We start from the raw sequence: 59,667 nt of genomic DNA, 5'->3' as shown, positions 1-59,667 counted from the left end.
AGGCTGGCCTCAAACTCAGAGATCCACCTGCCTCTGCCTTCTGAATGGTGGAATTAGAGATGTACAACACGACCACCATGCCCAATGACCATTTGCCTTTTTAAGGACATCTCTTACTGACCTGGAGCTCACCAAGAGGCTCTGGAACTGACTGTCCATCGAGTCTCGAGGATCTGCCTGTCTGTCCCCACCTACCCAGTGCTGAGACTGGGAACTAAGGCCACCACACCCAGAATTTTTTTCTCACAGGTTCTGGGGCTGGAGTTCAAATCCTCATGCTTTCAAGGAAGCTCTCCATCTCCTGGGCTTGCTTCCAAGTCCTTTCCTGTCATCTTCTGCTGTTGCAACTGGCTCCGCTCTACCTGGCTTGAGACAAAAGACTTAACAATGCCCGAATAGTTACTTGATGCGGCCTGCTCCGCTCTGCCTGGCTTGGCCTTTCAAAGGCTGGAATTAAAGGCTTATGCCACCACTGCCTGGCTTCAAACTGCCGCTCCAGTCTTTGGTCAGGGTCTAGAGAGAAAGAGAGTGGGGATAAGGGGAAGAGACACAAGGAATGGAGACAAGACAGAGGTTCTGATCAAGTCTCAAGTCTCTTTATTGAAGGGAAATCTGGGGTATTTATACACTTTTGCCATGCCCCTTGTAGGCACGTGGATATGATGTAAGCCTTGGAGGCGTGGATAGCATGTGGATAGCTGCTCAGCTCCCAACATTCTGCCGTCCTTCAGCTCTAACTTAAGAGCCATTTGTACCTTTTATAGAAAAATCTTCCAGAAACCCTGGCTGATGGTGTTAATTTTGGTTTAAGATGCAGTTCTTAATATTTACGAACTATTGCCTACAAAGGAACAGATAATTATATTAAGCAAGCAGCATACTGTCTCTTACACAGGGATGCCTTTTCCAGATCCCTTCAGGATGCTTGGAACATTCTCCGTCCCTCCAGTTCACTTTTGTGTGGCTATACTGGGGGTCTGGACTATTCTAGAATGCCAAGTAAATTCTACTCCTTCTCTAAGATACGAAACCCCCTCACAAGTTCTCCTCAAGTTTTACCGCCTCTGAAGCTTTGCCAGCGCCACTCGCAGTGGACCGACTGGTCTTTGTCTTTTTTGTTTCCAGCACTGAATTTGGATGGAGGATAGTGAGACTTGTCTCCTGGTTTCCTATGAATGTACCTGCTTTAACATTCTTAAGGATGAGATTTACAAAATCAGGGTCCCCATTACTCCTCCCATCCTGAGGATAGTCTAACATTTTTTGTCACTGGAGATGTGGCAGTTGCCAACTAATTGGCCATCACATAGAACTGAACCCATCTGAAAGGAGCACTGTAAAACACATAAACTTGACACAAACAGAGACTTGGTAAAATTCTCCTAGTTTTTAGAGTAAAATGTTTGGGCTTTTGTACTCCTCCTGGGTAAAAGGTCAGAAGATGAATACGTGACTGAGACCAGAGGTATGTAAAAAAGTGGAGCCTTTCTAAGCAAGCCTTGGGAAGTGTACTGTGTGTCTGTCCCTGTCTGCACTCCTTCCATTTCATCATGGCCTCCTCACCCATGGCTCTTCCACTGAGGAGACTCAGACTGTGTCTCCAAGTCCAGTATGCCTGGTTTGAATTTCACCCCATGCTATGCTCTCCCTAGCCATAGCCTTGAGTAAGTAAGAATTTCACTTCTCTGTGCTTTGGGGGGTCAGTTTTGACTTCATAGAATCGTTGCAGGGTCCGGTAGGTTGTGTGGATAATGCCCTCCCTGCGTGTGAGTCCTGATCACCACCCATTTATCATGGCTCCTTTCTTTCTAGACTCCTCAGTCACCACACTGGGTGGTACTGTGTTGTTCTCTAATTTTTCTTGGAGTAGTTTTATCCCCACTCATCTTTCTGGTACTCTCATTTATCACATAAGAGACAAGAGGCCAAGATCAAATACACAACAATACCAGTACCCTGTCACCATCAAGGCAACTGAACCCCAAGTCAGCACCCCAGAACACCCCAAATTAAACACTGATAAAATAAATACCTCTCATATTAAAAAAAAAAAAACCTCTCACATGATGCACTGTTGATTATTAGCTTGTGTCTAGAGATAATAATCCCCTATATCTGTTTTATACACCCACGCTTAAAGAAGAAAAGCTAAGAATGTCAGAAAAAAAAAGTTAAATTTTGGAACAACAACGATTAACATAATTAAAAACTAGAATTATGCTCTGATGGCTCTCAAGTGGCAAAGACATTGGAGCTGAACATGGTAGGAGTCAGTCTTCCCTTCACTATCGTGGGACAGTGAAGGCAGGGGACTGTGCCACCAGAAAGAAAAACTGGTAAGGTTGTAGCAAGTTCAGAACCCCGATCGATCTTGTAATTGAGAATGTCTGAAGCCCGAACTAGCTACTGACCAGGTTCCTATCCTGGAGCACGTGACCATGCCACACTATTAAGAGGACCATAACAACCAATCACATAGCATAAAACCCTGCAGTATGGAGGGGCTGGAAGAGAGCCTTTTACAGGAGACCTACGCGCAGCTCCCCCCCCCCCCCCCCCCCCCCCCGCACGTTGGTTCTTGATGAAGGACCATGCTAATAAGGTATCTAGATAGGACTGAGTGTTCAGCCAATGAGCTTCCCTTCCTGGGCATCCCTTCCTGCAAAAAAAAAAAAAAAAATGTATTTAATGTTTCACCCTGAGTAAGAGGTATGAATCCTCAGTTTCCATGAATAAGAGAGTTTGGGCAAGTAAAGGCTGTCTCCGTCAAGACTCACTTGGGGGACGTCGGGGGGGGGGGGCAGGGGACTGGGGGCAGAGGATCGGGGCTGGCTTATCATACAGAGATGCGCCTAAGTATCCTGTAGAAGGCTCTCCTCTGCCCCTCCAGACTCCTGGCACTCAATTGTAGCTAAGCCAGATTCCCTCTTCCCCTAGTCCTGGGTTTATCATGGCCTGAAGGCTCCCATTCCCAACACCCCGAAGTCCTCGGCAGCTGAGTGCACAGGAGTTTGAGAACCACAGCGCTCACCCTAGACCCCGCGGACCTGCTGATCTCACCCGCAGAAATGCGGGCTGGGACCCCATGGTCAGCAATTTGCTGCAGAGTTGTAGACCCTGTGACTTCCTGTTTTTCTCACAGCTCCCCCCCCCCAAAAAAAACCTTATATTGAAAAGTCCTATACCTTGGTTTTCAAATTAATTATATGATACCAGAAAGAAACAAGATAAAAGCCAATGTTACCAGAGTTATGAATGGGTACATTTTATTTGAAAACATTCTCAAAATTGAATAATATTTATGAATGACCACTTAACACAAAGTGTAGTGATTTCTTCTTTTAGCATGTGGCTGGGAATGTGGTGGTGGATGAGATGTAACTGTTCTTCTCTTGGGACATAAGACAGGAAAGTAGTAAAGTAGTAAGACCTTCTATGATGATGGAAAAAGTCTGTTGTTTAACACTGCAGCCAGTTCCCACTGAAGGTTATCAAACACTCCAAGTGTGACCAGCATGGTTGAAGTGGAATTTTAAATTTATTTGATTATAACTAACTTAAAGCCAGCATGTGGCTGGTGGCTACTGTATCAAACAAATTAGTCCTGGGGTCAAGCATTGGGAGTGCAAGGTTTACCAGAACCATCCTGTCAGAGTGATTCAGAGAAGGGCCCCAAGGTCCTGCGGTTATTAGACAAAGACATCATTAACTCAGACATTTTAAAGAGCCTTCTCATTAAAATACATGTGTCGCCCAGCGCAACTTCAGAAAAAAAAAAAACAAAACAAAAAAAAAACCTGATTTGATCCAGCCGAGTCTGAAAGCCACGAGACCTGTTTACTGCTTTATATTCTTCTCATCATCCCAAAGGAGAGTCACTTGGCACAGCCCTGAAGAGAAAGGGGAGGGGGGATGATGACAGAGTCTCTCTGACTCCCCCATGTCTTCACTCACTGCTGTACATGTGTACATATACTACATACAAACAAATATGGTAACCTGCTCTCCACACGGGAAGGAATGCAGAAATGTCAACAGCTTTGAGTATGATTACATGTACTTGGCCCTGCACATTCATTCTCTCTCTTTACCAGATGCTCTTTGGAATTCATTTTGAATGGTTTGTGTCCTCAGCAGGGAGAACCAAATGGAAATTTCCAGATACCCTAAGGTATGTTCTGGAGATCCAAGGCACCTAGTAGGACATGGAGAGATGGCACTCCAAAGTCCCACCGAAAAGCTGTGAAGTGGGAAAGGTATGGGTTGAGGAGCTGTGGGTCCAGCCTGGAGCTTGGGGGTGGCTCTGTATTATAGTAAGTCCTCATTTCTGAGCTCTGGCTTCTTCCTTAGCCAGACTAGAGAGCCTCATCAAACTCAGGCTTTTCCTAGCTTCCTTTCAGCTTCTCTGATGAAACACTTTGACCAATAGCAATTTAGGGTAGCAAATGGTTTATTTTGTCATGCAGGTCACAGTCCATCACTGGGGGAAGGTCTGGACAGAAAGTTAAAGCAGAAACCTCACAGGAACTGCTGCTTGCTGGCTTGTGGGACCGTGAAAGGATAGCTTGGTTTCTGGTGGAGCAGTTCATACTTTCTTATACAGCCCAGGACCACCTGCCTAAGGAATGGTGTTGCCCATAGTGGGCAAGGACTTCCACACTAATGAACAATTAAAACATTTCCTAAGGACATACCCACAAACCAATCTATTTCCTTGAGACTCTGTTCTTATGTGACTCTACCCTATGTCAAATTGACAGTTAAAGCTAACTAGGAAAAGGCCGAAGATGAGACAGCCAAGCATGGCTCCCAGCTGTTATTTTCTCCTTACTGTTTAAGTAGATCCAAGAGGCCTATTTTTCCTAGGGACAACTGAACCAGGCTTTTTGTAGCATCAGCCACGATCATCTACCTGGAATGGGGTCAATATGGACAACTGTGAAATAGATTGCAGATGGGGTTTTCACTGTGCATGTGCCCATGGGTAGCAAATGGTATGGGAATGGTACGGTTCACTGTGGTGAAATTGTATAGCACAAGACACAACCCTTGCCAGGACTGGCCTGAGTATCACGATCTTTCAGCAGGTTCTTGGGTTCTTCTCTCCTCTTGATGACAAATAAAGACAAACATCTCCATTCCTAGGTCTGCAGTTTTCCTGCAGTTACTGCTGTTCTTAGGAGAAAGAACTGAAAAAGGGTGGCACAGAGGAAATGAGAACAAACTCTGAGGAACAGCACAGAGAACGGTGAAGTGGTGGCTTCTCCTGTCCTTCTCAGCTGCCAGCAGCACATACCTAAGCCCAGTCAGTAAGGTTACTTCCTCCAGGCACAGTTGTGTTGCTCTCCACAGAGGAGGAAGCAAGAGGAGAAGCAGGACTGTTTTCCTTGAGACCAGCTCCCAGTTAGAGGTGGATGGGGCGATCCTGTAGGAGGTGGGTGGGGCGATCCTGTTGGAGGTGGGTGAGGCTCCCTGCGGGAGGTGGGTGGGGCGATTCTGTTGGACACGAGTGGGGCTCCCTGCTGGTGGTGGGTGAGGCTCCCTGCTGGTGGGGGGGGTGGGGCGATTCTGTTAGAGGTGGGTGGGGCAATAATCATTTGCCTCCTTCAGTCCTGTTGAAAACTTGATCCTCCTCAAGGAACACAAGTTCTGTGTGGGTCTCTTCACTGAGCCCTTAGGATGATTCTTCAAGGAACTGTGTTCCTTGGTCAAATCCCTCGGAAGTGCATTAGGATGCAGATTCCAGACTCCTACACCAGAGCTGCCATATTGGAATTTTGGGTTTGGAGTTTGCCCTGCAATTTTATTCTGAGAGCCAACATTTTGAGTAGAAGAAGCACTCAGAGTGTGGTCCTCACAACAAACCCTCCCCCTTCTCATTCTGTGGCAGGAGGGAGGTTCTGGAGTTGGGGGAGGGTGGGATGCTGAGAGCGTGCTGGGAAGGACCAGCAGTCATGTTATCTGTCCCAGCGCTGGGTCAACTCCTAGGTCCTCAGATTCCTCCTTGCCTCCTTGATGGCACAGAGAAACCGGGGGATATTTGGCCTTCAGAGCCCATGAATCCATCCCCACAGTTGGTTTAGAGCAGTTTTACCTTGATGCTTATTTCTTTTCCTGAAGTGGCTTGATTTCTTATTTATGAAATTGGAAACAGTTATACATGCACGTTTATTTATTTTTCCATGTTTTATGTACACACACACATTTTATACTGGCAATAATCTAGATAACAGAAAATGAAACACACTGAATGTTTGCTCTGTGTGCCAAAGGTCTTTACTAATCTAAACCCCCACACAGGCAAAGGTCAGGGAATCTTCTTTCTAAAGCTGATTTGTGGTTCTGCCCCCGAACTGCTCAGAACTCAGAGTCATGAAGACTGAGTATCATGATCTTTCAAAGCCTTCATTTTTTCCCCCTGAAAGGACAGCCAGCTAAGATGCATTTTCTAAATCCCCCTTTGCATCAACAGTCCCCAAGCTGATTAGTGTTCGGCTCACTGCTCCTCTTTCCTGATTACTAAAGGGCCTTTGATTCTTTTGGCTTTGCAGAATTGACTTGGCAATAAACCAATCAATTAAGAGTGTCCAAACATAGTTTCCAATTTATTTTTAGAGCAACCACATCTTGGCTGGATACAGATCCGAACTTCCTCAGCTTCCCAAATAGTTAGTGTGCCTTTAAGAGAGCAGGTGCTCTGAGGGAGCCAGAGAGGCCACTAGGCCTGCCTGATGTCTCCTGGGTTGCTGAGCCACAGGAAGTGTCTGGGAAGGCTGCCACAGACTTTCACTCTCTTGCAACCCTGAAATGATATGGCTAACCAAAAGCCAGTTTTGTGGGCTGTGACCTCAGAAGCACAAAGCTATTAATTAGACCAGGGATTTACTGAATGGTGTCTGCCATGCCTGGGGCAGAGTCTCAGGTATAAACCCTCCTGTTCTAACTCCACTCCTTAGTCATTATCCCATGTGACTTCCCCAGTGCAAAAGCCAAAGAGGGTCAGTGAACCCACTGTTAAGTCAGTACAGTGACTCAGAGAAGGATGCTGTCTTTTGTCCAATCACAAGGCCATGCATGGCCCAGGGATCCACCGTTCTGTGTCCCTGGCCCACGGCAGCCTACTCCCCAGTAGCTTCCTTATGGCTCTTTTTGATGGCAGGAGTCCTCTTTGGTGTCCTCTCCAGCTCTGGCAAATCCTGCTGGACAGACTCAACCAACTGGTGTCTTAAGGAGCACACACAGGGGGAAGCGTGGAACTTCTCTGAGTTTGGGATCCGGCCAATGGAGAGTTTCACTTTCTAAGACAAATCACAGGAAATAATTGAGTGACTGAAGATTATCCTGAGATTCCTCAACTCCCAGCCAGCCATCCTTCATAGCCCTTGCATCTGTTCTTGAAGGAAATCCTATGACGTGCTGGCTGCGATGAGCCCAAAGGCAGCCGCAGTACGGTCAAGTGGAACATGGACTTTCATTTCCTGTCATCCGCTGGCCTAAGCCTCTAGGCAGGTTCTAAAAGGTGACAGTGGCCCACCGTGCTGGCTAGTATTATGTTAGCTTGGCATGAGGCAGAGTTATTTTGGAAGAGAGAACCTCGATTAGAAAAATGTCCTCGGTCAAACTCTGCTCTTGAGAGAGCTCGTGGTTTGACCTTGGCCGGCCAATTTCCCTAATAAAGCCTCTGCTGATTGCATCCAGGTATGGTTTCTTGTGATCGTTGGGTGGTCCTGATTTCCTGAGACTTGAGGAAGGGTCTCCTGAGTATGGGGGGGTCTTCATTTGGGGGCTCGTCCTGGATTTACGACCACCCTAATCCAAGAACCCCACTGGGAGGTAAGGGAACACAGCGGTTTTCTGTCTGGTTGTTGTGTGACCTTTTGTCTAAATTGCCTGGTTTCTAGTTTTTCATGTGCTCGGTTGTCTAAATTGTCTGATTTCTCTTGTGCTGTTTTGTCTAGGTTTGTCTAAGTTGTTTGGTTTCTAAGTTGTTGGTGTCCATCTGTCTGAATTATTTGGTTTCTGAAAAGTGCACTTTCAGTTTGGACTGGCAGCTGTTTCTGTCTCGTGAGGAGCAGTAAACCGTTTTTTTTGTCTCAAGAAGAGATAAAAGAGTGACTAGCAGATGAGCTGGGGAATCACTAGCTGCCACACCCCCAGAGACGTCTGGGGGTTCATCTAGGTGCCGGAGAGGATGTGGGATCCCTCTCAGCTGACATTGGCGATTGAGACGGGTTTTTGTTAGTCTTTTTGTGTGTTAACAATGAGACTAGAGAGAAAAGGTCAGAAATGGCCACCGTGGTTGTTGTGCTCTCATGGCAGTGTGTCTATTTTTGGATTGTTCATTGCTGGCATGTTAGAAATCTGGTAGACTTGGTCCAGCATAGGCTGGCCAAGTTGTCTGAATCTGTTAAATCTGAATCTGTGAGGACTGACTTCGTTGTCTGGTTATTGGAGTCTTACTTGGAAGGCAGAGGCAGGCGGATTTCTGATGCCCTTCCTTATTGTGTAACTTGGTCCCTGTGCCCATAGCAGGGGCAAGAACTGTCTATATCGCCAGGTTTATGTGCCACCCGTGAAAGGGGTGAGCTATTTGTGTTGTTTTTGTGTGTGTGTGTGTCTTTTCTTAGCAAATCATTTGTGTGTTAGCTGTTAATCTACTATGTTAAACATCTTGAGTTAAAAATAGGTAACATGATCACCGGCAGAGAAAGAAATGAAGCCGCCGGGTGCGAGAGTGCTGCTGCAGAGAGGCGGGCAGATCCTTTAATAAGGGGCATCCGCCGAGGTTCGTGTTCTGACAGTCCGCCTACCACATGTAGGGTATCCTCCAGATAATACCACATGGAGGGTGCCCCCGCCCAGCCTGCACTTGGCGGGCGACAACTTGTGGTTCCCCAGCACAGCGACAGTGTGCGACAGCTACCTAGTTTGGTGTTCGTGGCTGTACTGGGTACCTTGAGGTCACTGCTGTAACAAATTGGCGGCATTTCACCTGCCGCCTATGAAGATAGATAGAGCCCAGGTGTTAAAAAAAAAACCTGGCAGTGGAGCCAGGGCAGCTAGACAAACAGCCCCAGCAAGATTATTCACCTGAGAGTTATAATTATATAATTATATAATTATATATATTTTTATTAAAAAAGTAGTGAGTGAATAGTGCTGAGATTTTGAAAAAAAGAGAAAAGTAAATATATAGTGCTGAGACAAGTGTGATGTGACTCCAGCTTAGAAACCCTGAACCAACAAACCTGCCTGCAGACAGGTCAGACAGGTCAGACAGGTCAGACGACAGGTTGCCTGCTACAAGAAGTTAAGACTGTCCTGTGTCAGAGAACCAAAAGAATAGGCCTCCATTTTGGTACAGATACAAATTTATAGTAAAAAGTAAGTTAGTAATCAAAGCAATAGATAGGCCAGGATCCCTCAGACACCTAGATCTAGTGCCCAATATAGTCACCTAGATAAATCTAGTGGAGGAATACCCTTTCCCCAATAAAAGCCTTTCTTCCACAAGACCCTTGTAGGTTCTGGTCTTCAGGAGTGAAGAACAAGAGAGGACACCGGAAAAAGAATGTTCCCTCAGACAGGGAGACATGGGGACCCCATCAATTGATCAGGCCACGGTCAGTAGCAGGTTACAGAAGGTAAGGGACACCCAAAGGCCCACGCCAGATCCCGTTGATAGATCTTATGTAAGAACATGAGACCGCACTAATTTTCACTAAGGCACATGAGGTTAAGCAGGGATCAGATGAGTTGCCCACAGCCTTTCTAGACATTCTGTCAGTATAGACAAGGCTTCAGAGACTAGAGGAGAGAAATAGAGAAGATTTAAGGATTTAGTGTAAGTTACTGAGAAAGTCTAGAGGAGAAGAGTGGAGAAGAGAGGAATAGAAAAGGTTTAGTGTAAGTCTGGAGAAGAAGAGTGGAGAAGGTTTAGTGTAAGTCTAGAAAAAAGGAGTAGAGAAGATAAACGGTTTAGTGTAAGATAAAAGGTCTAGTGTAAGTTGCTGAGACTAGAGAGAGAGGTGAAGAAAAAGAAAGGTAACAGGAAAAAAATTTACAGAAAGCAGAGAAGAGAAACTCCAATCAAAGAGAGATAAACTCTTTGAAAAAGACCAGTGTGCACACTGCAAGTAAAGGAGCCAGCTTCGGGGTCCAAGAGGGCCCTAACAAATAGAAGCCAGGGCCAGAAAACCCCAGGCCTTGAAAAACACCCCAAGTGGTGAAGATATTAGCTCTGTGTGAGATGGGGCAGCTTGGAGCCACCCAACTCTTGATAGACACAGGGTCCTCCTCCAGGCCAATGGGCCAAAATGTATTCATGGACTACCCGAAAAATGGTGGACTAAGAGATGGGCTGGGTATCCCATTCATTTATGGTCATCCTAGACTGTTCCTACCCTCTGTTGGGTTGAGACTTACTCCCCAGGATTGGGTGTCCAGATACAACACTTCCTACCTGACGGGCTGCAACTAACTGACAAGAACTTACAGGTAGAAGAAAGGCTTCTCCTACCGACTCCAGCTGGGAGCCAAGGTAACCTGCTTTACAGACGGGAGCAGTTTTCTCCATGCTGGTCAGAGACAAGCCAGCACTACACAACTGTCACCTGGACTGACTCCCTACCCCTGAGATCATCGGTGCAGAGAGCAACCTTGGAACCTGGGGCCAACAAGCAGGTATGCTTTTGCCACAGCCCATGTCCACAGGGCTATATACCAAGAGAGGAAACCCTGATAAAGCCAGCAGCTGTAAATATTCATTGCCCAGGACACCAAAAGGGGGAGACTCAGTGGCCTGAGACAATAACCAGACAGATCAAGTGACTTGATACAGGAGCCCTTCCCAGTTTTGGGCCTAAAAGAGGCAATGGTGCACACAAGAAGGGAGAACTATACTCCCCAGAAAGCAAAAGACTTACCAGGCTAAATGCACAGATGGACTCTTAAGATATGAGTGCAACCAAGCAGCCAAGAGATTTAAAGCGTATAAGGGACCTTAGGTTTTGAGCCAGAGAAATAATAAGACTTAGAGTAAGTAAGAAAATACCTAGGAGAAAACAGCCTAGAATAGGGACCTTCCCGAGGTTTCAAGTGTCCTAGGTAATTAGATCAGATAGCAGTTTTAAGGTAAGTCAGGAATTGTCAGAGATATTAGAAGCTCCACTGTTTATACTGTCTCCAAAGCTCAGGACAGGTAGAGAGAATATACAGAACCCTAAAGCTAAATTACCCTCGGGAACTGGCACTGGCTAAAGTGTCCCTTGTCTTTGTTTCACATCCAGAATGTCCCTTTTGTGTGAGAAATGATTTTTCAGGCTACTAAGAGACTGTTCCTGGCACTGGTGACCATCCGACCTCCTTGAAATCCACCAACACCTGTGCCTAATGCCAACCTGAGAACATCCAGACAACCCCCTGCTGTTTAGCTGTTTAGCTCAAGGTCGCCTGCTATTCTACAAGGCCAAAGAACTTCGGGCCTTGACTCCTGAGACATCCCACCCTAGAGGCCCAGGAGAAATGCTGCCTTAGAGGGTGGGGCTTAGGGTGTGTACACCCAAGGTTAAATGACAGCTTGTGATTCCAAGATTGAAATCGAAATGTGAATCTAGAGTTATATAGATTTGTTCCTTTTTGCAATTTCTCTTTATTATATATGTGATTTTATGTGTATGCAGACAATATGTGCCACAAAATATGTAAAAGTCAGAGGACAACTTTAAAAGTGTGTTTGAAAGAAATAGAAATTTTTTGAGACCCCTAGCCAATAAAATAGAGCCGAGGACCCCTGCTAACAGATACTTAGTGCCTAAGATTGATAAATGGCGAGCTTGCAGTTCAAGATTAACCCTTTATATATCTACTTCTGTATTAGATGAAGTCAAAGATTATTGTGTACTTGTCCAGCTAGTTCCCGCAGGTACTCTTGAACGTGAGTTTGAGATACACCCTAGACGCTTCTGCAGAGAGCCTATTTTCCTTGACTCTAGCTGTTACATTGAGACTAGGAGTGGCCGCAGGTGTGGAGACAGGTGCTGCTAAGAGAACTAGACTTGCTGTTTCTTAAAGAAGAAAGTCTGTGTGCTGCTAAGGTTAGACCAGAGACAGAAAGATAGAGAGGCGCAGTAAAGTTGATTTGAGAGTTGGTTCAATAAGTCCTCTTGGTTGAGAACCCTATTATCCTCCCTTGCTGGACCTCTTGTGATTTTACTCTTGCTTTTACCATAGGCCCTTACATTTAAATAGATTAGTGACTTTTGTTAGAGAAAGGATAAGTGCTGTTCAGTTTTTTGTGTTGCACGATCAATATAGAGCTTTAGGTCAAGAAAATGATAATTATGATGACACTAGAGTTTAAACCTTTCTAAAGATCCAAATAGGAAAAGTGGGGTGGGAATGGACTTATTAATAATTGTGTTTTTATGATTTAAAAACCTAAGTTTTTATGATTAAAAACTGTCATTAGAGAAAATGGAGGAATGAAGAATGAAAAATTATAAAAATCATTTTTATAGAAATTATACATATATAGATGCTTTTAAAGTTCTTTTAGGGACATGGAAACTTTTCTCTGAAACAAGCCAGGCCAGTTTCAGGAACTGGCTGTAAAGAATGAAAGTCATTCAGGTGGTAAAAACACAATGACAGGGCTGTGGCTCTACAGCTAGAGCTAGTGAGAAATAGTTAATAGATAGTTGACAGGGTAGGGCAGTGATATGGTAAAACCACATTTTTGAGAAGAATGAGTGTGCAGAGTGATTTTCACATGACTCTGGATCATTTGGGCTAGATTCCTCTGAAATGTTCCACTGTTCTTGGTTACCCCTCCCTCCCTTGGTCTTCCCAGTGCTATGCTCAAAATCTGTAAAACAACCAATCATGTGTAAGTTCGTAAAAATACAACCATTCATGTGTAACTGTGCGAAAATGCCTTCCTTTCCCCACCCCATGCTTTAAAAGACCCCTTAGCCCGCCACTCGAGGTCAAACTCTACTCTTGAGAGACCTTGTGGTTTGACCTTGGCCAGCCAATTTCCCCAATAAAGCCTCTGCTGATTGCAAAAACAAACAAACAAACAAAAAAACAAACAAAATAAGTCCTCATTCTGGGCAGTGGTGGCGCACACCTTTAATCCCAGCACTTGGGAGGCAAATGCAGGCATATTTCTGAGTTCAAGGCTAATCTGGTGAGTTCCAGGACAGCCAGGGCTACACAGAGAAACCCTGTCTCAAAAAAAAAAAAAAAAAGAAAGAAAGAAAAAAAGAAACAAAGAAACAAAAAGAAAAAAATGTCCCTTCTAGATCAGCTGGTGGAAAGTCTGGTATGTTTTTTGGGGGAGGGTATTGATTACTGATGTAAAGAAGCCCAGCTCACTGTGAATAGTGCCATCCCAGGGCTGGCGGTCCTACTGCCATAAGAAAGCAGAACAAGTTAACTACTAGGAGTAACTGCAAATAGCACTCCTCCCTGGCTTCTGAGTCACTTTCTGCTCTAACTTCCTTTGGTGATAGGCTATGGTGTGGAAGTATAAGAGACATTAACCCTTTGTTCCCCAAGTTGCATTTGGCCATGGTGTTTTCTTATAGAAATAGAAGTCTAAGATAGCCACAGAGATAGACCCAGTTGCTACAAGAACTCAGCGGTCCCCTGGAACCCTGTGCATCCAAAGGAGACTGCCATACAGGGAAGGGCCAGACAAAAGCAGAAGGAAGAACACACACCATGATTGTTTGCCTCTAAAATGTTGTCATGCTTTCTGCTTGCTGTCTCTATCCCGTCCCTCTGCCTGCCTTCCATCTTTCTCTACTATAGTCCAACAGGTGTGGCTGGCTCAGGTACGTTAGCCACAGGAGATGCCTACCATTGCCTGCACAGGTCCCTTTCCAACCTTTTTTTTCTTCTTACAAGAACCAAGTGTTTGAATTTTAAAAGAGGCTTGACTATCTACTTTCACATAAACAAAGGAAGCCAGGAGTGGTGGAGGAAGCATAATTTCTTGACTCTTGTGCCCTTCCCCCACAGTCTTGAGTAGGCCTTCCAGTCATTTACCACAGTAGACCAAACCAATAGGACCTGGGAGGCATTGCATTGCTGGCCTTGGCACCCTGCAGTCTGCTACAGGACTAAGAAGAAACTCAAGACTGCCTGCTGAGCTTGCCTTGACACCTTCGGGCTGCTAACCCCTCACCCAGCCACTGGAGAAGAAACTCAGGAATGGGGCTTCCCCTTTATATGTGAAACCAAAATATTAAACTTCGGGCCTTGATTAGAATATGTTGTCTTGGCCCCACGTTTCTCTCACCCTTCATTCCCCTTTCATTCCCAGTGTTCCTTTTAGGTGAACCCGGTTCCCATAGTTGCTGGAGGCTACAGACCCTCTAGATCAGTGCCTCTCAGCCTTCCTAATGCTTTAATACAGTTCCTCGTGGTGTGCTGACCCCCAACCATAAAATTACTTCTGTTGCAACTTCATAATTGTAATTTTGCTGCTGTTATGAATCATAATGTAAACATCTGATAGTCAGGATATCTGACACGTGACCCCTGTGAGAATGTTGCTTGCTCCCCAAAGGGTTTGTAGCCCACAGGCTGAGAACTACTGCTCTAGATAATCATGTACTTAATATGCATAATACATAACCACAGATCTAGAGCCTAAAGAGGGGTCTCTAGTGTTGTAGTTTGCAGAAATATCAAGTCAAGGATCTGTTTTCAAAGAACGTTAACTGGGGAGTCCCATATTCGAGTATATAAGTGCTTTATAAAAGATAAATGTGAATGTCCCTAATTGAAGCCCAGCAGGTTGAAACTTTCCTCCAGACACATCCCAGAGATCCAAGGAGTGCAATTTGAAAATTGTAGAAATGGGTGAACGAATGAATGAATGAACAAATGAATGAGTCCTTGCTCTGCTCCTCACTTTAGAGAGACTCTAAACACAGAGAAGATGGTGCCTAACCAAAGTTCTCTGGGCTAAAAATCAAAATGGGCTAAGAAGGGATGAACACCATGGCGACTGAATTAGCCAGTGAGACCAGGTAAATACAGGTTAGCTCTTTAAAGACAGATGATGAGTGCTGAGCCACACGTTATGTTGAATTTTAGTAATAACTTCATGCAGAAGGCACATCGATGTCAGATTCTCGATGAGAAAACAGACATGCAGAAAGAGGAGCCTCTTAATGTTGCATGGCCCACACAGGTCAGACTAAGGTCACAGTGATTGTGTGGAGCACGTGCTCTGTGCTAGAAACACAGCAAGCATGTCACAGCACACTATACCATTTGTCACAGCATGCTATACCATTTGATTCTTCAACAACTGGTGTGGTCAGTGTCCTGACTTTGCCAATTTTACAAAAAAAAAAAAACAAAAACAAAAACAAAACAAAACAAAAAACAAAAAAACAGGTGTAGACTGCTTAAAGGGGGATACAGTCCACAAGTTAGTCTGAGTCCACGGGAGCTCTTCCTGTTATCTCACAGTGTTTGAGTTCAGAAACCCAGAGCCTTCTCTCCTAGCCCAGGGCTTTCCCCAGTAGTACTTGACTAGAAGTCAGACTTTATCATAGTCTGAGTAGGTCTGAGACCCTGATCCTGTCCCTTCTGTCACTGACTTGGTCTGGCCAGGGCTGAACCACAAGACTCACCTCCTTCTGGATACATCGGGTTAGAAACAAGGACACCTCCTCCAGGCTTTGGGGCTTCAGGTCATTCACGGCCAAGATGTGATCTCCCTGGTAGAATAAGCACCCTAGTCGGGGAGGGCCTTCCCAGCGAGCCACACTGCAGGGGGAATACAACATCCAACAGAGAAGTAAGTCAGAGCTGATTGGAGGAGCAGGAATGGGCATCTCTGAGTTCACTCGGAGCTGAGTCAGCTGAGTCGTCCCACATGGTTGGCCAGCTCCTCTCTCTGTTTGCATTGACTTCTATTTATTTATTTATTTATTTATTTATTATTGGATATTTTATTTACATTTCAGATGCCATCCCCTCTCCCCATTTTCCCTCCCTAGAAAACCCCTATCCCATCCCCCCTTCTCTTTTTTGCTTTTATACATTTTTAAAATGTTAATCAAAGGCTTTTAAGTTTAGTAGTGCTCAATAACAAGATGCCCATACAATCAGAAGTGTAAGCCAATGCCCAACTTAGATATATCAACTATTTTTGACTGGCAGAGACACTCAAACATCTGTCTCCATGTCCCCTCCCCCCCACATACACACACACTCTCATCACCTAGCTCCTCCTCTCCTTCTCCTCCTCCTCTCCTTACTCATCCTCTGCCTCTCCTTACTCCTCCCACCTTAGCTCCTCCTACACATCACCCTTCCTGTTAAAATAAAACTTTCCTCTTAAAATACAATTAGAGCATAACTATACCAATTTGTGTCAGTAAGGTACAAGATAGACCTAATACCCAGTCTATCATTTTGTTGACTAGCCAGAACCTCTGTCATCTCTCCTAACTAAAAGACTTAGTTCTGAACCTGGCATTTTTTCTTGGCTTTAGAATGAATGTCAGCTGAAAACCATCCTCTCAAATCTTTTCTCTCATAGTAAATAGCCGGGATTGGCTATGAGACTATAAGTCTTCAACCCCATCAGAAATTTGGATTGACTTCTTCCCTCCACATTTTCCTCTCTCTCAAGTCCTGCTCTAAGAAAAGCACCCACAAAGACCCTGCCCACCCCAGTCCCTTGTTTTGCTTGTAGTTAATCTCTCCTGTCCCAGGACTTAGAATTATACACAGTGAGAACACTTTGTAGTTTTGAATAAGACATACTTTTTCTACTTACTTATTCATGTGGCTATCCTTTTTGCCTGGCTTTGTGACCCTGAGAATATAGATCTACCCCCTTTCGTTGCCTTAGTTGGTGTTTAAAGTTTCATAACTCCACAGTTCCAAAGAAACAGGATGCTCAATAAATGCCTGACAGAAGCGAGCACACAGCGCCACTCAATGGCTGTCTACTGAGTAAATAGTTTAAGTGAAGAAATCTGCGAGCTTGGCCGTAGCCGAGCTCATAGGCTACACAGCCAGCTGCAAGCCTTAGATTGCAAAAATTTGGAAAGACGGAAAGTTATGACACTGTGGTGTATTCTTTATATTAAAGAATCGTCATGTAAAAATCCAATCTTCCAGGACCAAAGAGATGGCTCAGTGATTAAGAGTACTGGCTGTTCTTTCAGAGGACCACCCCTAACCCCTGTCCTGGGGTACAATTCCCAGCAGCTACATGGCAGGGGATCTATGGCACCAGGCACACATATGGTGCATATATCTGTACATGCAGGCAAAATACCCATACACATAAAATAGAATAAATATTTTTGATCTTCCACTAAAATGAACTTAACAGGCTTATTTATTTGGGGGTGGGGGAAGAGTGTCTCACTACATAGCTAAAGCTGGCCTTGAACCTGCTATGAAGCTCAGGTTGGTCTTGAACTCTTCATCTAGGGTACGAAGATTACTGGTCTGTGTCACCATGCCCAGTCACTGTCTACAAGGATTATAGAATCAGGAATATAGCAATTATGCTAGAATTTGTCTGCCACACAGACTTTGTGTTGGAGTTTTGGAGTAGAGGTCTACACTGGGTTATGGGACTCCTAGACCCTCCTATACATCTTTTTCTTTAAGATCCTATCAACTTTGCTCTCTTTTCATTCGTTAAATGTTCATTCTGCTGTGCCTGGGAATGGTGCCCTTAACATTCACTCTCCTTTGAAGAATCAGAAACATTCTGATTGGTGGGCTTTTTGGTCCTCTTAAACATAGCCCCGCAAAAGTTGACCTCACATAGAACACTATGATCTTGTCTGTGTGGCAAGCACTGTAGTCTGTGTCCAACATCATTTCTGTCAAATATGGTGTTTCAGAATAAGAGTCTCCCCCACCCTTGACTCCTGTTCATTCCCGGTCACTCACAGTTCCCACCTATCACAGTTCCCACCTACCATATCCGTCCTGCTGCTTCTACCAGAGCGAGATAGTTGATGGCATCCCGAGGGGAGAGGAACACGTTCAGAGTCTCCACTTGGCTCTCACTGGGCATGTTGCTGAGACAGAAAACATTTGTGTAAATCACATCAGACAGCCAACTGTCCCTGGCTGTGAACAATCCTTTCAGAGTACACTTTTGGCCTTCTGTTTCTGAGATAACATTTTCCAGCTAAACCTTGTCCAGAACATATGAAGAAAAAAAATATGAATTTAAGGCACTGAAAGTCATTCATTGTATCCTTTCCTGCCCATCTTGGGATGTGATAGCAGATGGCAGACAACGAGGAAGGAGGCAAAACTGGACTGAGTGAGTTTATTCCCATGTCCACCAGGTCACTTTGCGTATTTGTCTTCCTGAAAATATTCCGTACAAAAGGACATGTAGAATGACTAAGATGACAACTAACTGGACCATCCAGAGCTCCCAAGGACTAAACCACCAACCAAAGAGTACACATGGAGGGAGCCAGGACTCCAGATATGTATGTAGCAGAAGACGGCCTTATCTGACATCAATGGGAGAAGGAGGCTCAATGCCCCAGCGTAGGGGGCATGCTAGAGGGGTGAGGCAGGAGTGGGTGAATGGATGGAGGAGCACCCTCATAGAGGCAAAGGGGAGGAGGGAGAGGAGGACTAGGATGGGGGTTGTAGAGGGGTAAATGGGAAAGGGAAAGGGAATATCACCTGAAATGTAAAATAATAACAATAATAATAGCTACTTTATCACACGCTCTGTACATCACCTAGGACCTGCTCAGAACCTCAGGAGACTTGCCTGCCCACAGGATGTTAAGGGGTGAAGTTGGTGATGCCCTAATCAAATCAGTGTGGTCCAGGTATAGGGCTAAAAAGGCTGGCCAAGGGGAAAATGTCACCATAGTTGGAAATGCAACCCTCACCCCAGGGACCACGCCTCTTCCCTCTTTCAGCCACTGCCTACGCTCACATCAATGACACTGAAGCCTATCAGGTTCTTGGCTGACTGGGAAACTTTGAGGAACTATCTTGATATTTGAATATAAAGTGTATTTAAGGCATCTGCCTCCCTTTTAGGCCCCACAAAGTTTTAGAAATCAGAGCTTTACTTGAGTAATATAGACAATTTCACAACAGTTAGTGAGGCGGACCCCTTTTGGCCATCTGTAGTTTGTGCTTCGGAATCGGCGGGTGAAAGACATGGATCGCTTCCTGTGTCATGTTCTTGGTGAGGAAGCCCCAGCTCTGACATCTCCGGAAAAATTTGGGATTCAGCTTGGCCGTCAGCTGGTGCAGAGGTTGATTCTTTGAAGAGACTGGAGTATAAGAAGTTAATAAAGTCCTTTGTTTAAACACATTCATTGATAGCTTTCCTTTGTCTCAATCAAATATAAGCATCTAACAGCCATTAACAGCCATGTGAGGACTAAGAAAGTCCTGAAGTCTATGCAAGCATCGGAGCCTCTCCACAGGCAGAGCCAAACATGCTCTCCTTCTAAAAATGTAGTCAAAGTAACTGTTTACAGGGTCAGGAGGACACACACACACAGAGAGTGACAGACATAAAATCCAGAAGACTTCTGTAGACAGAAATGTCCTGAGGATGTTCCCAGTGGGTTTCTCTGGGTGGAGAAACCACATTTTCTTCTCTTAAGTCCACAGGTTGAACACCCTTTGCCTGAGCACCTGAACTCTGGAGTGTTCAGTGACAGAATGATGCTACAAATGGAGCACTCCACACCATCAGACTCCTTCACAGACAAAGCAATCTCAAAACAATTTTGCATAAGATTATTGTCAGGTATATATATCTATATGTATATGTGTACATATGAAAATATGAAGCATGTGTGTATTTCATGATTAATGAGTTTTATTCCCTGAGAGATATTATTATAAATATGCAGCTATTCCAAAAACTAAAAAAAATTTCTGAGTCCCCAAACATTTATGATCTTATGTATTTCAAACGAAAGATACCCAACCTGTATCAATCAATAGTATGTGATGATGATATAGTCCTTGGTGAGGGTTTGTAGCAATTTGTCAATAGTGAAACAAATGAAGGGGGCTAGAGAGATGGCTCAGTGGGTAAAGTGTTTGCCATGTAGGCAGTTGGACCTCAGCTTGGATCGTCAGAGCCCATGGAAGGTCAGGCATGGTAGCGTGCCTCTGAAGTCCCAGTGCTTCTTTGGCAAAATGGGATGTGGAGAATCCTGGGAAGCTCATGGGCCGGCTCATCTGGTATGTACAGCGGGAACAACAAGAGGCCCTGACTCAAACAAAGCCACCCAAGGTGTCCTCTGACCTCCGACCTCTGACCTCCACAGGTAGCATATGTGCCTCTCTCTCTCTCTCTCTCTCTCTCTCTCTCTCTCTCTCTTTCCTCTCTCTCTCTCCCTCTCTATCTCTTTGTCTATGTGTGTCTCTATCTCTCTCTCTCTCTCTCTCTCTCTCTCTCTCTCTCTCTCACTCTCTCTCTCACCATTCACATATATAAACACACACACACCCTGACACTAAAGTTAACACAGTGACCTGGTAGTAATTGTTCCAGTAGCAGCAGCCTTTAAGAGGGCCATTCTACTCACCAGGATCTCACTGCTCTCATTGACACGTAATTGCTGTCTGCTCTCTTGAACCCTTGGTCTGGACTGTCGGATTCAGTGGAGTCACCAGAATCGTTGCATCCATCAATATTCTCTAACTAAAGACAAGAGGTACAGATGTAAGGATACAGGTCTGCCGCTGACCAGGCACCTCCTCATCTCACCTCACACTTCTTTGCATCTGGAATAACACATCTTCCATTGCAGGCAAAGTGCTTCTTCAGGGAATATTAACCAGCCTTAACCACAGGAGACTGAATCACCACAGTTTCTGTCAGATTCGAAGCAAATCATGCCCCATTCCAGATACATGTATTCTATCGGGAAGTGTAGATTTTCCTTTCTGCTTCATTCCGAGCCATTGGATGCCATGAACCTTTCCCCCGGGTGGTTGAGTCTATGAATCATGGAAGATGACTGGGCCGAAGGCTAGCTACATGGCTGCTCACAAACTCTGAAACTTCCTCTCACATTTGCCATTGACTTCTCATTGGAGCCTTCCAGTCAAGGTGGTCTTCTGCACAGCGGCCTCCTCGCCAAAGGCTCTTCCAGACGTCACATTCACACAGTCCTCCCCACCTTCCCCATGCTCTTCTCTTCTCTTCCCTAGTGAGGTCCTGTCTAGTCATCCCCGGTTCTTGAATCACCTCAGCCCTCCAGACTCTTATACAGTTTCATCTATTTCCCCAGATGCCATATTCCACAGAGGCTCTGCAGCTCATCCTCACTACACACCTGATGGCTTGGTTGTCCCAGATAAGTATTTTTGGTGAAAGAAGTGTTCTATGCTTAAGAAACATTGGGCAACACCTCTGCAACCCACTTGGTTACTTACAATGCAGGATGACATACCAAGGGCTCTGAAGACTTTGCTGTACAGATAGCTTGTGTAATTTAGCACATCCATTACCAACCTGACCCCAGAACCCATCTTTAAGTGAACATGTCACTATCTAGTAGAAAACCTTCAATTTTGAAGATGTCTCAACTCTGTGGCCACCATTTTGTTCTCCTGTCCCATCTTCCTCCCACATCCTCTATCTCTGTGCACCACAGATACCACTTCGTGGCCAATGTACCCAAAAGTCAACTCATGTTGCCCCACTTCCCTGCACACAGCATAGAGTCAACTTAGAATTCACTGCCTGTGGTGGGGCAATTGGTCACATACGGATGTCAGTGGTCTCTGAAGCCTGTTTTGAGTCAAGAGGAAAGAGCAATCAATATGTCTATATCCAATGCCTCCCTGTGTAGCGCTATGTTTGGAAACTGAGGCTACAGGCTCTGAAAGCAAGAGGACAATGAGGCTTAACACTGTGGCCACAGGCTGAGCACAGAGTGGGGTCTAGCACTCAGAAGGGCTTCTAGCTATCAACAGGCCATCCCATATACACTCATGGCTGATTACCCAAGGACTTTTACTCTTTTCAGTTCAGAAAAATAGAAAGACTACTAAGTTCCAAATTTAATCCGCCAAGTAGTTAAATGTTATCTTCTTTATAGAACCTTCTCTAATCTTCTGCCTGGAAACCAGCTCCCTCTTCCCACCGCAGTTACAACCCAGACATCATATAAGCATATGTCTTGTGCCGTGGTTGGCTCCTATTCATGTGCCAGCATGGCGAGCCAGCCATCCGCCTCTGTCAGCTTTGCCTTTGTGCCTCCTGATCTCAGCCTGTTGGCTCAGCAGCAGCGTGTGACATAGGCTGGGCACACATGTTGAAGGAATGAGTGCTTAGTGGGGCAGAGCAGGATGGAGTAGGGTGGAGCAGGACAGGGCAGGGCAGGGCAGGGCAGGGCAGGGGGGACTTACCTCTAAACAGGCCCTTCGAGGAGTGAGATAGTACTCTTCCTCTTCTGCATCTTGAGTGGTTTCTGAGTGGAAATCTTGTTCATGATGATGATGATGAGCTTGCCTGAATCTTTGGAGACTTTTTTGTATCAAGTGCTGAATAAGGAAGATACAGAAGAAACTAATGGGTTCCTTCCCCCTCCCCCTTCTTTTCCTTTTCAATAGAATTAAACCAATACTTCTAAAAAAAATGCAATAGATCAGTTGGGTTGACAAGGACAGAGGCTGTTTGAATGCGGTGGGCAGAAACTCACATGACTTGACCTTGCTCTTCAGTTTGGGTCCCTCTAATGTGGGAATACATGTGCATAGCTAATAGTTGGAATTTTTTCTCTACTGTGGAGAATTACAACTCCGAACACGAAGTTTTCAACTGTGGGTGGAGTGTAAGTCACAGAGCTTTCTTTGTCACAGTGTCCCTACCCCCATCTCTTCTCAGTCCTCTCTGAACAGCCTCTGAGGAAGTAATTAGCCCAGAGTCACTGAACCTCCTTCTGGCTCAGGATTTCTCTTTTGTGTTTTGTTCACAGCCTTGCCTGTTTCCACAGCAGTGTAATTAGGTAGTGTTGGCTACGTGACAGTCGGAATTATATGCTTCCAGGTGATGTAGATGCAAGCAATTAATTATTGCCTTCCTCCCCTAACAGACACCAGATTGTCTACTGATGTAGCTGCTCTGCATGGCATAGGAATTGTTATGAGTGTGGCTTAATTATCCCAAGAACAATGCCTGATGTCTGGGGATTTTCATAAGACACCCCTCTGCAAAGGTTTGCTGAGAATTTTATGGAACTTAGTGCGGTCTGTCTGTCTGTCTGTCTGTCTCTCTTTCTTTCTCTCTCTCTCTCTCTCTCTCTCTCTCTCTCTGTGTGTGTGTGTGTGCACACACTCAAGACAAAGAGATAGAGAGAGAGACAGAGTTCGACTTTCAGGGTTTTATGGTTTTTTTGTTTTGTTTTTCTTTTGTAAGGGAGTGCAAAAGCAGGATACATCCAGTAGAAACTGTCGTTCAGATTTTGAATGTTAGCCTTGGTGTGGGCTACCAATAAGGGTGTGACAACTTTCTTGTAAATCTGGTGGCAGCAATGATCCTCAGCCCCTTGACAGGCAGTTATGGAGGAAACAGTGGACTCCACACAGCGTGCTGTGTTGCTAGGCTGTGATGTTCAATAAGCTGGTGTGTTAAATGCAATTTCAGCTTGTGGTGGTTTGAATAGGCTTGGCCCATGGGAAGTGGCACTATTAGCAGATATGGCCTTATTGAAGGAGGTGTAGCCTAGCCTTTTTTAAAGGAAGTGTGTCATTGTGGAGGTGGGGCTTTGAGGTCTCACATATATGCTCAAGTCTGGCGAGCGTGATCCAGAGCCTACTACTGGCTGCCTGCGGAAGCCAGTCCTCTTCTTCTGCCTGGATCAAGATGTAGAACTCTCTTGTCTCCTCCAGCACCATGTCTGCTTGCACGTCATGTCTGAGAGGAAGGTTGAGTTCATCCTGGTTGCCCTCTGCCTTCCTTGCTTGCCTTATCTGTGACTTGATGAGCCAGCAAGAAGGCCTCCACCAGATGGGTCTCCTTGGTCTTGAACCTTACACCCTTCAGAGCTGTGGGAACTGATGTTACTGTTGTTAGGACCGTATCCCTTCGTGCATGGCATTCTATTGCAGTTGCTGAAAACGTACTATAGAACCAGATTATGCTGAGGTGGCAGTAGAAGGTTCCTGATGTACCGACATCAATAACAGAACCCAGCAAGACAACCGGTAACTTGAACTTGAAGTGGTTGAAAAAAAAATTACTTGATCTCAATTTTTAAAAAAAGGGAAAACAGCAAAAGCCACCCGTAAGGCTTCCCTGGGGGAAAGGGGTCTGTCATGAACGGGAACAAGAGGCTCTTGCTCAAGTCCATCTGTCTGTCCCACCTTATCTCTACCACTGCTTTTGCTCACTGAATGGCTGAGATGAAATTGTTGGGCCTGGGGCATTTTAAATGTTGGAGAGCTAGATAAAATGGGAGGCCTTGCTTCATTGCATGTGCTTGGTAGTCACAGAGGGAAGGATGCCAGTAGTGGTATCTCCAAGGGATGAAATAATATATGTGCAGGGGAACACACTACCCAGTCTCTTTACTGATCATAGCCAAAGCTAGGAAGACAGCAAATCCCTAGAGGTGAGTGCACAGTCCTGTGGCCTTCCAGTGGACACAGCCCTTCCAGCCCCAGGAACGCCCCTTTCAGGAGCAGCCACGCCCCTTTCAGGAGCAGCCACGCCCCTTTCAGAGCAGCCACGCCCCTTTCAGGAGCAGGCACGCCTTTCTATTTCCTCAGACAGATTGCACTAGGAGGAAAAGGTTGCCGATACTAAAAACAGGAAGCAAGACTGACTGGATGAGTGAAGGGAAGCAGGAGGAAACCCCGTTGTGCCTGAGGGTGTGGACAGCACAGCAAGAGATCAAGGGGAAAGAGGGACCTTTGAGCCCTGTGTGTGGAAGGAGAGCAAATGCTGCTGGCTAAGCTTAGTGAAGGAACCCCAGTCTAGAGTCTCCAAACTGAATGAAATCTAGAGCCAGCTAGACAAGTGCTAAAGCACCTGTAGGATAGAGATGGGCAAATAGGGCCGGGCGGTGGTGGCGCACGCCTTTAATCCCAGCACTTGGGAGGCAGAGGCAGAGGCAGAGGCAGAGGCAGGCGGATTTCTGAGTTCGAGCCTGGTCTACAGAGTGAGTTCCAGGACAGCCAGGACTACACAGAGAAACCCTGTCTCGAAAAACCAAAAAAAAAAAAAAAAAAAAAAAAAACAACAACAAAAACAAAAAAAAACAAGAAATGGGCAAATATGCATAAATATTAAGGAATCATTCTCTGAGCATGTGTGTGCGCACGCGTGCGTGCATTCGCATGCATGAGAAGGTCAGAGGACAACCTCGGTTGTTCCTCAGAAGCACCCACCATTGGTTCCTCTGCCCACAGGCCTGGAATTCACCGTGTAGGTTAGGCTGACTGGCCAGTGAACCCAAGAATACAACTTCCTGCTTCCTAGGCCTTACAATTAGTGAGTAGCACCACGTGAGTCCTGGAGAACCAAAGTCAGGTCTTTGTGTTTACTATGCTGTTCTGGAGCTATTTCCTCAGCCCTGGGAATGATTCTTTTGGTGCGTTTGACTCTGATTGACTCTGATGGGCAAGGTCAATGCGAGCGGCTAGCCAGTGGGACATTCAGCAGCCGCTGACTCCCTGAGGCAGTGGGGACTATTCAGCAATGGCTGAATCCTGAGACAAAAGGAAGAGAATTCGATTACCACCTCTGGAAGACTGGCCCTCGGTGATGCAAGGCTGATACCCTCTGGTATGCTGCAGAGACCCAAGAAAGGACTGGGGTCGGAAACAGGCCTTCTGTCACCCAGGGAAGGCTTCTCCTGCTTAGAAAAAATATATTTTATAATTAGAGCACAATTGCTTCCCTGTTGCTGTTCGTACCCCACCCTCCACCCCATGCCACTACTTTAACCTGAGCTCCCTGTCTCCAGGGTCTCCCCAAGGCTTGACATCTGGGCTGTCCATTAGCCGGTGTCTTCACTAAGACAAAGGCTGATATTGTCAATGTGACTCTCTCTTGCTTCCAAGTTTTCGAAGATACTCAGCCTGGCCTTGACAGGCACCCTGAGTACTCCCAGCCTGTCCTCTCTGATTTCAGTACTGAATCTGCCTTGCTCTCTCCTCTGGGCATTTGCTACGAGCATGGAACAACCTGGAAAAATACATCCTTAAATGTGCCTACAGCCAAGCTGTGACAGCCTAAGAAAGGATGGGGGAAATTCACAAAGCCGCTTAGGAAGTCAATTAAAACCCGTCAGCTGCTTACCTGACACAGGAGACATTACATTAAAATGCAAGGCAGATGAAAACAGTGTTTGACAACCGCCTCCCCAGACTTAGTCATTCAAAGGGAAGCTGGTTATGTACCGAGAACCACAATGGTGGAAAATCGTATACTTGGAGCTACTCTGAAAAATTGCCACTATTAACATTCACTCCCCCTACCACAAACAATGGCGATCTAATTTAGCTCTCGTACAAAACACAAAAAGTATGTTCTCCTTTTGTTGATCGTAGAAATAACAAGGGCATTTTCCTTGCTTATTTATTCTTTGTATTAACGCCAGTTACTAAAGAGAAAGAAAGGGCCACTATTGTTTCTAAGGAGAGAGGGCTGTGTTCAGGTGCCCTGGAATGTCATTAGCCATGTAGAGTCACCTCTGCTCTCTGATGGGTTGCTTTTACACCCTGGCAGTATGGTGTCATGAAGGAGATCCAGTCTTTAATCTTCTCCCTGGGGATAGGAAGAGAGTTTCAATTGGCCTTGGCAGCAACAGCTCCCACACTCACTCTGAATCTAGAATGTTCTTTGATTACATTCAGAACAGGCTTTGGGATTAGCTGCCAGCAAAATAAAAGTCTGTCTCCAAGCAGTTGAAATGGTCCATGCTACCTTGTAATCTCCGCATCTGCGCAGTGGAATTAACCCTGTTGACGCTGCTGGTAGGGAAACTCGGAAATATGGAGAGTCAGAAATATCAGGAGTAGCGTGGGGTCCAGGAGTTCGGCTTTCCATGGTGTTCTTGGTGAACACCTACCCGCCAGCTCCACACTCCCTGTATTCTCCAGTCTTCCCTTGCTAGTCTTAGGAAATGCGTTTTTTAGAAAGAATGATGTGTTGGTTAGGTTGATGTTTGTCAACTTTACACAAGCTGGGGTCATAGGCAGAGGGAGTCCCAGTTGAGGAAATTCCTCCATCAGATTGGCCTGAAAGCAAGTCTGTGGGAGTGTTTTCTTGATTAAATATCGGTGTAGTGGGACTCGGCCTACTGTGGGCTGTGCCAGCCGTGGGCAGGTGACCTAGGTGCTATGAGAAGGCTACGTCAAGTGAGCAGCCCTGCTCCATGACCTCTGCATCAACTCCTTCTCCAGGCTCCCTCCTCAGTTCCCTACTTTGACTTCCCTCAATGATGGACTGTAATAAGGACTTATAACTAAGAAAACCCTTTCCTAAGGAATGCATTTTGTCAGTGTTTGATCAAAGCAAATAGAAAAATAAACAGAGACAGGGATGAATTAACACACTCCCTGTCTTCTTTTCCATGTGACAATTTAAAAGACAACTTCGGGGCTCTGCTCTGGGTCAAGCTGAAACACATTAAGGCTTCAGTATCTGTGGCCTCCTTGGCACAGCCTCCTCCTGTACCTGAATCTCTCCCTGCAGCAGACAAGTGGGTATGAGCATCCACTTGGGCACTTCTGTTAGTGCCAGGAGCCCCTCCTAAAAACTGCAGAAGCCTTCAGTGTGAGCACAGCCTCTCCCTGCACGGCGTGGGTCCTACAGATATTTTTGGCTGAGTTGTTTTCCACAGAAGGCCTTGGGTGATGACTACTGTTATGGATTATTTTGCGACCCTCTCCTCATCTACTTTTATGTCCCAGTTCCAGCTCCTAGTTCTCAGACGTCACCTTATGCAGAAAGGAACTCATTGCAGAATAATTAGTTGAGATCATAATGAGATAGAGATGCCTCCTAAACTAGTAAGACTGGTATCTGTGGAAAAAAAAAGGGGGGGGATTTGACCCAGAGATACATGTGTGGGGGGAATACCATATGACAGGTAGGGTTTGGCTGCCATAGCCAAAGGACCACCAGAAGTTCCAGGAGGGGCTTGAGGTGCAGCCTTCCTTCCAAGGTGCTTCACAGGAGCACAGTCCTGCCTGCACTGAGTTCCTGATTCTCAGCCTTCAAAACAGTGAGGTTACAGCCTCTGTTGTTTTCAGCGCTGTTGTAACACTCTTGGGCAGCTAGTATAATGATTCTTAAAACTGTTTTTAAAAGCTTGGGAGATAGCTTAGTCGGTGTGCGCCATGTAAGCCTGAGGATCTGAACTTCATCCCTGGCATCCATGGAAGTGTCAGGCATGGTGGAGTGTGTCTGCAACACCAGCTGAGGCAGAGACAGGTAGATCCTTGCAGCTTGCTGGTGATCCAGCCTAGCCTAACCCAATTCCCAGTGAGGGACACTGTATCAAAAAACACGGTTGGTAACTCCTGAGGAATCACAGCTAAGGTTGTCCTTTGTGCACAGTCGCACATGTACAACCACACGCACAACTATTTTAGCACACAATAAAGACGGCTGTGTTAGCAGCCTGGTTTCTGTTTACAGCCTGTTTATTGTTTATAGGCTTATAATGCTTTTGTTAAACACACATCGGACAAGCTTTGGTCTTCCTGCTTACCTGTCATGGCCAATAAGGAAGTAGTCCCTGTTTACAGTTCTGATGGACATCACCTCATCCGGGTGGCATCTGAACATCTTCTGCACAGATTGCATCTTTTCCTGGCTATTTATACCAACTTCTACAGTGGCGCTGCTGAGACAGACACAAAGTAACTAAACTGATACCTATAGCAACTTAAGATGAAAACAGACTCCTATTTTAAATTGGGAACGAAGCTGCAGATTTCATTCACCCACATTTTAAAGCCTGTCTAATTCACATCATGAATCTCATTTGAATTCTTTCTATTTTAAAAAAATAACCAAGACTCTGGATCTGGTTCATCAGTAATTGAAAATACTCTGTTCAGCTTGAAATTCAATTCAGAGGTTCCTATTTGGGTTGGATGATCCTGGAGTCCACAAATCACTCTATTTCCCAATATTTCTGAAGAAAAGACAAAGAAAAAATAGTTCATCTAAATATTTCTTAAACTCCACTTCGGCTCTCTGAAGTTGGATTTCAGGAGCTCTCTGTCACCAGAAAGTTAAGTGAGACAAAGTCCTCAACCAGATGCTCAGGAATGAGAGATCCACCGCCTACAGTGTACAGCATGAAGTAACCACTCCACTGCCTTCACCCACTCGGTTCATTACTTCAGTTCTTTTAGAGCCACAAACTGAAGCCCTTGGTTCTTTTCTGTCAGAGACTCGGGTTTAAGCTTCTGTGCATCTTACGGTTTGGTGACTGACTTGGGCACATTAGCTGGTATACACGTTTCCTGGTCTGGATACGTACCAGTCAATTTCTATGGAGCCTCGATGTTGATGGTCTTTGTAATAGGAAAGGATAAGACCTTTTCCCTGGCGCTGGGACAGAATAAAAAGACGCTTTTTCCAGGAGCTCTGAAAAAGGAAAAGGTTTTGCAGTTCAGTTAAAGCTCAGAAGAGCAAGGACTCTTCCAGTGCTCATGAGGCTGGTGGGAGGCTTGTAAAACCACAGCGCTTACTTACCATAGAGAAGAAGAGCTGAGGGGGTGGTGACTTAATGAAGTAATCTTGTTTATGGACTTCATTTTCATAATCAAATGTAAATTGTTTGCCTAATAAAAGAAAGTGAAGAGGATTCAGTTTGTTCTCTCATAAATTTCAGGAAAGAACGACTTCGTTTGGAAAACATTGTTTCTCTTCAAATTATTCAGTTATTCAAAAGAACACGCACAATAGCTGCTCCCGCCCCCAACCCCACCACAAGGACCAAATGAAGAACGACAGCTGTAGCCACCATCCCAGTGCGCGTGCCTTTAGAGGCAGCTACATTGGGCACACACTTGCCTGGCTCTGTTGCTGCAGTTTGGCCTTGGGCCCCTAGGGAGATCAAAGGTTTGTTTCCATTTCCATTGCCAGAGTAAGATAGTAGCTGTATCACCCTTGGCATAGCACAGCACGCAGAACCGGCTGCCAGTGAAAACAAAGCAGGAGGGGTATTTTTTCTCCTTTGAGGGAACAGGTAGAGTGGCCACAGAGGACAGGGAAGGATGTTCAGGGAACAGTCTCATGGGTGTGACAGGACACAAGAGTCTCAACAGCTGTATTATACAACCCTGATTCCACTGTCCCTCTCCAGGCTAAAGCCTTCGTTAAGGCCTGCCTTTCCTGAGCCAAAGGGAAGCAGCTGTAATGCCCAAGTAAAACTAAGCCCTTCGGCACCATTTTAACAGCACTGTTTTCCTAAATGAATGGCGTCTGCATTTTATTTAGACAGTTTGGAAACCACAGAATAATAATAATAATAATAATAATAATAATAATAATAATAATAAACTGTCTTTAATACTGGTAATTACAATGAAGCAGTCAATATTTAGGAGCTTCTACTATTTCCACAGCAGGTATTGCTGCTTTTATTTGTTAAACTGTGTGTATGTGTTTATTGTGCGTGCAAACACACACACACACACACACACACACACACACACACACACACTCCTCTTATATACCAGCATACTGACACTATTGATCTATGTATATGTGTGCCACAGAAGATTTAAAAAGATTAGGATGCCCACATAGGGCCAGGAAAAGCGCTTGTTCCCTCCAGCTGTGCTGGAAAAGGTTGTAACTCATGGAACATTAGGTGCAGCAGGATTCCTCACACTATTTAGCCGTAGATTCGAGGACTGTGCCAGACCCACCTAACAAATCTTACACAAGCAGGTCTTAGGAGACTGAGTTGTTCCCAAGAAACTTAAGATTTATAAGAATAAAAAATATTCAGTACCCAATAAGCTAAAATGTGTAATGTCTGGCTACCAGTCAAAGGTGACCAGGCATGGAGAAGAGGCAGACAAATGGGTCGTGTAATGAAAGGAGTAGCCAATCAATCAAGACAGAACCGGCGCAGATGTTAGACGTGTCAGAGACTTACTGTTACTGTCAAAATCTTGGGAGATATATGAGATAGAAAAGACCCAAAGTGAACTTTTAGAGATGGAAACAACGACATTTGGGGGCAGGGAGGGTTACACCCGCAGACTGAAAGAAAGCTGAATACTGTAGAAGAACATCACAGAGTACGGAAAGGACTATTAAAATAAAGAAAAAACAAACAAACAAACAAGTCCAAAGTGTGAAAGAGCATCCATTCATTGGGGCAGCCTCAACTGATCCAATATGCAAGCAGCCCCTAAAAGGAGTGGAAGAGGCAGAAAAAATATCTGAACAAATAGTTCTATTTTTTTTTATACAAATTTTAAACTATAAAGCAAGACCCAAGCTATTCAACGAACCCCACAACACACAAGATACAGGAAAAGAAACACGCTCCAAAGTTCCTCAAAATCAAGATGTTCAAACCATGTCACAAGAAAAACATCTCAAAAGCAGAGAGTGGAGAAAAGGCAGCCCCTACATAACCAAGATAAGCAACAAAGGCCTTTTGCTTCTTCTTAAAATCCCATGTATGCGTCTGCCTGCATCCATGTCTGAGCGCCATTTGCATGTTTGGGCAGAGAGAGCCAGGAGAGGGTGTTGTATGCCCTGAAACTGGACTTACAAGTGACTGTGAGCCTCCATGTGGTGCTGTCAATCACACTCAAGTCCTCTGGAAGAACAGCCAGAGCTCTTACCTGCTGAGCCATCTCTCCAGCCCCAACTGTTTCTTGTTAGAAATGAGCAAGAAAACGTAGACCATTAACAGCTCTGAAGAAATCCTACCATTACAAATTCTGTAAGCAGCAAATATATCTTTTAAATATGGAAGCAATTTGAAGACATTTTCAGATATGCAAATTCTGAAAGAATTTCATCATCAGGAAGCATCCACTATCAGGAAGGATGCTAAGGAAACCGTCCTTAATGTACCGAGGTGCGCAGAGCACCGAAACTGCAAGGCTAAATGTGAGGTGATTTTTTTCATTATTTAATGCACTCAATAATTCAACCAGCTGAACAAAAATAGCAATGCATTGTGCAGGTTATAATGATGTATGAATAACACAAATTCCAATAGCAGTGTAGAGGCTTGAGAAGGAAGACGACATCACATCTCCGCAATGAGCCTGGCTTATTTGTGAATTAGTAAGTCATTACTTGGGGTCAGGCTGTTGTATGTTTAAAGATAAACAAACCCTAAAGTAATGACTAAAATAATATAGCACAGTGTAATAAGCTAATGAGAGAGACGAAGTAAAATCATAAAAAGGGCTAAGTTCATTCAAAAGAAAGCAGAAAAGGTGGTGGCGGGGTGGGAGTGGGTGGGGCAGGTGTGGGGGGCAGTGGGGGTGGGGGTGGGCAGGGAGCAGGTGTAGGTGGGGAGGGCAGGTGGAGTGGGTGTGGGCAGGTGTGGCGGCATGGGTGGGTGTGGACAGATGGGGCCAGTGGGGGTGGGCAGAGGTGTATGGGGCAAAGGCCACATGAGAAAGACACAAAACAGCAACAGGATATACTCAAGCCTGAACACAGCAATAGTCACATAAAATGTGAAGACTCTAAACACACGAGTTAAAAGGAAGAAGTTGTCAGGTTGGGTAAAATTGCAAGATCTAACTCTATGAGGCTTATAAGAAACACATTTTAAGTGTAAAAGGCACAAAGGGGGAGGGAAAGAAGGACATCTTAGAAATTTGATTTCTGTTATAAAACACCTTGAAGGAAAGTAACCCCCCAGGAGGGAGGGGTCTGCTCTGTTTATATGTCATGTACCTGTCCAGCACTGAGGTAAGTCAGGGCAGGAAGTCAAGGCAGGAGCCTGAAGGCAGGAACTGAAGCAGAAGCTATGGAGGGTGCTGCTTACAGGTTTGCTCCTCCAGGTTTCTCAGTCTCTTTCTTGGAATACAACTCAAGGCCATCTGCTGGGGTTGGCCCCACCCACAATGGGCTGGACCCTCCCTCATCAGTCACTAGTCAAGAAAAACGCGCCCCAAAGGCCAAGCTGGCAGGGTCATTCTCTCAACCAAGTTTCCTTCTTCTCAGATGATTATAGCTTGGGTCAAGTAGAAAACAACAAAACAAAACCAACAAAGCCCTAGGCCGTCCAATAGACTATATTAACACTAGTCATGGGAAAGCAGAGTAGCCACAGAACATCATGCAGATTCCAAATCGAGAAATAGCACCAGGAGTTAAAGAAAGTCATTTTATAAGAACATAGGACTCAATTAATCCCAGGACAATATAATAATACTAAACATATATGCACCCAGCGACAGAGCGTCAAAACATGAAGCAAAACCTAATAAAATTACAAGAAGAAATAAACATATTCAAAATTTCAGTCACAGATTTTTAAAAAAATCTTCTCTTAATAATAGAAAGAACAAAAAAGGAAAAAAAATCAGCAAGGACGGAGGCCTGAACAACACTGCCAACAGCTCAACCTGCTTGGTATTATAGAGTGTAACAATTGATTGTCTGGTCCTGTTCTCCTGGGTACTGCATAACTCTTTGTGACAGAAACTTCTGTCAACTAGAAAGAGAAGATAGTTCCTTCAACCAAAATTTTGTTTTCAGGTCTTTAAATAACACCAAAGATCTATGACTTTTTCTCTAAGCTCGTGGGTGGGGGAGGGTAAGAGAGAACGTTCATGTTAATCCCGTGTAGAGCAACTGAGCAAGGAAAAGAAGTGGAGTGCAGATGGCATGATCTTGGGGGTAGGAAACCTTAAACAGCCCACAGAAAACTATAAGCTAATAGACGACTTCCGTGGTGTGTGAGGTCAGTATACAGCACTTTTCAAATTTCTATAAAGTAGCAATAGGTAATCTGAAAGTGAAAATAAAAAAGTCTGTTCATTTATTACAGCACCCCCCCCAAACAAAATCCATAAAAATATATTTAACCAAAGTGGTGAAAACTAATATCCTGGAAGTTACTACAAGAATGTAAAGACAATATAAAAAATGGAAATATATCCCATTACCATGGATTGAAAGACAACATTCCTAATAATGACATATTAGAAATTACTCCAAAGCAATCTACAGATTCAGTGCAATTTTTATCTGAATTTTCATGCATTTTTTCCTGAACGGAAAGCTCATTCATATTATCATGTAGATTTTTTGATAGCCTTGAGTAGCCAAAACAATTCTGAAAAACAGAGTATTCAGATCTCCCTTAAACAAACAAACAAGCCATACAGGATTGGAGAGATGGCTTATCAGTTAAGAGCACTTGCTGCTCTTGCAGAGGACACAAGTTTGATTCCCAGCACCTCCATGACAGCTTACAACTGCTGTCACTCCAATTTCAGGGTTCCAATCTTCATTTTCGGCTTCACCGTGTACCAGGCATGTATAAGGAGCACATATGTGCACTAAGTATTCATATGCTGCATACACACACATACTGGTAAAACACTCATACACATAAAAGAAAAATAAATACATATTTAGAAAATCATCTAACTACAAACCTGTAAGAATCAAGAACATAGTATGAAGACAGAGGCTCAGACCAAGGTAACAGAAGGGAAAATATAGAAACAAACACACACGCCAGTGGCCAAGACCACTCCATGGACAGAGTACAATGCCCTTTCTAGAATCCCGTGCCTAGCCCTTGGGAGGTGAAAGAAGGAGAATCAGAAGGTTCTCTTTCACTCCATAGCAAGGTTGAGGCTAGCCTGGACTACATAAGACCCTGCCACCAAAGGAAAAGAGTGAAGAAAGAACAGGGACAAAAAGTATTCATACTTCATGATTTTATTTATGGAAATTTCAAGAATAATAAATCAACTTTATACCCAGAGAGAGGAGACCTGTGGTTGCCTAGGAAACGGGCAGAGAGGGAAGCAGGCTTGATGGCCAGGTCATTACTGCACTTAGGTGACAGTTTACAGTATTTACTCATTTAAATTTGACAGTATTCTGAGTTTAGCCTAAGGCATCATGAATGCTAGGCATGTGCTCTGCTCTGGTCTACATCCCACCTATAGGATTTCTACACGACAAATCCTACCTACTTGTAGATTTAAACACAGGGGGCTGCTTCTTACAACATCAAATTCATTTGATAAAAGTTAAATATATTTTTTACAATATAACCCAGCCATTTCTACTCCTAAGTAAATGAAAAGAATATAAAGAAAAACACCTGATGCCAACCTCTGGGCTTAACACGTACATGTATGTGCATTCATATTTGCAGACATCCACATGAACATGTACATATACCTCACACACACATATATACAATATGTATATGTATATACATATATACATATATATATAAATGTTCATACAATCTTTTTTATAATAGACAAAGACAGAAAAAGCCCGAATGTTTCCAGAAGGTCAATGAATCATCAGTTATGACACATCCATATAATGGAAAAGCCGAAACAGCCAAGATACACGGTGGACAAATCTCAATTATGAATTAGAGAACTGTGCCAAGTAGAAGAAGTGAGATGAGTGTGTCTTACTGTGTGCTCACAGTTATGCAAAACTCTAGCAAACACAGTGACCAGAGCCAGGAGATGGGACAAAGGACTGGGCTTTGGGGGAGTGGGGGAAGGATTATGGCAAAACAGCAAAGCCTGAGGTGAGGGAACATTCACTGTGCAGACTGTGGTGAAGCTTGCCAAGGTGAATGCGTCTATGGACACTTACCAGACTGTCCACCTCAGGGAGATGCATGATAAATTGCAGCAAAGCTGCTGAATACTATGGCCAGTCGAAAATGTGTAGTCATGCCATGCCCATGTGCAAAATGCTGCTGCTAGTCGTAGGAGGTCAGGGTCTGGCCTCCTCAGCCTCTCTTCTCCCCCTTCCTACCTTATGACACTACCCTGCTCCTCACATTCTGTCTCTGTACCGCTCTAGCCAGTGCTGTGGGCTTTGCCATCTCTTCTGAAGGGATGTGTTTCCTTTTCTAGGAGGGAAATCATGCCTGGTACTATAAGTGTATCCACCTCGCCCAGGGAGCTAGTGAGGTCATAAAAGAGAACCTCCCCTCCCCCTTCTCCAGTTAACTCCTAGCTGCATTCTAAACCTTGTCCTTACACCCACAGATAAGAGTAACTCTCTCCCTTCACCAGAGCTTCTCTTTACAGCAAATGGAAGGCGTTCCAGAAAATCACAACTGGATACAATGTAGAGGTCAATGGATTGTGGCAACCTCAGGCCCAGTAAATAACATCTAAACCTGACTCCTACACCCAGGGCTGAGGAAACATCCAGGGAGAGCGGGAAGAAAGATTGTAAGAGCCAGAGGCCCAGGAAATCCACAGTGAAACTGTGTCTCCTAGAAACAGCAGCCCGAATAAGGACTGAATGACAGTAATATCAGCAGACACACTTATCCTGGAGGGGGAATCTCAGAGGGAGAGTCAGTCTCTCACAGGGATGAGCCCCCTAACTGGTTACCCAATACCAAGTGATCAGTCCTAAAATAATATTCACATAGACAACAAAAAAATGTACTCAGCAGGTTATATTTATGTGTTTGTGCATCTCTCTGTGTGTACATATATGTGTGTGTGTGTGCATGTGTGTGCACACGTGTTAATAATAATAATAATAATAATAATAATAATAATAATAATAAGCCATCAATTTGAGAAGGGGTGAGGGGGAATCTAGCAGGGGTTGGAGGGAAGAAAGGAAAGCAGGAAGTGATGTGATCATCTTTTAATTTAAAATATGTGTAAAATAGTTAAAGTTTCAGACCCCCAAAACCTTCCACAGAGGAGTGGGGAGATGGTTCGGTTGACAACCTAAGTATGAGAACCCAATCTTGGATTCCCCCATACCCACATAAATCCTGGGTGGTGCTATAGATTTTGAGCCCCAGTGCTGGGGATGAAGAGACAGAACGGCAGATCTCTGAAGTCCGTTAGCCAGTCAGCTGAGGTAAATCACCGGACGCAGGCTCAGCGAAAGACCCTAACTTGAACGGTAAGGTATAGAATAATCAAGGAAGACACTCAACACTGATCTCTGGACTCCACCTGTCCATGTACACATGCACACACATCCTTGAAAACATGTATATATGACACACATATGCGTAAAGACAAAATTAAAAGACTAAGCCCTGGGCACATCCTAAGATTCAGCTCAAATAACCTCTCTATAAGACTTCCTGGGATGCCTGCGATGACCTCAGCATCTCCTTTGGATTCCACAACACTTTGTTCCCTTTCCCATGGTTACACTGATTGTGCTGATCTGATGTTCTAGATACGGCTACTTGCCTGTGTTTCTCTCCACTTCTCAGTGAGATTATAAGTTCCTTGAACACAACTCTTCTATAATCAAGAACTTTATGCAAAATTAAAGGAATATATCCTAGTCTTTGCTGGGCTGTAATTTATCAAAGGCATTGTCTTCAAGACCCAAATGGAACATGTAGCCAATGAAAACCAGGAAGTGCTAAGTTTCTAGCCAGTCCAGCTTTTACAAATAATTAAGTGAACCCAACAGCTCCTGCTTTCTCTAGACCAAGAGTCACTATCCCAGAATGATACCTGTTGTCCTTACAAATGGAAACTAATGCCTGTTCCTGGGTACCCTGGTGGACCTGGCTCATCATTGTTGGTGGGCAGCTGTTTCCTTCTGCCACCACGCCCTTAGGTACCTGGGCCCTTTGGAGGTCTGGCTTCCATCTGGCTGGCTCTTCTCACCTGTCAGAAAGAGGAGTAGGCAACAGTTAGCTTCCAGACTTAAGTGTCCAAGCTGACTAGCTACGGGGCCATCAGGGGTCAGGATGGGCATCACAACTCTGGCTCCTGCCTTTTCTTTCTTTCTATGTGTGTGGAGTCTAGAAGTTAACGTTGGGTGTAGTTCCTCAGGTGGTGTCCATCTTGTTTTTTGAGACAGGGTATCTCATCCGTATGAGTTCACCTGGCATCTGCCTTCTCTGCCACTCCTGCTGCTATTGCATGCAGGTGCCGCCATCTCCCACTTTTTAATGTGGGTTCTGCAGAGGGAAGTCAGGTTCTTATGCTGGAACAGCAAATGCTTTACTGACTCAGCCAACTCTTTCACTAATGTGTTTCTCTACTGTGCCCCAAAGGTGATGGTAGCCAGGATGATGAGGACCATCCAGGGAGCCTGTGCTCACCCAATAGGTGATGTGGGGAGAAGCTATGGAGAAGACTGCAAGGGTAGTCCTCAATGCCCCTGCCACATGTGGCTGTAAGAGAGCCCCCAGGGAGGCAGGTGACAGCAAAGAGATCAGAGCAACACATAGGGCAGGAGACTGTGGGTTGAGAAGCAGCTGTGATAACCCTTTTCACATCTGGGGCCTTGCTTTCTCCAGAAGGAACCTCATGAGCAAGGACCAGAGCCCCCTGTCCTCCAAGTGCCTCTGCTATCTGTATGGACATTCTCAAGATTTCCTGATGCAGAGGCCAGAGGCTGACCCAAGGGAGCTGAATCTAAGTCTTGTCCTATAAAGCTGTCTGTTATCCATGACCATCTAAGGCAGTGGTTCTCAGCCTACAGATTATCAGATATCCTGCATATCAGATACTTACATTGTGATACATAACAGTAGCAAAAGTAGCAATGAAAGTAATTTTACAGTTGGGGGTCACCACACCATGAGGAACTGGATTAAAGGGTCTCAGCACTAGGAAGGTTGAGAACTGCTGATCTAGGGGACTGAGAGGTGGGAGGGAACTTCCGCAGGGTAAGGGGTGCAAGGCTAATGGGGTCTTGAGAACTAGGACTATGTCCGTGGCCAACTTCTGCCTTGAAGTAGTAACACCTCAAAATGGAAGGCTTGAAAAAGGAGGCACCAGCAGTCTGGGGCAATCAGGGAAGAAAGAGGGCTATTGCCACCTAACTGTCCTGGTGTGAACACTCCCCTCCTGGACTGTCCCTGGTGTGAACACTCCCTCCTGACCTGTGCTGGGTGTGAACACTCCTCTCCTGACTTGTGCCTGGTGTGAAGGCTCCCCTCCTGACCTGTGCCTGGTGTGAACTCCCCTCCTGACCTGTGCCTGGTGTGAACAACTCCCCTCCTGACCTGTGCCTGGTGTGATCGCTCCCTTTCTGACCCGTGCCTTTAATTATCATCAGCCCATTAATTCCTCTCCCTTGCTGGCTTGTGAGAATCATGTTAGAGCTATTTGAAGACCAGTGTGAATTTTCCTGGACTTTTTTTTCAATATGAGAGTGCTGTTACCTGGAGAGGTAATTAGGAAGGGGTGCTTTTCAGCATCCCCTTTCATCTGGCCTCTGCACATGTGAGACTTGGCCATCCATGCATGCAGTATTTAGCCCAGCATGTAATGGTGCAGAGACCCACATAAGGCTGTCCTTTGTAAAATAAATAAATAAATACACACATAAATAAATAAATAATAAAATAGGAAGTTCCTGATAAAATAATTGCTTTTAAAGCCTTTATAGTTTATAGAGGGGAGGGATAAAATCTTCCTGATAGTACTGGTTTGAGAACATCCTGCTTCTTGACAGTTTGTACAGAATTAATGCTTAATCCTTCCCCAGCACCAGAGCTCTGACGGGTGCCTAGGAGACTGGAGGAACACCTGACCCTGAACACCAAAGGTATTTACACAGTTGCATACTCTGTGACTTTTGGGTCTCAGAACCAACCCGCACTGAAGGGGCTTATTTCACAAATGGAGACCTGCAGGTGAGAGTGGAAGAGTGAGGCGAAGTGTATCTAGCTCCCTAAGTAGAATGCACAGGGCTCCACGTGGACGCTCACAGATACTCCCAATGACACCACTTTCCTACTGCACTAAGCCTGGTAAAGTGTACTTTGGGGGCAGCTCTAGCCTCCTGATGCCCGTGAAGGGCTCCAGTGTTGCCTATGGGGACTGATTTTCTGCCTTCTCCCCACCCACCATATGGATATAGCTGTAGGGTGTGATGGCTTAGTGTGCTAACTGTGGGGTCTGGGTTTAAATTTTTTCCCTATCAAGAAGGAAAGACAGGACATTGGTCTAATGCAGGTGTACCACATTCCTCCATGTTCTGCTCTCAGGATTGCTGTGAGCTTCAGTGGAAATAATCTGATTAAGAGCTCAGCATAACAATAGGTGCTCTGTTATCAAGAATACTAGTTACCAGGTCCTCTCTGTCTCAAACATTCTATAGTTTGTGGGTCGATAATAGCCAGCATTATGGTACATATAATACATCCCAGTGTGTACCTAGAGCTTACATTGTTTTTATGATTCTGTAGCATCCAGCTACGGACAAGGAAACAACTATCAGAAAGCAACACCAGAAAACAACCATTAGAAAGATTAAGCAACTAACCTCTGTAGAATTAAGAACTCAGAACACAAGCCAAATTCTAACTTGAAAGTCAGTCTTCAGGATTGTGTACTTCTGCCTGTTCAACAAAGGAGAATGTGTGGGGCATGGTGGCACATGGCCTTAATCCCAGCACTTGATGGGAAAAGGCTGGAAGATATCTGTGAGTTCTAGACCAGCCGGGGCTACTTCGTGAGACACTGTCTCAGAAACAGACAGACAGACAGAGATGACAGACAGATAGATAGATAGATAGATAGATAGATAGATAGATAGATAGATAGATAAAGAACAGGGGGATTCGATCTTTTTACAGTTTTCCTTGTAGTTCTTGTCACTGGCCCTGCGTAGGCAGACAAGCCCCGTGTTCTTGCACATCAGTTCAGTTTAGCTCTTCCATCTCACTTGAGAAGAGCTCACATTTGTTCCCTGGCCAGGTTATTGTCGTGCCAGTTGGGAGTTGATAAGTCTGATGCCAAGAGGTCCCATTTCCCATTTCTGGTTCTACAGCCTGAGAAGATTAGAAAGGAAAAGCCTAAGATAGCAAGACTGCTCAATTGGAAATTTTCCGGTCTTCCAATTGGCAATTGCTCAATCATGAACAAGCTCCCAGATCGCCAGAACCTTGGGAATCCAAGCCGTCACAGTCCAGCGGTACTCACCAGGTCACCCAGTAGCTCTCTGTACCACTCTGTTCCTGGGCTCCGGACTCCTCCCGTTTACTCTGAGCTCTGCTCTGAGGGTGGGGATTAAGTACAGGCTCTGTTTGAAATGTGAACTAGCAGGAAGTTCTCAACAAGCCTTCTGTCTCAAGTACAAATGGAAGCTGGTGCCCAGGGGAAGTCCTGGACTTTCATTCCTCTTGTGGCTTGGCACAGAATTACACCTGATGTTCCAGGTAACTGGTTTAAAAAAAAAAAAGCAAACAATTTTTAAAAATTCCTGCAAGACTTTGGACCATAGTAACAATGACTCTTATTGAGAACAAGGACAACATAGCCTTGACCTTCTGCAGTGACTACCACTGAAACAATTCTCTGCTTCCCACCCAGCCGTATTTCACAATACATCTTCCTTAGGAAGAATTGCTTTGTACCCAACGAGGAAAGAAAAGCCCGGACTCTCTAATACACTCATGCCTTCGAGTAGTTTCCAGGAAGATTGGCAAATTCATGCACGATGGATCAGTTTCATTGGTGTGGGAGGGGCTAGGCATGCTGTCCATCACATGGCCTCTTCAAAGCAAGAAACGTACCCAGTTGACCAGTGCAGTCTTATTGGCCAGCTAAGGGCCTTGCATGTATTTTAACTCATATTACAGATAGAGGAGACAGCAGAGTGCTAATTGTTATCTTATTACATCTAGAAACAAAAGGACTTTAATCTTTGCTACACTTGCTGAGGTAGCTCAGCTCCTGTCAGCTTTGCCACATATTCATTAACATAATGCTGTAGTCTTTCAGACTCTGGAGTTTGTTATTTATAAGCATAATAGGATGGATAATTTCCTCTCTCTCTCTCTCTCATCTTTCTTTTTTCTTTGAAACAAAGTCTTCTTGTTTTTGAGGCTAGCCTAGAACTCACTAGGTAGACAAGGCTGGTCTCGAACTCACAGTGTTCCCTGGTTGCCACCTACTGAGTCCTGAGATTACAGGAGTGTGCCACCATGCCCCGTTTTGGATGGATAATCCTGACTTCACAGAATCTTTCCTAAAGCATAAGACTTCTCATGAAAAGCCCCCACACAGTGCTGGTTAGCCTTTGGCTAGGGTTCTTCCTCCTCCTTTGTTTACTTTTGTACGACACAGAGGGGGAGGGGAGGAGGTGGGTCTTGTTGGTTCTCCTTTTGGCAACTCTTCTGGGCTCCAGGCATGCAGAAGCAATCAATTTGTTCCCCTGCGGCACAGAACTTGCTTTGCTTGTTTTAGGAGAAACCATTTCTTGAAACGTATTTCCTGATATAAAGTCAACTTTGGACCTGGAAGCTCTCTGTGGCTTCACAGCCCATCTTTGTCCAGATGTTACTAGTTAGAGTAGTTCTTCAACAGCTGTGCTGGTCTCCACTGTAAACTGCCGAGCTACTAATAGCCTGTCACCGTGGTAACAATCCCTAACCAACAGGGAACAAGAAAATTACTTTATGATTTGTATTCCTTTATAACAATAAAACAGATGAGAGACCCCTATCAGATCCATCTTCTGTCTGTCTGCTTGTCCATCCACCATGTTCCTGCATTTGTTCTTATTCTGAAATAATAGTATTTTTTTTTTCTGGAAAGTTGCTTAGTATATCCCACAGGTACCTAAGAAAGCTACTTGTATTATAAATGCAACGTAGAAAATGAAAACGAAATCTGCCTCCGGCATCAAATACTAATCTTGCGAGATATCCGGAAACAGGCTAAAAGACAGAAATGTGGGGATTTTTCCTTATTAATCATTACCAACAACACCAGCAAGGCTATCAGTCAAATACCTTCGCAAGTAAGCAGCTTCTTTGAATTTTCAGACAGCCAGTTTGCTAATTGCATGATGACATGCCTCTGTCATGAAATTACTCTTTAATTTCCTGTTCCTCCTTCACCAGAACAGAGCTCAGCAGTGTGTACTACATGGAAATACCTAGTGTTTACAGGGTGGTTTTGTTTTTTTCCAGGAGTATCATTTAGTCCCAGCAACTTTGCAGAGTGGGAAAAATTTCAAAGAGAGAGAACCGTAATTTAGAGATGAAATAGTTTGTGAAAAGCCATACAGCCAGCAACAGAAATGAAACTCAAGTGTATGCCAACCTTGTGGCTGGTGTGTGCTCCTTTGTAGCCTGTAATCTGTGAGACCTAGGTTGGGACCAGTTACCCTGATCTCTCCACCTGCTCTGCTACTGACTGGTAAGGTTAGCAGGGCAGGTTGCCAGGTTTGTGATCCCCATGGTCTTATTTCCGTCCTTGTTCAAAGCACTCCCAGTACCCATTCAGGCTACAGTGTGATTCTGTTCTTGGTCCAAAGCCAAAGGCTCACCAGTGTGCAGGCTGATGGGACATGTTGTATACCCATGGTCCCTTCAGAAAGGACATCCCTGTCGATGCCACCAATAAGTAGCGACATCAACCACACTGCAGGCCATCTTTACTGCGTCTCTTTTCTAGAACAGATAATTAAAAGAGGTAAGACAAGAAAAAGCTTTACACACAGTGTAAAAATAAAACCAATGCAAAAAAAAAAATTCATCTCCTGTCCCATTTAGTGACATCCAAATCACCCTACGTTTGTGAAGACAAAGAACTAACACTATGAAGTACTTTCATGACCTTATGAGTCCGGAGACTGAACTGATGGGCATTATGGGTAGGACTGTTTCTACCTGCACATTTAAAAGAAAAATCAGAGTGGCCTATACCTTATTTGACAGTCAGACATCATGCTGACTGTCTGAGTGAAGTGGTCCAGAGTCCCTCGGTGATATTCTAACACTGGCTTTGTGGCTCTGATTGTTTTTGGGTCATGGTTGTCTGCCATTGTATCGTGTTTTCACAAAAGAGCATCCAAGTTCCAGGGAAGGAATGTGTGGGAAGTGAGCATCACTGCAAGTGTTTTCTACATCGGAGAGGAACAGTTTTCCTACAACCCCCGAGGAAGATTTCCTGTAACATCCAATTGGGCTGGTCGTGTCACCTTAAGGCCAGTCTCTGAACCAAGAGGAAATGGAGTCTCTTTGGCTTAGACCTACCCCGGTTCTTTCTACTGTCATCTGAACAAAGTCAGGGCTCAGCCAGAAAGGTGGGGAGTGGTTGCTGTGCACCAGTCCCAGCCTCCCTCTAGGAAGGACCACAGAAGCAAAGCCTTTCCCTTGATCTCTGCGCTTTGGCCATTGTGGTCTTCTTCCACAATGTCCCCACTCTCCAGCTTACTCTTCCTGAATTCCTCCCCTGACCAGCCCATCTTCCAGGTCTCACTCAAGCCCCACTTTCCAGGGACCTCTTATCTCTCAACCAGAGGCAGGGTTTCAGGACATCATCTGGTCTTCTGCAAACTCTGGAGCACATTTCACCTTACCATTTTGTATGCGTTTGTCTGATTATTTAATCAATGGCTATCTCATCCTCCATAAGACCGTAATGCTCCATTGAGATTAAACGGTTCACCCAATGGCTAGCTGTGGTACCTCTCACACTCTAAAGTGCTATGCCTGCTGGTTGCCAGTCACTGTGTTATGGATACACAGACAACTTAAAAGACTGAGACCATTAGGTCTAACACCACTGGGATAGCGTTCTTCTCTAGGTCTCTTTCCTTCTTCCCTCCATGGCCACCCCTAGGGCATTGAAATGACCTACGTCTGCGTGACCCTGATAAGCTGCTGGCCTCCCTTTGTGACTGCACTTCTTCGCTACTCTTTCCAACACCTCGTTTCACCCCACTCATCTCTTTGTCCTCTCTGAGGTGTCATGACTCTCGACCTTTCTCATTCCTTCTGCGTGCCAGCTATGCTGACGGACCTTTTGTAGCTGAAGCTGCCACTTTCTTACCCCTGTAAAAGCTGATGCAAAAGGCTAGGCTTCGCACAAGAAAACCACTGAAAGGAGGGAGAGGGCAAGCAGCAGGCCCTGCTACTGTCCTTCCACAGTCTGGTAACATAGATAGTAGCCTGACACCAATATCTTTGCTCAAAAAGGCAATGGCAGCCAGCCAAGCCTTGCTGATATCCTCTATACTTTGTTTCTAGGTCGCTCTCATCCAGCTCTCATCTGCAAGGGTCACTTCTCTTTGTCCCTCACACTTACTTCTCTATTCACACGTGATCACCACATTTCAGGACTCTCGGAGGTCCTTCTTCAGAAATGTCCTTCCCCGACTCTCCCAATGCTAGAACCACCATAGGTCCACCAAGGGTCACCATGGTAAGTGGCAAGGTTTAGGTTTGTCTGATGTGTGGCAATCTTTGGTTCAGGAGTAGAGACAGGAAATTCATGGGGGTGGGGTCACTCCAATCTGGGCCAGTATTTCCTAGGGAGATGTCACAAAAGGAAAAAAGAAAGAAAGAGGCAAGGAGTTACGTGTACTTACCAAAGAGTGCTCCAATGGCCCACAGAATCAACGGGGATTAAAGAGGGAAGATATAAAGAGATGAATGGGTAAAGGAAACAGGAAGGGGCTCCTTGGGGTGGGAGTCTTGGTGAGGTCAGAGACTGATGGTCCAAGCTGGCTGCATGAGAAGGCAGTTCTTGGAAAGAACATGTTTGAGGGAATCTTTAATGTAGAGCAACATGGGGGAAAGGAAGGTGGTAGGTTGTGCCAGGCTCCGGACTCAACTCTTAGCACTTGTCCCCACAAAGTAGAGCAGCTACAGGAACTGGGCAGTCCAGGCAAGATCACTGGCAACGAGAAGATCAAGGAACCAAACTGAGGTGTCTCATCTTCCATGCGGGTGTTCAGACGACGGAACAGAATCCTTCTGAAGCTTCCTCCTAAAAGAGCTTTCATTTGTTTGTTCTCTAATAGGGTTGTGAACGAGCCTTGGCTGTGGCCTATAAAGGTTTTAGAGACAGGAAAAAAAATATAAGAAAGGTAACAATCTCTTCTTTATTAAATACTGCACCAACACACACACACACACACGTCCATTTTAATATTGGATTCGTTTGTAAAAGCAAAGACAGAGATGCCGAAGACAACTCTTAGGTCGACAGAGTGCCAAAGCATATGTTCCTCTTAATTTCAAAATAGCATTTGGGTCTACGGTGAGGGTAAAGGATGGAGACAGGTGATAAACGGTGAACCAAAGGCTTCACACTCAGGAGACAGCTATATTAGTGATGCTAGGAGGTCAGAGGGATGCAGGGGTGATGCAGGAGGTAAAAGGGAGGCTAGCAGGTAGGAGGGATGCAGGAGGTAGGGATGAGGAGGTAGGAAGGATGGAGGAGGTAGGAAGGATGCTAGAAGACTCCTACCCCGACTTTCTTCTTTTCCCTTGTCCTAAGTCTTTGTATTGCCAGTGGTTAGCCCTGAGCTGTGGGGACTTGGCATAGAGTGGAAAGGGTCCGTTCACAATACAGTAGACAGAGAAAGAGAGGAGGAAGAAGCCCCAGGCACAGCGGTCCCCACACAGAAACCTACTTGCTGCTGCCTGTTACAGTGTCCAGGATGTAAAATGACTTCCAGCTCCTGTGTGTCACTCATAGGATTTTCCTACAGCTAAGGGTGTGAGCGGACCAATTTATTTGTTTTCAACTTTAAACATAACAAAAGTGGCCACCTTTCATTTCTGGGACCCACAGAAGAGAGAGTAGGCCATATATAAAATTATATGAATCATAAATTCGAGGAACCAGACAAAACCCCATGAAATTAGATTACTCTCCAATTGGTATTGAGTTTCTGTTCTTCTGTCTTTTTTGTATTGGGAAATGTGGTCTTTTTTTTTTTTTTCCAATGTTTTAATCTCTTTCAAGTTCTGCTCTAGCCTTCTTTCTTTCTTTCTTTCTTTCTTTCTTTCTTTCTTTCTTTCTTTCTCTCTTTCTTTCTTTTTTCTTTCTTTCTTATTTATTTATTTATTTATTTATTTATTTATTTATTTATTTTACATTCCAGATTTTATTCCCCTCCTGGTCCACCCTCCAACTGTTCCACATTCCATACCTCCTCCCCACCTCTTGTCTCCACCCCCACCCCACCTGACCTCTAAACTCCCTGGGGCCTCCAGTCTCTTGAGGGTTAGGTGCATCTTCTCTGACTGAACCCAGACCTGGAAGTCCTCTTTTGTATGTGTTGGGGGCCTCATATCAGCTGGTTTATGCTGCCTTTTTGGTAATCCAGTGTTTGAGGGATCTCAGGGCTCCAGATTAATTGAGACTGCTAATCCTCCTACAGGGTCGTCGTCCTCCTCAGCTTCTTTCAGCCTATCCCTAATTCAACCACAGGGGTCAAAAGTTTCTGTTCCTTGGTTGGGTGCAAATATCTGCATCTGACTCTTTCAGCTGCTTGTTGGGTCTTTCAGAGGGCAGTCATGATAGGTCCCTTTTTGTGAGTGCTCCATAGCCTCAGTAATAGTGTCAAGCCTTGGGGCCTCCCCTTGAGCTGGATCCCACTTTGGGCCTGTCATTGGACCTCCTTTTCTTCAGGTTCCTCTCCATGTCCATCCCTGCAGTTCTTTCAGACAGGAACAATTCTGAGTCAGAGTTTTGACTGTTGGATGGCAACTCCAACGCTCACTTGATGCCCTGTCTTTCTACTGGAGGTGGTCTCTACAAGTTCCCTCTCCCCACTGTAGGGCATTTTATCTAAGGTCCCGCCCTTTGAGTCCTAGACTCCCAGGTCTATGGTACATTCTGGAGCGTCCCCACTCCCATCCTCCTACCTCCCAAGGTTGCTTGTTTCCATTTTTTCTCTGCCTGAAGACCTAGCAATACCACTCTTGGAAATATACCCAAAAGATGCCACACCACAGAGGCACATGTTCCGCCATGTTCATAGCGGCTTTGTTTGTGATAGCCAGAAGCTGGAAACAACCCAGATGTCCCATGACAGAAGAATGGATACAGAAAATGTGGTTCATTTGCACAATGGAGTACTACTCAGCTATTAGGAACAAGGACATCCTAAGTTTTGCAGGCAAATGGATGGATTTGGCCTACTTTCTGTTGCTGTGATGAACATTATGACCTAGAGCAACTTGTGGAGGAAAGGGTTTACTTCAGCTTACAGGTCAGTCTGTCACTGAGGAAGTGGAGACAGGAACTCAAGCAAGAACCATGGAGAAATGCTGCCCACTGTCTTGCTAACAGACTCAGATTCAGCTACTTTCCTTGTGTAATAGTTCAGGCCCACCTGCCTAGGGCTGCTAGCTTCCTCCATCAGTGTTGCAACCAAGAAAATGCCCCACAGACATGCCCACAAGCCAATCTGATGGAGGCAATTTTGCAGTTAAGGATGTCAGGTTGACAACCAAAATTAGCCATCATAATCTATTTCAGTTGATTACATTTAAAACAAGGGAATATTTGACTTTTAACATTTATTGGTATGAATTGCACAGAAGGCAATGAGGGAGCAGAACAAGAAGTTAGGTATATAATTCTCTATTGGTGAATATGAGAGATACATGCGCAGAAAATAAAAACCCAGCGTGTTTGTAAAGATCACTAGACTCAGAGCAGACACAGGAGAGAGTTACTAAGCGGGTATTTACAGAGATGTCAACTGAGTTAGCGGACCCAGTCAGATATGGTGAAACAGCAGGGCCCACTAGCTGCAAGCCTTTGCCATTTCTAGGTCTGGTGAAATCAGAGGCGTGAGGAGGCTTTGAGGAGATTTGTAACCATGGAAGAAGTGCCACACTGCTGCAGCAGAGACTCTAGAAAGTCCTGATGTCACTGTCAGACCAGGATCAGAATGGAGAAAAGCAGAGACAGGCGGGAGAGGGAAGGATGAGGAGACATCAGCAGATATGGAAGAGCCAGCAGCAGGACTTCAGACAGAAGCAGTATTGGGGGAGGAGGTCAGCCATGTCCTTTGCCACCAAAAGGAGGACTGAGGAGAGGCTGAGAACAGGCTCCTAGATTTAGTAAGATGATGTCTTGATGACTTTAGAAGAACCGTTTGTGAAGGGGTGTTGAAATGAGAGACTGATTGGAGCAGATCAATCAGAGAAAAGACTCATTTATCTTCTGAGGGCCATTGCAGGAGGGAAGAGATTCTGGAGGGTCAGATGAAGAAATGAGGGTATCTGGAGGGGCTATGATCTAGGGGAAGGCAAGTACTAGAGTTGGTCCATCCAGGATGGAGGGTGTTTTTATACATTGCGTCCAGTCAATATCATCAGTAAGACAGCAATTCACTGGCACAGATGACCTTTGGCTTTGGAGGGCAGAGGACATTACCCACTCAGAAGCACATAGCTACTGACAGTTGGCAAAGGGCACTGGCTGATATGATTGGCTGTCTTGTCACCACGAACCACACATAGAACAGCAAAAGGAGATTTAATTGGGCACATGACCAGTCTGCATTCAGTTTTGAGAATAAGGACATTGGTACAATGGGGGCTTAATATTCCGCACTGAACCTGTGTTTTGAGGATGAAGAAGACAAAATGTATCATAGGTGAAATGTTTCCTCCGGAAGGAGGTCTGTATCCAGTCCAGAACTTGAGACTATGTTACTTTATATGGCCAAAGGGGAATTTAAAAACATAAACTAAGGGTCTGGAGACAGGAGGATGGGCAAGGTTTATCCAGCTGAGCACTGCAGGCGTGGGTCTTTGTAAGGAAGAGGAGACCCTCTGCTAGAGATTCTGAAGATATAGCGAGTGGCCAGGATCCAGGGAATGTGGGCATCCTCTAGAATATGGAAAGGGCAGTTTGTCCTCTGGAGTCTCTGGAAAGAACCTACCCTGCAGACGGCTTGGATTTATACATCCGGCATTCATAACCAAGAGCAAATCTGTGTCACTTTAAGTCTCTAATTTAATAGTAATTTGCTAGCAAAACAACTGGAAACTGTCTTGGGGAGAGAGGATATTAAATGGCTGATGGAAGAACCTACTACAGGATCTTGTGAGTACCTCGAACACTGACAACTTCACCCTGTGCGCCCTCCCTTCCCACAGACATGACAGAGCTAGCAGGGACCAGAACCATACCATCCTCCTGTGTAACCATAGACCTGGGAGGAGGTGTCTCCTGTCGGATGGACTTTGCAGATAAGGCATAACTGTTGCCTTGCAGATGCCTTGCATAACCTCTGTTGCAGATAAGGCGACGATGGTCTTATGGGGACATATTTATCTCCACACTCACAGTGTCGCGTACATTAACTCCACATGGCTTCATATGCCAGTCATACCTCAGTATGAGGAAGAGGACAGAAGCACAAATCTGAGTGATGACGATCCTCCCCTAAGTGCCGTGCTCCTCCCTACCCTCAGCTAAGCTGTAGGACTGTGCTCCACCCCACCTTCACCTAAGCCATTCTCACCACAACCTCCCTCCTGGACCGCTGCGCCCACATTTCTGTCTCCTTGCTATGTTGGCCAGGGAGTTTTCAGAAGCACCCCAGCACCCCCATATCACCCCTTGAGTATCTCTAAGGTTTCCCATTTTGTGACAGTGAACCCAGTGTGCTCCCGTGGCTGAAATGCACCATCCACCAACGCCCCTTCCTTGATTATTCCTGGACCTGACTTTCTTGCTGATTCTAACTGAGGTCTGATGATGGGAGTGTCACAAGGTCTCTACACTTAACTGCTTGCTCTGCCTCCCTCTCCACCCCACTTCCTGCTCGTGTGTTAATCTCCCCAGAGAAGCCCTTTCTGCCTGTTCTCCCCAGCCTCCCACCACACTGTTTATAGGCTCCATATTTTATTGATCTTGCTACTCAATGCTTCCTGGTACATGAAATTGTGTTAACTATCAGTGTTCTTGACCAAATACAAATTCTTCAAGGACTAAGACTTTTATTTTCTGCTATATCCCCAATAACAGAAGAATGCTCCACACGTCATCCAAGAAATACTTGATTAAATATGCACACACAGACAGGTCACTACATATATGGTCGTTTCTTTTCATGTGTCACGGATAGTTAAGGACGAATGGTGAATTTTCGTGGAACTGTGGTTTGCTGAGAACAAGCTGGGTACATTTTTATGTAACCACCCACATCTCCTGTCTTTATTCCTGAAAGAGAAATTGGTCTTCGGCCCCCACAAGCCTTGTCAAGATAGGAAAGAAATTAGGAGCCAGCTGCTTTAGTTGAAAGTGAACCTTTCTACACATTAATTTTCAGTCACAAATTGGTCTTTTTTGTACCCTCAAACGAGAGTGGACTTTGTTCCTACTGGATCTGTGGCTGTAGGGACATGGTTGATGGGCTACAGCGTTTCTTACCTTGTATTTTTAATCTAATCCACTCCGTGTAGCTCATTTCCAAGTCTGTTTTTAATGTGGCCATGGAGCTTTGCCCTTGTTTGCATTAGTTGCTTTCCTCATAGCTGACAAAACGCCTAACAAACGCAACTCTGGGGTTTATTTTGGCCACCGTTTGGGGGTGCAGACGACCATGGAGGGGGAGACTTGGGGCCAGGAGCCTCCAGCAGCTGGCTCCATTCTGTCCAGTAAGGAAGCAGAGGCAGGTGAAGGCAAGTGCTTAGCCAGCTAGTTCCCTCCACATGTAGTCAGGATCCCTGGCTGTGGACCTGTGCTGGTCATACTAAGGGAATCCGTCCACCTCCGTGAACCTAGTCTATAGAATCCCTATGGACACTCCAAGTCATGTGACTTCTTGGCAGTTCTGGATCTGTCAAGTTGGCCAAGTATTAGTCACCATACCTACGTTGTTTGATAAGACTAACATTTTTTAAAATTAAAACGCAATTACATCATTTCCTTTTTTCCCCTTTCTCCTCACAAACCTTCCCACACACCCCCATTCCTGCTCTATATCAAACTCATGGCCTGTGGACCTTTTTCTTTAACCATTGTTTGCGGTCCATATAACATTACTAATACGTATATGACTTCAAAGCTGACCAGTTAGTATTGGACAACGCATTTTTCTCTCCATTTTTCCCTCCCACTCTCAGCATCCCTTAGTTGTCCGTAGTTCTTCGTCTAGGATTGGCGTCACACAGGTTTCCCCTTCCATGAGGGCTCGTTGATTGACTTCACACTTGTGTAGGCAGTCATGTTGTTGACACTTCATGGGTATAGATTCCTGACATTTCGAGGAGACACAGCCTCAGCAGGCATCCTGCTTCTCTGACCCTCATCATCTTAATGCACCTTTCCCTCAATGTTCCCTGAGTCTTAGGTGCAGGAGCTGTAAGGTCTAATGTGTAAATAATAGGAGTTGATTGGAGGTATCCGCTATCAGACGTTTCCTCTACCCCCTTCCTCCTCCCATCTCCCTTTATCCAGATTCGCCGCAGGCCAGACCCTCCGAAGCTTCTAATTTTTCATCTATCCAGCCCTGCCCCAGGTGCCCACCTCCTTGTGCAGAGAGATTGAATGACACAGATTCTTGAGTGCAGCCGAGAGCTCAGCTGGGAGGAAGTGCTGCTTAGCATCCACACCAGAGAGACTCCCTGGTGACCTTAAGGTGTCCGTGGTGGACAGCCATCACACTGAGTCCCCTCCTTGTGGTCTGTGGAAGCCTAACTAGCTGTTTTCATCCCTCTCCTAACTTCACAAGGATCTGCCTTTTGCTTGATGCGTCAGAATTCTCACAAAAACACCCACCAACAGAAATGAGTCCTTACTGGTAGATACATCTACGGAGCTTGAAAAGGTTTTCTTTTCAAGTTAGTTCCCTGGCTCCTCCCAACAATCCTGTGAGAGACAATAATGTTAGAGCAGTGCTCTGTGGTGTTAGCTCCAGGGCTACCAGACTCAGCTAAACAAACACAGAAACAAACCAGTAACAACAGCAATTAAACTACAACAACAACCACCAAAACACATCAAACTAAGATCATGGAAAGTTCCATACAATCTTCCCTAAAATAAAAATGTATCTAAAATTCAAATTTATTTGGTGTTGACCTGATTGACTAAAGAGCTTTTTCAAAGACAATGAGGTTGTTTTGGAAATGAATCTTGCAATGGAATTGTACATCCACAGGAAGTCAAGGATGTGTGTAGGGAAGCAAAGGGGATACAGTAAAACACTAAGACCTACGTTAGCATCATGCAACAATTACTCATGGCTGGGAGAACCAAAGGCGAGGGGTGTCTGTCCACGGTTGGATAGGCACTTGCTAGGTTGGAATGTAAGATTGTGATTCCTTTGGGTAAAGCTACTCATAGACCCTCTTGTGATAATTCTTGATTTTAGAAATACATGCATGAGACTTCCAGCCCTGTGCATTTGTTGTTGTTGTTATTTTGATGCATCTCTGATCTGACTTTGACAAAAGTGACTCCATGTTGATTATGACGACTTTCTCCCTAGGCATTTTGCATTTTACCTGGAAACTCTACAGGAGATCCCTTCTACAGTTCAGGTAAGTGGCAAGTGGCGAATGCCCTTCTGTTGTCTCCATAGACTTTCTCTTCTTACAAGGACAATCATTATCCTTAGAAAGTGCCTCCTCTGTGTGTCAAAATCCATCTGTGCCCCATTCTCCTACCCCCTTTCCCAAGATCCTTTCTGCATCATGCACTGCCAAAAGGTCCAACGTAAAACACACTTATTGAATGCTTTCTGGTTCTATGCAGTGTGCTGTGTGCTTTGTCTCCTTGTTTCCTGTATGCTTTACAAGACCCATGGAAAGAGGTTGTACACAGAATAATTTCTACTCTCAGATGGAGACGCAGGATTGGGATAGTTACGTGTCCTCTGGGCTATCTGATATGGGAGCAGTGGAGTTAGGACTTGACGCTGAGGTTGTCTGACAACATGGCCATTCCTATCTTGTACACTAGAACCAGGTGGTGACACTCACAACTGCATGACTTCACTGGTCCAGTTTTATGCCTTGCTTGCCTTGGCTTTCTGAAGCTCTTGAGCTCTGGAACAACCACGGAGTAGACTTTCTCTCCATTCCATGTGGGCGGCATGGGAGATTAAAAGGGTTTTCAATATAGCAATCCTTAAGATGTACACATATCCTTGGAAGCCTTATTTTTAACCATGAAAAAGAAAGAGTGTCAGCACAAAAGCTTTTGAAGAAAGGCATTTCCGTCACCGCCTGCATGCTAAATTCTAAATTAACCCAGGCCCAGTGTTCTTTAAACACATTTGCTGAAACTGAGGGGCAAATAATTTATAGTTGATTCCGGGTAACAGGCCATCACTGTGTAGCAAGACATTGTTTTCTGTGCCCTTTTTCATATCTTTTTTGGGATAAGCTACTCTTTGTGCTTTGGTCTGCAAATATTTGTATAATTCATGTATGTTCAAGGAGAAAGCTGGCATCTTCATGTCAAGCAAAATCATAACTAGCAACCCAAAAGCAAAAGAACTCATCTCTTTCATCTTGGTACTTAAAAACTGTCAGTATTTAATGCAGCTAAGGAGCAGGGTAACCTGCAGGAGCTGATAGGATTTTCCCAAGTGTCTTAAGAACAGGTCCTAAACCCTCAGGAAAAAAAATACTTAAGAATGGTTTGTTTCCTTCTCCACTTAACACTAATCTAGTAAATTGTGAAAGCCAATTCAGGAAGAAGAAATTCCTTTAAAAACATTAGAAGTAGGGGCTGAAGAGACAGCTCAGTGACCAATCACGCATGCTGTTCTTGTGCAGGAGTTTGGTTCTCTGAGCCCATGTTGGTGGTTTCTAACTGCAACTCCAGCTCCAGGGGATCCGACACCCTCTTCTGGCCTCCTCAGGACCTGCACTCAAGTGCACACATTCTCCTGCTTCATGTACATAATTTAAAAAGTTAAACATGAGTATGCATTGTGGAGATTAATGCCCCCCCCCCCCCCCCCCGCTTGTCTAAAAGGAACTGCCAAAGGATTTATTCCTGGAGAGGCAGCGCATCTGGGCTAATCTGCTGAGGGCTGCTGGTTTGTGTCTGTCTTAAGCTCTCCACAGTAAATTGCCTTGAGCTTAAAATTCCTAGGCAGACTCTCAAAATTCCTGGGCAAGGGCCACCCCAGCCCCAAGCGTGTTAATCCCCTGAATCTTTTGCCAGTTGGTCTGGGGAGAGGATATTGTGTTGGATACTTTTCTTATCACTGTAACAACACAGCTGAGAAGCAACTGAAGACAAGAGAGGTTGGTTTGGCTCACTCTTGCTGTCTTAATCCATGTGGCAGAAAAGGCAGAGTGGAGTTCACAGCAGCAGAAACACAGAGCAGGACCCATCACCTTGGCAGCTCAGGAAGCATGCAGCTAAAGCCAGCATCTCAGATTAAATGTTAGCCCCTAGTGTTCCTCTGCTGCTAGCTAGACTTCATGTCCCAAAGGTTCCTTCAGAACCAGCACCACTAGCTAGAGATCAGGTGTTCACATACAAGAGTCTGTGGGCCATCTCCTATCCAAACCACAACCCAACAGACAAATGCCAGGTCTGAAAACAGCCAACACATCACTAAATTCCCTTTAGTGTCTACAGGAGGTCTGCTGTCCTCGGAGGGCGGAATCAGAAACTCCAGTAATAGTGGTTAAACATAGATTCCTGATTTTCATCCCAGACTTTCTGAACTCTAGTGGGAGTGGCTCAGACTAAGAAACAGCTGCATAAACCAGGTCTCTAAGGGTGTTCAGATACCCCAAAGCTCAGGAATCACTAAAGGAGGACTCTTCTATTTGCCAGCTCCAATCTCCTCTCTCTTCTTGTTCCCTCCATTTTGCTGGGGCTAAGACGGAAAGTATTTATTCCAGCAATCTGTCCTCGGCAGGCAGAGGGGCAGCTTCCATTTGTACTTAGAGTTGGATACATACAGCTCTCCCAACTAGTGTACTGGGGTGACTTGCTCATTTTTTCTGGGGTGAGCATCATCTCAGTCACATTTGAAAGCACCCAATGTAACATGACTTTGGACAATGAGTTGTGTTCACCAAGCGTTGACCCCGTCAGTCAGTCCTGCACTTCAGGAAGAAGACTTCAGTTTAACAACACAGATTAAAAGACATGATCAGATCAGAGGTTTGGGGGTAGAAGCAACAAGTGGTGGGTTACTGCCCCCAGCAGCGTCACCCTCAGTGTCTTTGACATCACTGTCTTGGGTGTCTACTATTTACTGATCTTTGTGCAGGCATCTCATTAAATCTTCTACTTATATCACTCCCTTTCATCTTCATATTACCTTCTTATGCAGATGACAAGACAGAATGATCACATGAGCATCATGTGGTCGAATGGCACAGTTGGACCCACAGATCATGGGTCCAACTCAGAGTCCTATTTTTATTTGTTTGTTTGTTTAATTTATATGCGCACACGTTAGCTGTCTTCAGACACACCAGAAGAGGGCATCAGATCCCATTACAGATGGCTGTGAGTCACCATGTGGTTGCTGAGAATTGAACTCAGGACCTCTGGAAGAGCAATCAGAGCTCTTAACAGCTGAACCATCTCTCCAGTACCAGAGTCCAATTTGTAAGCATTTCAATGCTTCTTCACTAAAAATAAAAATTAATTAATTAATTAATAAACACTTTGCTGACTGAGATGCATTTTGCACAACTGAAGCTAAAACTAGAATTAGACCAGACCCATCCTGTCATTAACCCTTCCTTCCCCTGCTCCTTCACAACCCCTATTCTATTTGCTAGGTCAGCCCATCAGAGCCCAAGAACTTCCTGGTCTTGTATATCTGTCTCTATAACCTTTCTAAATTTACACTGCATTGGCATCACTTGGCTTTAAATGCTGGAAACAAAGCCGTGGTGGCATAAATATTTACAAAACCATATAACTAAAGTCACACCAAAGGCAGCCCACTGCATTGGACCATGCGTTTTCAGATGTTGGTTGATCGCATACTGTAGAGAGCTCTTCACACATGGACCTACAAGCTAACAGTTTCGTGTCCACATCAGTGATGAAGTGTTGGCAGGGACTTTCCAAGTATGTCCTTAGTGTGTTTGTATTCATGATTTATTATGAATCCAAAACGACGACTTAACACCTGATCCCAAGCAAACCCTGAGGTCCATCAAGAGAGCAATCTCTGTCCTGAGGGCGCAGCAGTGAGGAGAGAGAATCACTTTCTGGGAGGCTGCAAGGGCAGGAAGGGAGGTGGGGGCCGAGGAACTAGCGCCCAGGCTTCAATGCACAATAGTTCTTTCCTCAGTAAGAGTATGCAGTACACACCACCCTTCTACTTACAAGACATCTCAAAGCCTGCTGAGCACATCTGCAGACCCTTTGAGAGCACACAAGTGATCCAATCATAACACTTGGCAAATGCTTATTCAGAATGGAGACGGGATAGGAGTTATATTAGTGGCTTTTCTAGTTGCTCTGGTAACATACCTGACAAAGCAATATAAGAAAGTATGAGGGTTGGTTCTGATTGTCAACTTGACACAATGTAGAAATGTAGGGAAAGGAAATCTTCATGTGGGATCATCATGATAAGACTGGCTCATGAATATGCCTGTGGAGAGGTTATCTTCTTCATGTTAATTGAGGTGGGTAGAATCCTAGAAAATGGATTTTTCTGAACTGTGTAAGAGTGAGGGAAAAGAACCCAAACGCTTGAGAACCAGTAAGTACTAATTCAGTCTTTCTGCTCTCGACTGGAAATGTGATTAGTTGCTTCACGTTCCTGTAGCCTTGACTTCCACACAATGATGGTCTGTCCTGAAACCATGAGCCACATGAACCTTTCTTCCTTAAGTTGCGTTAGTTGGGATATTTTATCACAGCAAGAGGAAATGAAACAGGATTTATCATAGCTCACAATTTGAGAGTCATCATGGCAGGGAAAGCATGCAGAAGGGAGCCCGAGGTGGCTCCTTATGTCACCTCAGGAGTCAGGCAAGCGGGGTGGACACTGTTTCTCAGCCAGCCGTCTCCTCTGTTTCTTCAAGTCTGTCCTGGGGTCCATCAAGCCAGTGAGATAACTTCAAATCCGGTTAGGCTGACAATGAAGATCAGCTACCACAGGAGGAACGTGCTCCCTGATAGCAGGACTGAACTCAGTGCAGAGAAAACCAACTGCATAAATACGTGATCCTTCAAACTGAGAGCACTCGTATTTAAAGCCAGACTTATTGAGGATGCCTGAGGTGACCTGGGAAGCATCCCTGAGATGCTGGGACACTGTTCATTGCCTACCTGTCTCATTTTAGCCCTTGCCATTTCTGCATTTGCAGATCCAACCAAACCAAGATTAAACATGTGTGGTAAAAACCTGCATCTGTACCAAACACGAACAGATGGTTTTTCTCATCATCTCCCTAAACAATACAGTACTATGACATTTACAGAGCATTCATGTTGTATCAGATGTTATGAGTAATCTCGAGATGATTTAAAATACACAGAAGGGAATGGAGAGATGGTTCCGCAGGTATAGCACCTGGTCCACGGGCATGTCCAGACTTCAGATACCCAGCACCCAAGTAAATTCTGGGTGGGGATGCTGGCCTGTCTGTGACTCTACTGCCTGGAAGGCTGGCTAGCTAGTCCACTAGTTGACCCTGCAAGCTCCAGGCTCAGCTGGAAAACCTTGACTTTCTGAGAGGAAGCTTTTGATACCATTCTTGGGCTGCATGTGCACTTCACCACACATGGGTTACTTACACACACCAACAGGTGCACACAAACAGACATGCATGCACACCATATGCACATATAAAAAAAGGATAGTACCGAGGAGGCTATGCACAGGTTTATGTGGAGATGCAAGTCATTTGATGGAATGTGAGCATCCACAGGTCTTGGTATCCTGGGAACAGGAACTAGTTCTGCCGTGGATGTTTCCAGTGGCCATGCGAAGTGAGATGGACGGCTGCTGGAAACTGAGGCTCTCCTCAGCTGCCCATTGCTTATTGGGAAAGGTCCCAAAAGAAGAAAAGTCGGAGGGAAGGGTGTGCACCCAGGATACCAATAGGCCACCCATGGTCATCGGACAACCTGCAGTCTAGTATGACAGGTGATGCATTACAAGACCAGACCAGAGGTCAGTGAGAGCCTGTGACCTTTCAGGAGATGCTGTGTCGTTTCTCACAGAGGACTTTATCTGCCCGAGGTTGAGACGACACATCTACAGCAAATCCTACCACTTTATCCTGAAATCTGTTTTAAGCAATTCATAAACATAATGGGCTTATGACGGTTTACAGAAATGTGCTCAGGAATAAAGCTGAGGACAATCTGTGAATATATAAATAGCCAACCCCTTAAATAGGCTGGTGGCACCCCGAGGAAGAGGAACAGGCAGAGATCCAGATCTGCGTGCATGAAGCCCACAGCCACCACACAGAGCATCACCTCCCTCGTGTGATGCATGACAACTGAGTTACTGGAGCACCCTTTCTCATGCGATGAAGACAGTGCTCCGTTATTCCTGCAAGGGAAGCTTGGGTTCTCGCTACCAATGAACTGGGAAGGAATAATCCCCAGGATTGGGTTCTACCGCCTTCCAGCAGCTTGCATCTGCAGGTCTGAATATAAAAGGATAAGGACCAGCAGATAAAGATGCTTGCTAGAAGCCTGGCAACCAGAGGTTGGTCCTTGGAACCCAAGGAAAGGTAGGAGAGAACTGACTCCACAGAGCAGTCCTCTGTCACATGCACAACGTGGCATGTGTACAACTCCCACACT

General features: G+C 45.1%; 1 protein-coding gene across 17 annotated transcripts; it reads right to left on the bottom strand.

Moving 5' to 3' along the window:
* Nucleotides 1–6,149: 6,149 nt before the first annotated feature.
* Nucleotides 6,150–41,297, bottom strand: Plekhs1 (pleckstrin homology domain containing S1). 17 transcript variants are annotated; one of them, XM_076925360.1, is made up of 14 exons: nucleotides 41,113–41,297; nucleotides 40,871–40,961; nucleotides 37,794–37,839; nucleotides 29,726–29,814; nucleotides 29,511–29,617; nucleotides 28,731–28,865; nucleotides 26,704–26,779; nucleotides 25,749–25,868; nucleotides 22,417–22,551; nucleotides 20,586–20,701; nucleotides 19,104–19,310; nucleotides 17,973–18,074; nucleotides 15,654–15,789; nucleotides 6,150–7,298 (listed from the first exon to the last, which is right to left on the bottom strand). In XM_076925360.1, the coding sequence occupies exons 3-14, from the start codon at nucleotides 37,819–37,821 to the stop codon at nucleotides 7,119–7,121; spliced, it is 1,431 nt and encodes a 476-aa protein (XP_076781475.1). In that variant the 5' UTR covers nucleotides 37,822–37,839; nucleotides 40,871–40,961; nucleotides 41,113–41,297; the 3' UTR covers nucleotides 6,150–7,118. The 17 variants fall into 17 exon arrangements, with proteins under 17 accessions (XP_076781475.1, XP_034378839.1, XP_034378807.1 ...); XM_034522948.2 differs by lacking the exon at nucleotides 40,871–40,961 and having other exon boundaries at nucleotides 25,749–25,865; XM_034522916.2 differs by lacking the exon at nucleotides 40,871–40,961 and having other exon boundaries at nucleotides 41,113–41,296.
* Between the last annotated feature and the right edge of the window lie 18,370 nt (nucleotides 41,298–59,667).

This window comes from Arvicanthis niloticus, chromosome 1 (assembly GCF_011762505.2).
Source record: "Arvicanthis niloticus isolate mArvNil1 chromosome 1, mArvNil1.pat.X, whole genome shotgun sequence".
In the NCBI taxonomy this organism is placed as follows: domain Eukaryota; kingdom Metazoa; phylum Chordata; class Mammalia; order Rodentia; family Muridae; genus Arvicanthis; species Arvicanthis niloticus.
The sequence above is the reverse complement of the archived record's forward strand: the minus strand, read 5'-3'. Positions and strand labels throughout refer to the sequence as shown.

Excerpts from the sequence above, each read along its gene's own strand:
- Plekhs1 (XM_076925304.1), bottom strand. The coding sequence starts at position 37,748 with ATGATGAGCCAGGTCCACCAGGGTACCCAGGAACAGGCATTAGTTTCC. Across the intron at positions 26,780-28,730 it reads TTCCTTATTGGCCATGACAG|GGAGAAGATTAAAGACTGGA; the intron begins GTAAGCAGGAAG and ends TCCTATCCCCAG. Across the intron at positions 7,299-15,653 it reads CCCGATGTATCCAGAAGGAG|AAAGTGAAACTCTCCATTGG; the intron begins GTGAGTCTTGTG and ends GATTTGTCTTAG.